The sequence below is a fragment of the Cyprinodon tularosa genome, unplaced genomic scaffold (genome assembly GCF_016077235.1).
Source record: "Cyprinodon tularosa strain WSP-4 unplaced genomic scaffold, ASM1607723v1 ctg531, whole genome shotgun sequence".
Classification (NCBI taxonomy): Eukaryota; Metazoa; Chordata; class Actinopteri; order Cyprinodontiformes; family Cyprinodontidae; genus Cyprinodon; species Cyprinodon tularosa.
In genome coordinates, this window is record NW_024039265.1 from 823830 (window position 1) to 881992 (window position 58163).

The 58163-nt window shown below is 39.3% G+C and overlaps 1 protein-coding gene across 3 annotated transcripts; it reads left to right on the plus strand.

The window, feature by feature from the left end:
• Positions 1–1858: 1858 nt before the first annotated feature.
• On the plus strand, positions 1859–56369 carry si:ch211-176g6.2 (ras-associating and dilute domain-containing protein). Of its 3 annotated transcripts, none has more exons than XM_038304322.1 (18): positions 1859–2286; positions 6947–7149; positions 10328–10502; positions 15044–15276; positions 16161–16597; positions 29345–29641; positions 29745–30164; positions 32816–32853; positions 32938–33152; positions 33277–33389; positions 37969–38197; positions 42603–42775; positions 47816–47960; positions 48049–48230; positions 50693–51005; positions 51087–51274; positions 54776–54915; positions 55013–56369. In XM_038304322.1, the coding sequence occupies exons 1-18, from the start codon at positions 2177–2179 to the stop codon at positions 55104–55106; spliced, it is 3705 nt and encodes a 1234-aa protein (XP_038160250.1). In that variant the 5' UTR covers positions 1859–2176; the 3' UTR covers positions 55107–56369. The 3 variants fall into 3 exon arrangements, with proteins under 3 accessions (XP_038160250.1, XP_038160251.1, XP_038160252.1); XM_038304323.1 differs by having other exon boundaries at positions 29748–30164; XM_038304324.1 differs by lacking the exon at positions 1859–2286 and adding an exon at positions 6753–6840.
• Positions 56370–58163: the final 1794 nt, after the last annotated feature.

Consider the following 58163-nt stretch of genomic DNA (forward strand, 5'->3'; position numbering starts at 1 on the left):
ACATGGCTGCGCAAACATGGCTACCACAATCTGTCAATTTTATATAAAGAACTCCATTTCACTCACACCTCGCCATGCTTCTGTGTTTTGGTCTGAGAGGAGGAAGAAGAATTATTGTTTGCGGATTGAGCGATCGTTACGACCCCCTAATGACGGCGAACTGAATCTCAAATATGTTTGATTTTCTCCCAACTTTACGATTCCTGATCGAGAGGTAGTTGTGAGAGGCTGATCGCTGATCGCTTACTGTACCCCCTGTACACTACAGGGAGCACGATTATGCTACGTTCGGACCGCAAGAGCAGCAAAAACGTGTGTGCTGCTTCATTTTTGATGCTTGTACAAGTTTAGTTCTGAAGCATCTTTCCTGCGCTAGCGGCACGGTGGAAAGTGGGTCTGATGCACGTTGGACAGAGCTAGCCTATCCTTTTTTCCCTGTAACAATTGCAGCTATATTTGCTGTGATCAGTCGGTAAAAAGTAGTTTTAATACGCTTTTCAGTGAGAAAACTTCATCTGTGCTGTCAGTTCATCCAGATTAGCATCCTGCCTTCAAATATTATTTCGCTGTCGGAGCTGCTCAGACCTAGCCTGACGTAGTCCGACTCAATTCTAGTCAGAATATGAGTCTGATACTGCTCCATAGAGCTGTGATTATGGGGCGTGTTTTGAACGAACCAGGAAAAAAAATGGGTCTACCCTCAATTGGATAGACCTACAACCAATAAGAGCAGCGGAGTGCGTGACGTATGTTAAGCGAGGCATAGTTGTTGTCCACAAAAATCAAAGCGTGCAGTTGCACGCCTAGAATAAGAAGATGAGACTTGATCGCGTTTCTCTGTTCCTCTTTTAAAATTAATTTGCTGTCGATATCTTCTAGAACAGACCTAATAGCAGAATATACTCACCTAAACTCTCCAGCGGCAGCCATTATTGTTGTCACCCAAGCGCGCTTTGGTCACGTGGTTGATTACGTTACTGTTGATCATCTGTCCATCATCGTATAAAGCCCGCCCTGACAATTTGATTGGATCGCCTGACAGTGGGCTTTAATACTCGCGCTACTATGGAGCAGAGCCAGACCGAACTTCCCCGACCTCAAACCTTGTGGGCGGGACTAAGTTCGGACTGGCACCCAGGCTAGCTCAGACCCCAACATACCGGCGGTGTGCCTCTGGCCCGGTCGTCTCTTCGCGGTTAGCCGCGGCGGAGGAAGGAGTTTTTCATGTATGTAATCCATACTGCAGGCACCAGGATAATGAAAGTGAACATGTTTTGCCAGCAGATTTCGGCCTTTTAAGTTAACTTTGGCGTTAATAAACAGTTTCAGAGGACTGATCATAGTGATCTGCATCATCAGCGATCTGTCTGTCTCCCTGCAGCTCCCAGATCAGCTTCTCTGATTAGTTGATGTGGCGCGTGGAAGCGCTGCTCCTGTTGCTCAAAACATGCTGCGGGATGTTTTGCTGCACCTTGATGCACGTCAACCGTTAACTTTGCATGTAAAGTAGCTGCTCTTGCTGCCTTTGCTGCTTTAGGTGTGAATGTAGCATTAGACTGGAAGTCGGCCCGATTAATAAATTCTTGCATGACTGGAGAAATGCCCTGAAAAGTTTAAAAAATCATAGATTGTATGCCTGGCTTTAGGCAGACTAGGAGAGGGGCCTTTTACCAAACGTTTGTCTGAGGCCCCAAAATCCTTGAATCCGCCCCTGAGGTACAGCTATAGAAAAAAAGTTTTTTTGGGCAGATTCTGTGAGAAAATAGCTGACAATTGAGTATTGAGTTAAACTAGAAACAAGTTGACCAATAGGATGTTTTATTTTGAAACGTGGTGTTTGTGTGGGCGGGGGAGCGTGTGCAGATGTTCAGAAACAGCTGGAAAGCCGCTGCCTCATCAGTTTGGATCTGCTGCTCCTGTTCCACCGTCAAAGAATCTGTCTGTTCGTGAAAATCGGGTTAAATCGGACCGAGCATTTCTGACAGCTGGCTGAGGTGAGGGGGAAACATCTGCAGCAGCTGGATGGCTGTGCGGCGCACGGCTGTCCTGCAGGGAATGAAGCGCTGCAGCCCGCAGAGCAACAACAGAACATGCTGAGAACATAACAGAAGGAGGAGGAAAGAACATTTATAATAATAATAATAAAATAAGAAGCTTCCAGGCGGGACTGAATGAGATGGGAAACTTTGAGGAGTTGCGCTCCCTCCCTCCACCACCGAGCTTCTCCAAAGCTTCTGCAAAGAGACGGTTTATCAGGCTGGGAAGGAAGAGCAGTGATGTTTCTCAGTGAGTATGACCCACTTGGATTCATATGCAGCTGTTACACTGCAAAAGCAATCTAGACATAAATACATATTGACTTAAATTGAGTGAATTTGTTCTAAATTTGAGTAGGTAAATAAGATAATCTGCCAATGGATTAAGATTGTTTACCCTTAAACTAAGATAATTAGATAATATGCTCTTGAAATAACACACAGCAATTATTTTTTTTACATTTTTTAGTTGTAAATTGTCTTGTTCCACTGGCAAAGTGCCTCACTTACCTCCTCAATTTAAGAAAAAATGCACTTTTTTAAAGAAAAAAATCACTTATTCAGATTTAGGTGTTTACAGTTTGCAGCTGGACAGAGTTAGGAAAGATAAAACTTATTCTCTGGTTCCTGGGCGCTTTTTTAAGAGTTGACACTTATTTTACAGCCAGTTAAATCAAATCACAGTATGGAATAAAAATGCCTCTTTCTACATTTTATCTACTTTACTCTAACAATCAATGAAGACTATAAAAACAGCTGCATATAGGCTACTAATCCCACGAAGAAACTCTTAGAAACATTTCTGAAAACATTTCTGAAAACAAAAACAGCAGTCATACAAGTCATACAAGGTAGGTATAGTGCACACATGCTTTCCTTTGTTCAAACACTTCTTAATTTAGTTTTATCTTTAAGCTTTTGATAGAAGTCTATTCCAATTTTTATCTTGATATTTTCTGTCCACTTTGCCCTCTTAAAGGCCTTCAGACCTTTCATCTTAGACTTCTGTCCGCGTCTTCGGCTTTATGCCAAACCACTGTGGGTTTCAGGGTAAAACCGCGCTGGGAACGGTTTCTAACCTCATCCTAAGCAGAAACCTCAAATCCATCTGAAAATAGTAACCCCACAGCATAATGCTGCCACCACTTCTTTACACTTTGGGCAATTAGTTTATTTCAGTGATATCTTTTGTTAGTGGAGTTTGTTTTGAGATTGAACACAAACAAATAGGAGTGTTTCCATCCATGTATGTCATAAAATAGTGTGCTGGAACATCCCCTTAGGACAAAATGTTTAGGTTTTAGGGAGGTAAGCGTCAGCAATTTAAGGGAGAGGCAGATCAAAGCTGTGCTTAGAGGCTTACCTCAAACAGCACGTGTGGCATTCAAGTAATGAAGTCCAATAAAAATATTTAGTTATTATATTTATATAAACACCCTACAACACCCTTTTGTGCTCTCTTCATCCTCTGACATCTGCCTGGCTGCGTTTCCTGTTTGGGGCCGCCTTTTACAGTTTCTTTTTGTATCTCTGCTTCTGTCTTCTTGAACCCCAGTCGGCTTCGGCAGATGGCCGCTCACACTGAGCCTGGTTCTGCTGGAGGTTTCTTCCTGTTAAAAGGGAGTTTTTCCTCTCCACTGTCGCTACAAGCATGCTTAGTGTGAGGGATTGCCTTCGAGTCAATGAGTCGATGCAATCAACTGGTTTTCCTTAGATAGAAAACTTTGAATCATTTTGACTGTATGATCTAGTGAACTGTAAAGTGCCTTGAGATGACATGTGTCGTGAATTGGCGCTATAGAAATAAAACTGAACATGAACTTGAATAAATCCAGCAGTGGCAACCAAGAAGCTCATCTTCTTAGCTTTCTGTAGCAATATTTGGCATCTCATGGTCACCAAAGTCGTAGGAAAAGTAGATACCATTATGTTGTCTGACAGTTATTGCATGCCGAAAAGCAATTTCTGTTCTAGCATCACACATATAAAAACATAAAAATCTTTTAGTTTGCTGAACTCAACTGGGGCCAGTGTTGGGAAAGTTCTCTTTCTACGTGAACTAGTTCAAAGTTCAGTTCACACATTTTAAAATGAACTAGTTCAGTTCATAGTTCATAATTCAAAACCAAAAATTAACTAGTTCATAGTTCTTTTTTTTTTTTCATGTATTGCTCAATTACACCATAGCCTACTGTAGAACCACAGACAGCAATTATTTTATCAGTTTTAACACTGAAACTGTGCGTCAGATTTCATCTTCATATCCAGTTTTGAATCCTTATCCAACCAGGGTTTACATTAGCATTGAGGGGACAGCATTTCCCCATTGTTACTTTAACGCTTTGTTGCTGTCCATTCACTTCACACTAGTAGCAGCTGCAGCTTTCACCCCTACAGTATATTCTCAAAAACATCAGGAAAAATGTGCTGCTTGAATGGTCTTTTTTATGAGGAATTATTAAAAGAAAAATAGGAAAGTAGTCTTTAAGGTGCAAATGTTTTTTTTTATTTTAATAATTTTTTCCATTTGAAATTCCATTTCAATACATACTAAAAAGGAATACTGGAATCCTGGAAAATTATACAAGGCAGGTTTAACAAACAAGTTACATGGATAGTAAAACCCTCAAGAACAGGGGTCTTCTATGTTTTCCAGACCAAGGACCCCCAAACTGATGGCGAGATGGAGCGGGGACCCCCTATTTATATATATTGTATGAAATTGTGTCCTATAGTCACTCTATTACAGATGGAGTAATGTAAAGAAATTAATTTCTCCCTGGGATTATTAAAGTTTTTCTGATTCTGATTCCTGGTTGTTGTGAATGAAACGATGCCCAGCTTGAAAGAGCTCCTGTGTGTCGCTGAATGTGAGCATTGATGACTGAAAGACATCTTCTGCCTCCATTTATCTGTTTACTACAGTGTGTTGATTTCATGTTAATGAGTATTTAAAGACATTTCAATTAGTGGGGGAAAAAATTGCAGGGGGGGAATATAAAAATATCAACTAACCATGCAGACCCTCATGCAGTACCTCCGTAGACCCCCTAGGGGTCGCGGATCCCCTGTTGAAGACCTCCGCTCAAGAAGATTTTACTAACACAAACTGAGGGACCAGGCTGAGGTAGGAATTTAAGGTTACTGAAGTGCGGATTTTTTTTACTGAAAGCCGGCGGGCAAACTTGTTGCCATCATCCTCACCGACCACCTGGTCATAAACCTGTTTTAAGTCGCCTCCACGCTGCTGTGGCTTCCACGCGGCATTTTGTTTTGATGACGCACGCGGCTGTAGGCTACGACGCTGGTAGCTGGTGTTGCCAGATTGGGTGTTTTTCCCGCTACATATTAAGGCCTGTTTACGGTTTGATTTAGGGTTTCCCCTGGAGGGCTCTATAGAAATCTGGCAACCTATTGAACGGAGCCTGAACTGAGAGAGCGTGCCGTTCACAGACACCAGAATGAAGGAGTTCACAATAACGTTCATCAGGCAGTAATGCAGTACGTACAGTTCACGTTCGCCCAAAATATGAACGAGTTCATGAACTTTCGTTCAATGAACGCGTTCAGGCACAACACTGACTGGGGCTTTTACATTAACCATGTAATTTGGTCTCTCTAGAGCGATATTATGAATTTTGGCATTTTTTAAGTAAAAGCCATAGGTTTTAAAATATTTGGGTCTACACCTGTTGCTTTAAACCAGTTGATTAAATGATGATGTCTGGTGAAATTGTGAGGAACACTGCACTACACCTTCAGCCCAGCAGGTGGCAGTAACAAGAGCACACAGCTAGTTTTACTTCTGCGCTTGTTTAAAACAGCTATTTTCAATTACCGCCTGCGTATTTAGCATAAAATAATGGATGAATAAGGGAAATTAGTTTGTTCCCTCTAAGCATCATTGTAGAGGAATGTTGATTGTCTTTTTATTTTCTTTTTTTATACACACTGCAAATCTTGTTTTAGTAGGTGGCCTCTTCTGTTACATGAAAATAGGTGAAAAGATTTTCTACAATACCCTTAACACATAGGAAAATCAACAAAGAAATGGTTTACCAGACCATGTCTGCCATGGTCATCATCACAGTCCCCTGCAGGTCTAAAATCTACAGGGTCTGTGGGCTTAGCTGAAGAGAAGAGAGAGAGGGACCAAAGAGGCAAGACACTGGATGATCTAGGCTCAATGTGCAGAGATCAGGGATTCTTTTGCAGGTTCTCCAACCTCCCAGTGGGATTATTGGATGGATAATAACAATTGTGACATGTTGTCTCTTTATAATGAATGTACCTAGGTTAAAGATTAAATTGCAAAGACATCAGAGCGAAATAATGCTCTAATGATAGCAAAGTCTATGCTGTATTGTTTTTTTTTTTCTTTACACATCTGCATTAGAGGTGCCAATAAATGTCACCCCACAGCATTTGTTTTGGGATCATTTCAGGCAGAGCGTGGTTGTTAAAATATTAAAGAAGTTTTGTTTCTGTTTATCAACTTAGATCAATAAAAAGTATAACTATCTAGCTCCTCTTCTCCTCTTAATAAAGTTTTTTAAATATTAAAGCTCTGACTCACATGCCATCACTCTTGAATGCTTCTAAGCAGAGGCTTTTACTGGCAGCACCAGTCAGAATAAGAAGCTGTGAAATCCCGGTCTGGGGACTGAGGTAGCTGCAGCGAACCTTTGAACTATAAGAAGATTAGAGTCTTGGTCAGCGTTGAACAACACTTCATTGTTTCAGTAGTGCCCAGGGGAAGCTGAGGACAGTCATGCTAAAGGAGACCAGAGTTATATAGAGAAACGTATGTAAACAAGATTTTTAGAAACTTTCCTTTAAAATCTTTAACTCATTGGCTTTGTTTTTTTGTAATTGTCTTACTTCTGCTTGCCTCCTTATTCTTCCTATAGATCAGGATTATTCTCTGGCAGTTCCTCCACCTGCAGACGGGCCGAGGGTTCGGCCATCAGGCAGTCAAGCAAGAGTCACATCCTCCGCCAAACCAGCCGCCTCTCCGGTGTCTTCCAACGCAGCCCTGTACCAAACTCTGGCTCCATGGCGCTTACCGCGGGTCTCCGGCCATCACGGCCTGTCCAGCTCAGGAAGGGAAGCAGTAGGTCACATTGATTTTATTTTCCATCTGAATGTTTTGAGATTCTGATGCCATTTTTCTCAGAAAGAAACAGTGCCTTGCAAAGGTAGCCATGCAGTTGGTTTTAGGAGTCCCAATCTCTTACTCTACAGTAGCAGCAATTCAAAATTTCCCCACTTTCCTTGATGGGCCCTTGGCTGGTCCTTAGCTGGCCCTTGGCTGGTCCTTGGCTGGCCCTTGGCTGGTCCTTGGCTGGTCCTTGGCTGGCCCTTGGCTGTTTCTTGGCTGGCCCTTGGCTGGTCCTTGGCTGGTCCTTGGCTGGCCCTTGGCTGTTTCTTGGCTGGCCCTTGGCTGGTCCTTGGCTGGTCCTTGGCTGGCCCTTGGCTGTTTCTTGGCTGGCCCTTGGCTGGTCCTTGGCTGGCCCTTGGCTGGTCCTTGGCTGGCCCTTGGCTGGTCCTTGGCTGGTCCTTGGCTGGCTCTTGGCTGGTCCTTGTTTAGTCCTTGGCTAGTCCCCTGAATTTCCTTTTGAAAGATCTAAAATGTTCTTTCTGTCATGATTTGTGGACATTAAGATCTAAAGAGAAGCCTTATTGTCTGGCCATACCCTGTAATTCAGAGATAGGATGGAGTCAGAGTAAAAAAATATGCATGCCCATGTGAAGGACATCGGCTAGAAGATTGAGGGGATTTTGCTGCCATTCGGCTGGCTTTCGACTGGGAAGGGCCATTTTGAATGGTTGCTACTGTATATAGTCTCTAAAAGGGAAAACAAAGCAACCGTGACCAAAACTGATCCAAGCAGCGATATATGCTGGTGACACCATCATGGCTTTACCTAACAGGGGGCAGTGAAGGTGGTGATAGGTAGATGGATGGAAGTACTGTAAACATAAGCCAATCATCAAAGAAAGCTTAGGGAAGGGATGGCAAAATCCAGTTCTACATAGTTTAAGTCCTGTTCCATCACAGTTGAGGTAATTGCTGAACTACCTCATTACTAGATCAGGACATTCTGAGGAGGCCACCAGATGAACCATTCTATGACTAAGGTGTGATGAAACAGGCAGACATCCAGGGTTATGTAGGACACAGCATTCATAGCATATTGGTGTGTTAGAAAACCTATGTCAATATATATGTTCAAGACATTCCTCAACCTAACTGACTAAGCTTCAGCAGCAGGCTTTTAGCTAGAAATATTTCATAGGGTGTTTACCTTGGTGTATAACTTTAGGCTTTGTGTGGCATTTTTGAAATTTAGACTCTCTGAAACTCTATGTTCTTTATTTTGAGGTGGAATGAAGCTAATGTTTTGTCTTTGTTACATCCCTACTTTTGTCCTCATTATGGAAGTATGTTTGCTTGACTAGAGGTGGAAGCTTCATAAGGAAGACGTGAGATGATTCATAGGTTAATTCAAACAATTAGAAGGTTTAACTTCAACTTACTGCTAAAGGTGAAACTTGATTGCTTCATATATAGCAAGTTGAACCACGACAAACTGTCCACAAATACAACATTTTCTGCAAACCAACAGAGGAGAAAGTTTAGCCAGGGCTGCTTTTATTTCTGTGTATCTACTCCAGGGTTGGGCATACCCAGTTCCTTAGGGCCATTATCCTGCAACTTTTAATGTACCTTTGGTTCAACACACCAGAATCAAGTAATTAGATGATTGAGAGGACTCTGGAGGAACTGACTGCATACTGAGGAGGTAACTCAGCCATTTGGTTCATGTGTGTTGGACCAAGGGTGAATCTAAAAGTTGCAGGATAGCAACCCTTGGGAACTGGAATTGCCCACCCCTGATCTATTCTGTTAAGAATACAGCTGTCACTGAAACTAATTCTGAAACCTGATTGTCACATGTATCTTCGTAATTCTTATGTATCTTAGTACATTTAGTAAATTTAAACTGATGTGTTACACAAGCAGGTGTGTTGGGCCGAAGGGCAGTTATACCAGTTGTAAATGTACAAAAGGCTAAATAAGCGCACCGTTATCCACAAACATCCATGCATCTTCTACTGCTTAGTCCTTGTCAGGGTTGCAGTGTGGCGGATGCTTATCTCCCGGCAGTCTATCGGCGAGAGGCGGGGTACATCATGGACAAGTTGCCAGTCTGTCGCAGGACAACATCTACAAACATCCATTTATCAATCTTTTAGGGAAAAAAAGAGTCCAATTTCCTCGAAGAACCATGAAAAAAACTGCAGCACCTGCACTGGAAAAACAATCTAGAAACAAGTAAAAAAAATTGTATTAAGTGTATTTACCCTTAATTTGAGTAGGTAAATGAGATAGTTTGCCAATGGAATGAGTATGTTTACTCTTAAAATAAGATAATTAGATAATATGCACTTGAAATAAGACAATGCAATTGTGTTTTCTTGTTTTAAGTGTAAAATTGTCTTGTTCCATTGACAAAAGGTCTCTTTTACCTACTCAATTCGAGAACAGATGCACTTATTTTAAGAAAAAATTACTTTTCTAGATTTTGATTTTTTCCAGTGTGTTTGACATTTGCTACGGATGTAGTACCGATCTCTCCCTCCCCAGTTGCAATTTATGTTAGCTGTTGATTTCCCCCATCACTAACGGACAGTACTGTCCCAAATAACAAAAACAATCCTGCAAAAATAATGCTATAATCAGGCATTGGGTGGGGTTTTCTTAAGCTTTACAAAGATTCAAGCTTACCTGCTGGGAGAATTAGGGCGTACCGAAGCCGTACATCCCAAAAACAGGGCGTGCAATTTCTAATATTTTTAGTAAAGGGTGTACACATATACACATTGCTAGGTAAAAGTCTGTTGATCAATAAAAGCAAAGTTTAATAGTAGAAACTGATACAAAGGGATAAAATGCAACTATTTTCTAATAAGAAACAGCCCGAGGGGTGTAAATATTTTAGGAAACCCTTAAAAAAACAACATCTCAGCTTCAGCTTTTTTCCCCTTTAAAAAAAACCATCCATTTAAACTATGTCGATATGATAGTCTACATCTGTCAGAGCACCTCTTACATCATCTGCTCTTTCAACACACTTGTTTTGTTGCATATCCAGGAACAAGCAAATGTGGCCTTAGCTCATGTAAACAGTGATCTTACATCAACCTAAACAGTCTTTCATCCATGCTTTTAACCACCTGTCAGACCCGCTGATAAATCTCCTTTCCACATGTGGTCCCCTCCACAGTGATCTGTGCAGAGGTTCTGCCAGAGGACGACCCGTCCGAGCTGTCCAATCAGATAACCGCCCCGGGAATCCTGAAGATCTTTGGAAATGAAATCTGTGAAGGGGCTCACTATAAGAGTGTGCTGGCCACCATGCACTCCAGCGCCAAGGAGCTCGTTAAGGAGGCCCTCGATCGGTGAGAACATGCGGGGTGAGCTGGGTGGGTGTGCCTGCCATGTGTGGGTGTGTGGTCTCTGCTCACGGTGGGTTAGGTTTCCTCACATGATCCTTCAGCTGAAGCACATCCACATTTAGAAAAATAAATCTGAATGAACATAAAAGCGAGAAAAACAGTACAGACAATCATGTGACCACCTCTGTTCTGTTCTCAATATGGGTAAGCATCACTTAGGGCCACTTACAGCCACTTATCTTTAGCATAGATACACTATATTGCCAAAAGTATTTGCTCACCCATCCAAATTATTGGAATCAGGTGTTCCAATCACTTCCATGGCCACAGGTGTATAAATTCAAGCACCTAGGCATGCAGACTGTTTTTACAAACATTTGTGAAAGAATGGGTCGCTCTCAGGAGCTCAGTGAATTCCAGCGTGGAACTGTGATAGGATGCCACCTGTGCAACAAATCCAGTCGTGAAATTTCCTCGCTCCTAAATATTCCACAGTCAACTGTCAGCTGTATTATAAGAAAATGGAAGTGTTTGGGAACGACAGCAACTCAGCCACGAAGTGGTAGGCCACGTAAACTGACGGAGCGGGGTCAGCGGATGCTGACGCGCATAGTGCGAAGAGGTCGCCAACTTTCTGCAGAGTCAATCACTACAGACCTCCAAACTTCATGTAGCTCAAGAACAGTGCGCAGAGAGCTTCATGGAATGGGTTTCCATGGGCGAGCAGCTGCATCCAAGCCATACATCACCAAGTGCAATGCAAAGCGTCGGATGCGGTGGTGTAAAGCACGCCGCCACTGGACTCTAGAGCAGTGGAGACGCGTTCTCTGGAGTGACGAATCGCGCTTCTCCATCTGGCAATCTGATGGACGGGTCTGGGTTTGGCGGTTGCCAGGAGAACGGTACTTGTCTGACTGCATTGTGCCAAGTGTAAAGTTTGGTGGAGGGGGGATTATGGTGTGGGGTTGTTTTTCAGGAGCTGGGCTTGGCCCCTTAGTTCCAGTGAAAGGAACTCTGAATGCTTCAGCATACCAAGACATTTTGGACAATTCCATGCTCCCAACTTTGTGGGAACAGTTTGGAGCTGGCCCCTTCCTCTTCCAACATGACTGTGCACCAGTGCACAAAGCAAGGTCCATAAAGACATGGATGACAGAGTCTGGTGTGGATGAACTTGACTGGCCTGCACAGAGTCCTGACCTCAACCCGATAGAACACCTTTGGGATGAATTAGAGCGGAGACTGAGAGCCAGGCCTTCTCGTCCAACATCAGTGTGCGACCTCACAAATGCGCTTCTGGAAGAATGGTCAAAAATTCCCATAAACACACTCCTAAACCTTGTGGACAGCCTTCCCAGAAGAGTTGAAGCTGTTCTAGCTGCAAAGGGTGGACCGACGTCATATTGAACCCTATGGATTAGGAACGGGATGTCACTTAAGCTCATATGTGAGTCAAGGCAGGTGAGCAAATACTTTTGGCAATATAGTGTATTAATTTTGATCCTTCAAACACAGTCTATTAATTCTTCTTTTATAAAAGAGAGAAGTTTATTTATACATGATTTCCTTTTTGTTTACTTTTTATCTCTCATTTAGTGATAGCGAACAAATGATCAGTTAGGTTGAGGTGTTGAGGTAACTTCAGTCTGCTATCTATTCTGAATCAAGTTTTGATGTTTCGTGGATCCTTAGTGTGGAGGAGCACTAAATAGGGTCCAAGTTTAAGCAATGTAGCTGTTCATTTAAGGGGAACTTTACCCAATTTCTGCAAAGTAGGGGTACCACTTGCAGCAAATCAGACTCTAAACATTATGCTACTACCACCATGCTTGCCAGGTTTCAATCACCTGAAACACACTGTCAGGGATAAATGAGAGGGAATGGTTTACCATGTTAGAGCTCAAGAGTTAGCAAAGCCAAAGCTGGTTATTAAGCTTAAAGTGGTAGGGAAATCATATTTAAATGCCAAATCATTCTGACTTAAAAATGTATATAAAAATAAAAAAAAATTCTATTTAAAAAAAAAAATCCTGTCTTAAAATCTGTGGGGTTTATTGTTATCTTATGCAGGCCAGTTAGTTATACGTCAGCCTGTACACCTCAATTCGGCCAATCATAAATCAAAGTTCATCTGTCAATAAAATGATTGATTCATATGTCGCAGCTAATTTATGCAACGGTTGAAATAAGAAATAAGAATCATTTACACTACCATTGAGTTCCGTCCCAGTGTTCACAGGGATGGATGTCTGTGTCTTCAGCAGGCGTAGAGCTAACAGAACTGGCAGCGTTGGGAGGCAAGGGCTCAAACATGGACGGCTGTAAGCCTTCTACACCAAACCAAGCTTCTGCCGCCCTGGCGTCCTCTTCCACAACATCTTCGTCCCCGCTTTCCTCCTCTAAATAAAAAATGTATGACGGAGGAGACTCATCCACGACCTCCAACACAAAACTCTCCTCCTCTTGCATCTTTCTGCTGTCCATAGCGTTCCTTGACAGTGTCGTTTCTAAGTCACCAATTTAGTGCTACTTGGTCCCAATGGAATTTCCCATTGGGAACCTACTAGCACTAACTTGCTTACTGGTTAGCAAGATGGGAGCCTTCCGCCACAACAATCCTGCCCTCTTGATAAACAACCAATCACATACAAACTACCTTTTAGAGTAAATCTTTTTTATAAGAGGACATAAAGATTCAAATGATTGGCCAAAATGATAGGAAGTGTGTTGAGAGGCTTTTAAACCTAAGCAAACAAATACCAACTATAAAGCATGGTGATGGCAGCTCAATCATGCTCCCTCTCTTAATTCTTTAACTTCACTTCAAACAGTTTAGAGTTCTAAATGGACACAGTTTGGAGTTCCAACAAAACAAAGATCCCAACCAAAAATCCAAACTGTTTTTTGAATGAACACATCAAGCTAAAGCTTCTGGGCAAGCTCAGAGGAAAACCATATTTATATGTATATATTGTATTAGACAATCTATCCCATTCTGCCTTATGCAGATTAGAGAAAAGTAAGAAATGATTTCAAACTTTTGCATCTAACTGTTGTTCTATTTTATATTTTAATTGAGGTCGTTCTACATGTAATTTCCTCCAATCTGGAAAAACAACATAATAAAGGCATTTTTAAAGGGCCAAAAATGAAATAACCTATTTCTGTGCAAAATGTACAAACATGACAAAATTCAAAAAGTTGTTTACATTTAAGAAAAGCAATCAAGTAAGAATGAAAAAGCAACGCATAGAACATTCCTGCATATTGTGTAGCTCTAATGTTGATGAAAAAGTCATCAGGTTCAAATATATGTAAAAAAAAAATGTCAGACCAAAGCTATTCTGCTGTTTAAAATAGTTAAAGAACAGTGTAGATACTGTGTGTGAAGTGGATTTGAGTCAGTAATTCTGTAAGGTTTACTCCAAACCACAGACTTGTGTGAAACACAGTCAGTGATGTTCCAAACTCTGAGGCAGCCTCTGTCTGTCAGTCTTAGGTTTCATTCAGAACCAGAACAGGATGATTAATGGCAGCAGGATTAAAGCTTTTAAAGGGTAATAAATGAACAATCCTTTTGCAAAGTCAAAGGTTGAAGCAGCTACATTGTTTCAAGCTGGCAAGTTAGAACATTTTCAAATGAAATAAAATGATTTACAAATTTTAGGCTCTGGCCTTTATTTTGAAAATATGCAGACAGAAAAGTGGTGAGAGGAGATACATGGAGCCAGGAGATGGGTCATGCTTTCTATCATCACAACACAGCAGCACTTCATACATTTAAAACAAGAAGAAAATTATTCAGTTTTTTTTAATGTAAATTGCATATTTGTAATAGTCTTATTTTGATAGTAAATACTCACTCTATTGGTAGGTCATCTTATTTACTTGCTCCAGTTAGGGGCAAGTTTTCAGCTATTCTTAGAACAGATTTTGCAGTGTGAGGTCTGTAAATCATTGCACAGAGAAGTAGATAGTGATGCTGCTGATGATGACACAGCTTTCTGATGTGCCATCATTATGGATTTTAACTCTCTATGCCACCCATGTAAGGTCCAGTTATTGTGTTGTACCAGTAGGAGCATGATATTCTAATTATCTATCTGTGCTTGTAAAAGGCTGTGAAACAACATTATTTTTCTTAATACATAAAATGTTTAGAAACTGCCTTTTTTTATTTATTAGAGGGTTCTCCCAGGTCTGACCATAGAAATTGGTTTTATGATCTAAAACGGAGGTCTTCAAAAAGTGGTCCGCAGCCCCTAGGGGTCCACGGAGGTCCTGCATGGGGGTCGCAAAAGTCTTGGTTGATTAGACTTTATTTTTATATTTCCCCCTGCAGTTTTTTCCACTAATTAAAGTGTCTTTAAATACAAATTAACATGAATTCAACTCACTGTAGTAAACAGATAAGCAGAAACATGAAGCAGAAACAGCTCAAAATTGCTTTTGCATGTGTTTTTGTTATTTCTTATTACCTCTTCTATCTCCAAGCTCTTTGGGGAATGTGATGTTTTACAAACTTTTGTACTTCTTTAACCCAGGTATGGTCTGAAGAAAGAGGAGTCTGAGTCCTTTGTGCTCTGTGACACCATCGGCTCCATTGACAACCATCAGTGGAGGACAGAAGGGTTCAGAGTGGTGGGCGACCACGAGAAACCTCTTCTCCTACAGTCACTATGGAAACCCAGAGAGGGTTTGGCGCGACGTTTCGAAATTCAGAGGAAGAGCTCGATAGAAAAGAAGACGTCCCAAGAGAAGGACACCATCACTGCTGGTAATTTTTGCTTTAAGGGTTATTACTTCATTATTTCACTGCATCTTAATTCAGTGTTTCTACCAGTCAAGTTGGCTCTGAATACACGTTTTTATAAATAAAGCTAAAGTCAGTTCTCACAGTAAAATATGTGGCTTCTCCTGAGAATATCAGCCAAACCTCAGACTATTTTTCTTTCTTTTCAATTTCTGTGACATGACAGGATTTTATTCTTTCTGGCAGTAAATCTTTAAATGTTACAGCCTAATGCATTTTCCAGACAGACAGCTTTTTAACTGCCCCTTTTTCGGTGACACACCCTCTCTATAATTCTTTATTGTTAGTGTAAAACACTAATAAAACCTTTATGTTGCAAAACACTGAATCCACAGATAAGCATGAAGCATGATGAGAACCTTCCACAGATGGCACCATAAAGGTGCTGGGTGGGTTCTTTTTTATTTTTTGGTAATATTTAACTAAGATCTTTACTAATGCAGCTGTGGTTTACACAGCCGTGGTCACGTTAAAGTGTGCGTCCTGTTATGTGTTTTGCTTTTATGAATGGCGTAGCATTTGATAACGTTCCATCAGTGTCAGCCTGTGGCTCCCTGCCGCAGAGTTGAGTGTTTTTTGTCTGTTTTTTTTTTTTTTTTCCATTAGCGCTGTCTCTGTTTCCACTGAGGTCTGCTTCCTGAGTGGGGCTTCTTCTTGTTGACTCTGGCAGGAAAAGCCCTCGTGTGGCACGCTCACACGCCGCACCTTGCTTCAGGAAAACACAGGCGTTGCTCTGTCATCACATTCTTTCACCTCTTTGCCTGATGGGCTTTTAATGCAACTCATTTTGCTCATTGTTTTAACACTTTTGCCGGCAGTCTAATTTGTCCACTTATGCCCCCGTATAGGTATCAATGCCCAGGCCCGAAAGCTGCAGAAGAGCAGATCCAGAGTGACCTCCACCCTTTTAAAGAGGACTATGGGTCAGAGTCAGAAGCTCTGGAGGAGCAAAAGTGAGATGGATCTGCTGGATGGTGAGGCTGAAGGTGATGCACGTAGCAAGGAACTTTGCGAGAGTTACTCTTCAGCTCAAAGCCACGAGTCTCTCAAAACAAGCCCCCAACAGATCAGCATTCACAGTGTGGCGGCTCCCTCCGAGGGGGGCGGTGGGTCGGGGTCCAACACAGAGACCCTCTGTCTGTCCAGGCCAAGGGGCGAGCGGGAAGGAGAAGAGTCGGAGAGGGAGGAGACGGAGAGCAGCGACGATAACACCACACAGTACTCCATTCACCCTCCTCATGACTGCCCATACCTGCTGCTGCTGCGGGGCTGCAGCCTCACACAGGTACGAGTCCAATCCCAGCTCAGCAATGAAGGAAGGGAAAGGTTAGCCTGACTGGTACTAATCAGTCCAGCAGCGGGTGGTTTGTCTGGTAAGAAGCGAGTGAATAAAAACACCAGAAATTAAAAGTAAATTCGAGAGCATGTTAAAAAATAGCAAAAGAAAAAAAAAGGCCAAGCAGGTCGTTCTATGCCTAAGGTTAATGGTAAAATCAGATGGACTGACACTCACTCTGGTTCAGTCTGTATTGGTTGGTACCCAGATCACTGAAAGGGTAAACATCATGCCAAATGGCGGCATTGCTGCACCAGTTTGTTGTTTTCTAGAATATTCTCCTTTTGAAGCCATTTCCTGATCTGCCCTCTCTTCCTCATTGCCTAACTCGATGTACGTCTACATTTGGAACAGTGGTCAGTTCACCCAACTATTCACATTTAGATTTGGTTTCAGAAAATGTCACCTAGTTTGGTTCAATAGGGTTTTTTTTTTTTTCTTCAAAAACATTTTTTTTCACCCTCATCCACCTGGTATTTGCTCAAAGCCAGCTAAGTAAATCAGTTTTCCCCAGATAAAGAAGACTGCTGCACGAATGGTGGATAAAACATATGAACCTCAACTCCAGTTTTATTCTTACCTTTAGCTGCTGTAATTCAGTGCAATTCCACATCTGTAAAGGAGCCAGGAGCATGGGTGGTTCTAGACAGGGGCCAACAGGGGCCTGTGCCCCTGTAGAAATGGCCCTGATCCCTATTTGTTTTATTCTTCTGTATAGTGCCCTCATGAATCTACTCTTAAGACAATTTCAGTTTCAAAAACCTTGTCCACCATCACTTTGTTTGTAAGCCTTATCATTTAAACAGGAAATGCGGATGGGAGATGATGCCATACCAGGGATCTTCCTGTGTGATATCAATACAACATAACATAAAATAGTTATTTTCCAAAGTACTTAGTAATTAAATATAACTTCCACTTTAATGTCTTTTATATTTTTGTTTCATAAATTATTCTACATAAATGTCAAGTAGTTACTCGGACTGAAAACCCTTTAGATGTTTGGTTTTAGGCAAATTTCCAGCAGGAAGAGCCCTACTGGTGTAACTCCTCCAGATTTTATTTTTCGGATATAACTTTCTGTGCAAAGATGGGTTTGGTTTAAAGTTAATAAGCTGCATTAACCATTGATCACATTTCCTTTTAAGAATGGATCGGTTATAAGGGCTGCTCAGTGGAGCAGTGGGTAGCACTGCTACCTTGCAGCAAGAAGGTTCCAGGTTCCCAGCCTGGGGTCTTTCCGCATGGAGTTCGCATGTTCTCCCTGAGCATGCTTGGGTTCTCTCTGGGTACTCTGGCTTCCTCTCCAAAAACATAACTGTTAGGTTAATAGGCTTCTCTAAAATTGTCCTTAGGTATGGTCCCTTTCAGACTGGCTGCAGTCTTTAGTGTTCAGGACCAACATGTCCAGATTTCTATGAGATGGAGACACCATAGCAGATATTATTAGGGTCATAACACTTTAATAGAAACTAACTTTGTTTCATGTAAGCTTTGTTAAGTTGTAGAGAGAGGAAGAACCAATGTTTAGAAACTCAGTATTGCAAAATAATAAAGCCACTGGCAGTGGACTGAGGGGGGCACAGGGGGCCATTAGCCCCCTACTTTACGGCCGTGTCCAGGCCAACAATAAGTCTCACCAAACATTCAGTTGGGACCCCCCTCCCTTCCTTTCTCTCCTGTAAGACCAGAAGCAAAGATTAATTTCACACCCCCTGCCAATTGACGTTTCCCTAATTTTCTACATTTATCTCAAGGTCAAAGCTGGGAGAAGAGGAGGCGAATATGTTTCTCTGATATGTGCTGTGAGAACCACTAAGGCAGCAAAGGTGTTTGATTAATACGTTTTTTCTCCTTGATTTGTGATAGGGATGGATGTAGTGGAAAAAATGCATTAATACTAGGGATGGGAATCGAAAACCGGTTCCTGTTAAGAACCGGTTCCGTATTTTCCGATTCCATGGCATGGTTTGGCAGCTCGCTGAATGATTCTTTTTTCGATTCCCGCAGCACCAGAGCCTAGAGCGCCGGCTCTGGGGAGCACGACTTACGTCACGTTTTTTACGTAAGTTACGCAACCTACGCAAGTTACGCAAGTTGGAAGAACTATTCGAGGAGGAAGACAACGAGCTGCGGTCACTTTGTGAATCAAAGCCCCGTCTTTCCTTAGCCCAGAGGGTAGATCAGGAAATCCAGCTCTATAAAAGCTTGCCCTCCATCCCCTGCAGGGATAGCGCCACACTGTGGTGGTGGAACAAGCAAGATACGCTGCCCTTGCTATCTGGACTGGCTGAAAACCATAGATATCCATAATAAAGGCTAGATGTCTCGTCCGCACTGCTGGCCAATGGGGGTCGACGTCCGCACGTGGCGGCCATCTTACCACAGGCAGCTCGCTCATTCGTAGCATTGTGTTTCAATGGCGCATGTACTGAAATAACCATAACTTCCTCAATTGTCTAACTATTCTCAAACTGTTTGGTTTGTTAAACAAAAGTCAGACATGTAGTTGTGATACTGCGGACTTAGGAATAATTATAACCATGGAATTTCATATGAAAAGAACACTGAATAGAACATACAGGTGCAATAAATATACACATGCACAAGGTATTTATGTTAAATCAATATATGCTATTAAAACTCAGTGTACAGAATGGCAACCATATATATATGGTCCCAGAAATATATATTTATATATATATTGTATATATAATGTATATATACAATATATATATAATATATATATATATATATTGTATATATAATATATATATACATATATATATATAGATATATATATATATATATTGTATATATATAATATATATATACAATATATACACTATATTGCCAAAAGTATTTGCTCACCTGCCTTGACTCACATATGAGCTTAAGTGACATCCCGTTCCTAATCCATAGGGTTCAATATGACGTCGGTCCACCCTTTGCAGCTAGAACAGCTTCAACTCTTCTGGGAAGGCTGTCCACAAGGTTTAGGAGTGTGTTTATGGGAATTTTTGACCATTCTTCCAGAAGCGCATTTGTGAGGTTGCACACTGATGTTGGACGAGAAGGCCTGGCTCTCAGTCTCCGCTCTAATTCATCCCAAAGGTGTTCTATCGGGTTGAGGTCAGGACTCTGTGCAGGCCAGTCAAGTTCATCCACACCAGACTCTGTCATCCATGTCTTTATGGACCTTGCTTTGTGCACTGGTGCACAGTCATGTTGGAAGAGGAAGGGGCCAGCTCCAAACTGTTCCCACAAAGTTGGGAGCATGGAATTGTCCAAAATGTCTTGGTATGCTGAAGCATTCAGAGTTTGTTTCACTGGAACTAAGGGGCCAAGCCCAGCTCCTGAAAAACAACCCCACACCATAATCCCCCCTCCACCAAACTTTACACTTGGCACAATGCAGTCAGACAAGTACCGTTCTCCTGGCAACCGCCAAACCCAGACCCGTCCATCAGATTGCCAGATGGAGAAGCGCGATTCGTCACTCCAGAGAACGCGTCTCCACTGCTCTAGAGTCCAGTGGCGGCGTGCTTTACACCACCGCATCCGACGCTTTGCATTGCACTTGGTGATGTATGGCTTGGATGCAGCTGCTCGACCATGGAAACCCATTCCATGAAGCTCTCTGCGCACTGTTCTTGAGCTAATCTGAAGGCCACATGAAGTTTGGAGGTCTGTAGTGATTGACTCTGCAGAAAGTTGGCGACCTCTTCGCACTATGCGCGTCAGCATCCGCTGACCCCGCTCCGTCAGTTTACGTGGCCTACCACTTCGTGGCTGAGTTGCTGTCGTTCCCAAACACTTCCATTTTCTTATAATACAGCTGACAGTTGACTGTGGAATATTTAGGAGCGAGGAAATTTCACGACTGGATTTGTTGCAGAGGTGGCATCCTATCACAGTTCCACGCTGGAATTCACTGAGCTCCTGAGAGCGACCCATTCTTTCACAAATGTTTGTAAAAACAGTCTGCATGCCTAGGTGCTTGAATTTATACACCTGTGGCCATGGAAGTGATTGGAACACCTGATTCCAATAATTTGGATGGGTGAGCAAATACTTTTGGCAATATAGTGTATATATATATATATATATATATATATATATATATATATATATATATATATATATATATATATATATAATATATATATATATATTGTGTATATATATATATATATATAATATATATATATATATATATATATATATACAATATATATATATATAATATAAATAATATATATATATATTGTATATAAAATATATATATATATATATTATAATACATATATATATATATAAACACTTTTATTTGAGTGTGATTAATTATTTCACAGTCCTAATTTATTTATATTTACATAAATACTTTTATAATATAAATATTACTGTTATAATAAATTTGAAATACTGACAAAAAAGGCTTATTGTGTGGCAACCTCTTGGTGTAGAAGCATAATCCAGGTTTCAAATTAAAGGTTGCACTGTGAAGTTTCATGTAGACTATTCGGATTATATATCAGTAATTACACAAAAGTTCCTATTTTTAAACCATTATAAAAGTGAAATTTATTTGCTATTAAAATTGGTACAATAGTCCCCTTCACAAGTATATATAGATGTAGCATGTTGAAATCCCCACCTACACTACTGTGATGGTATACACATGGAAGACAGAGATGAAAAAATTACCCAAAAAACATAGCTTGGTTAATGCCCTTTGAAAAGGACAGTTTTATTGTGTTTCTGTCGCATGTTGTTGCTCTGTAAGCCAAGGTTGGTTATTTTGGCAATGTGGTGCAGCCTTAACTTAAAAAACAAGGACACAACCAATGTTAACAGCGTATGGTGGTGGCTGTCTATGCCATACTGCGTTTCTCCGATGTGCTCTCCAAGCACAAACACATCCTCTGACCCTATCCTCTTCCGTACAATGTACACGACCTCTAGCAGTTTGATGGGCTGTGATCGTCTGGTACATGAGGTCTGACGAAGAACCCACTCTGCTGCCCTGACTACCATCACTGTGCCTTCTGATGGAATCACCAGACCTCCATTGTTTTTTAACTTCAGCAGGTGGTAGTTCTGGTCCTTGATGGCAGATGCAGCATCTGTTACCAAGCTGGCACGGCAGACATCACAGGACAGCTTTTTCAGAGCCCGTCGCACAACAAATCCTGAAATAAGAGTTGTATTATTAAAATAATTTATAATAACCATGGGGAAATTAAGGGAACATTTATCTTTTTGGGCCATTGGGATATTGATTTCCCTCAGGTTTTGACTATTGGCAATCTTGTAATACTATTAAGTCATACCCCGCTGTTCCTGTATACCAGAGCCTGTATTGTACATACATCCACTAATTAACTAACGATTATCCCAAAAACCAATCATAATTTCATATCTTACATGTGAAAGGTGATCCCACTGGCACTCGTTTTGACACTACGGCGATTGGAGCATCCGTAGGCTGCACAAAAGTCTGGCATCTTCCTATTAATAGACCCAGCAAATTCCTGTAACATAATGTAAGATGTTTTGACAAACCAAATCGATTGGAAATCATGCATTAATCATGTATAAATTCTGCCTCTTCCACTGATGCAAAGTTGCTGGTTAACGTTAGCAGCTAGCTAACCTGTAACGTTAGCTGCTAACTTACTAACTTTAGGTCTCACTTCGCAGCTTCTTGTTATTAGCCAGCTAACGTTAGGCTAATAATGAAAATACAACAACACTCAGATTATTGTTATTAGCCAACTAATAGCTACAACCACATCCACAAAGATTGTAATTTACACTAAAGATTAATTGTCATACAATCGTTATTGATAACTTGCGCAAGTAACCGTGATGCACAACTATGCTGCACGATCAAGTCATTTTTCGACAAGAAAATCTGCAATTTCGACATGTTCAAGCATCAAGAATTATAGCCACGTTCATAACGTTTGTAAGAAACCAAACTGTTTGTAAATCCGTCAAGAATTCAATGAGATAAGAGTATTTGTGTCCGTGCTGATCACTCACCTTACATTAAGTACCACAGAGCACAACAGAAAGCCTGCCTGTGGTAAGATGGCCGCCCGGTGATGACGTTTGAGACTCCGCCGTAAGACATCTAGCCTTTATTATGGATATCTATGCTGAAAACTACCTCTGTGTGCAGGCTTCCTCCACCCCATCTGAGAGGGTGTTCTCCACGGCTGGAGACACCATAAGCCCTGAAAGATCCCGTATCCTTCCAGAAAAAGCAGATATGCTCATCTTTCTGCAAAGAACTGTTAATTTTCCCTACTACTGTTTTATAATTAGTATTTTTTGTTATTTAAAATAGGTTATTATCCCATCATTTGTTATTAGACATTGTTGGTTATTAAGTTTGTTCTTGTATTCATTTTTCATTTAAACACAGATGTTACTCCAGTTTCACATTTCCTGTGGACATCTTGATCTTGTTGAGTTTGTAAGATTGTGCAATAGTTAAGTAAACAAAGTTGACTCTGATAATCAAACTGTTTGTTCTCCTTTTCCCCCCAAATTGGAATCGAAAAAATAATCGATAAAGAATCGAATCGTTTCATAGAATCGAAAAGGGAATCGGAATCGTGAAAATCTTTTCAATTCCCAACCCTAATTAATACAGACACTGACAGGCACTTTCCATGAAGGAACAAGAGAAAGAAGGTTTCTAGGCCAAACCTCTAAAAGTGCTCCTTTTTCTGATTAAAAGTGCGCACCTACTTTACTGTGTGACTAAATTTAGTATTTGCAAAGGCCTGCCAATTATTAAATGGCAAGGGACATAAGAGCTTTTTCAGCTGTGTGTTTCATTTTTCACTCACTTTCAGTGTTGTTCTACATCGCGCTCCCCTTATATATTGAAAAGAATCTTTGGCAAATTCACAAAAAAGTCTTTGTCCCCTTTTTCTGCCTTACAGAGCTATAAAATGCTCTGCCACCTTTGGTGTGCCTGTATCTTCTTTTCTGTACCACAGTTTCAACCACCTGTTCTGCTTTCTTTTCATTCAGGAAAAAGCGCCTGTTCATTTGACTTTAACTCCAGTTTTAATTTACAAATCCGGACATCTGGTCACACTAGGTGACGTCACAAAGGTAGTGGAGGATATTACAACTTTGTTAATTAATTAAACCATATCACTGAAAGATTAACATTTGTGGCAAGAAGACATGGAAAATTTGTTTACCATATACCCTCATGCAAGTTGAGTTTAATATTTCTCAGTATTTCATAGCAGAAATGCATTTAATATGATTTCAACTGTATTTTTTCTCCAGTATAAAAGATTTTGGGGACTGTTAATTTGCTCTCAAGTCATTTAACACAATTTGACATCTGGATATTAGACTGAGGCTGCAACTTAAACTCACAATTATGAGCCAATAGACCACAGTCCAGTCCCCAGCTTACAGGGCAAATAATCCCTTTTCATCAGAATAATTTGTTCTCAAAATGATCAGAACTGAGGGCAAGTCGGGTTTTCACTTCTGGTAACATGATAGAGATTAAATATTAGGCTCGTCTCAGATATCGGGTCCAAGTCAAAATCTTTAGCCTCTGTTTGTGTCGCTTCACTTGGAGCCTGGGAAATAGCAACTTAAAACAATTAGTGACATTATGGTAAGATTGTACTTGATAACATTTAAATAGCTTGTCTTAACTCTGTAGATTATATTATTGATGCTATGGAACAAAAACAGTCTTATTGGAATCTGCCTTATTTGTACACTTTATTTTAAACGCTGTATCTTTTTAGTACCGAATTTTAAACACCTAATTTTCTTAAACATTGAATTCTTTACAAATAATTACTATCTGGTGAAGATTTCCCTGCAAAAAATTATACTGCAAATGTGTTGACCTTCTGGTGAACTCAAGCCTAAGCAATCCATACTCATAGCCAATGAAATTAGCTCATTTCATCACATGACACAGCAGTTGGGCTGAATGAGGAGTTTTTCTTGTTAAAAAGATATGATTACAAAACGTCAGGTAGCTACTAATAACTGGGTGAAATAACTGAGCCGATCACAGCTAGTGCGGCACCCCTATTTGCCAAGGCTCTTGGTTTAATCCGGAAGAAGCAGCAGGCGTCAAACTATATTTTTCTGACCAAATGAGTTAATTTCATTGGCCAGAAGCTGCTTGACTTTATCTAATGTAGATTGCTTTGGCTTCAGTTCACCAAAAGGTCAACACATTTGCTGTCCAATTTGTTACAGTCCAATTTTTTTGCAGGGGAATTTTCACCAGATCAAAATTCAGGGTTTAAAATTTTGTCCTAAAAAAGTCTGTGTTTAAAATTCGGTGAACAAAACAAGGCAGATTCCAATGTTTTTCTTCCATATTGATACTGCCACTGCGGAAAAAATGACTCACAAACAGAACAGTTAAAGTTTTTTTAGAATAACCCATTTATCAAAGTCATTTGAAAACAGAAATCAAGACAAGACAACTTGTTGGCAGCAGCAAAGTCATTTTAATCTGATCTATTATACAAATGTTGATTACAGAAAAAACAGCTGTTTAGCTCCATTAACTGTAGCGGTTTCTGATGATTTTTTTACCAAATATACGGTTAATGGCATACTGTTGATGTGGCAGCATAGTGGTTAGGGCATTGCACACTCCTATAGACTTCCACCCTGGGTCCCTGAGCAAAAACCCTTAGCCCCACACTGCTGCGCACAATGGCAGCCCACTGCTCACCAAAAAGATGGGTGGAATGCAGAGATTTAATTTCATTGCTCTGAAAAAAGGTTAAAGTTAAGCAAATGACATAAGACTTTTTCATGGTTTTATGTAGTTGTCGGACCCACATTCAGAACGATCTCAGGAAGCAGAGTAATTTTAAGAGATTTAATTACAAATAAGAATGAAGTGACAGTTGTCAGGAAACAGGAGCGGCAGAAACACTGGAAAGATAATATGGTGGAGACAGGATCAGGTTCATACAGAGATGCCAGTGAAGGAGTCATCAGCAGCCAGCCAGTTAAATCACCATATTTAGGCCAAGCATTGGTAGATTGTTGCAGTTGGAGGGAGGCCTGTTCTGGAGTGGGAGAAATAACCAAAAAAAAAAACCTAAAAGGAACAAGGGGAGAAAATGAATAAAGAATAGGATCTCTGGAAACACAGATGCAAGCAAGGAGTCTGGTGGGCTTGATGTCACCATTTGGGTTAACACTGCAGAGTCAAAATAAGCAGAGGCTTAATGAAGAACAGGTGTATGTAATCAACAGGCGACCCCTGCAGGATGGTACTTAGAACTATAAAATACAAAGGAAAGTTTCCCAGTATTGACTCCAACATTATTATCCTCTTGTCTCTTCTCGTATTGTGGTCTGTCAGCGTTTTTTGCAGAATTTTTTTGTTAGATTACAAAGCTGACCGAGCAAACTGGAGGTCTCACTCAGGCAATCCTTGTCAGTCCTTTCAATTTGAATCTGCCACAACAACAGAATATTATCGGAGTAAGATTTACATCCATTTATAACTCAAAAAACACAAAAAACGGATCCTTGTTGAGAAAAATGGGGAAGAGTTCAGCTAAAGTCAGCAAAAAAATGAGTCTCAACATAAATCAGGAAACAGAAAGAGACATTTTGACACTGCTTCCTACCATGTTAGACAAAGTACTTCACAATCCAAAAAGAGTGTTTTTTTTTTCTAACAGTAATATTGACATTTCAACCTTACAATATTAACACTAATATTGTTATTAACAGTATTTATAAAGTTTTGTGGCCAGATGCAAACGTCTTCATATCTGCAAGCAGATCTTAAGAGAAGGTGCAAACTGATTTGTGTTTGCACTTCAGCAGGCAGCATGTGAAAAACCTTTTTTATTCCACATGCCTTTATGAAGATGCAGATCATTTTCTAATGAACAAACTTTACTTCTTATTAAATAAAGGGTATGCAAATGAAAACATTTACATTGTGCAAAGCGATTTTCCATATCATTAACTCAACTGCAGCCACACTTTTAAAATCTTTTCCAGTACTTCCTTATTACAGATTTAAAAAAATCTTTTCAAATCTAAAACATTATCAATGGGGCGACATTGGCGAGGCATACTGCTTATTGATGGTCAGAGGGCCCGGTGGCGCCAGTGTATAGCAGCCTGGCTTCTGTCAATGAGCCCCAGGGCAGCTGTAGCTACGATATAGCTTTTCATCATCTGTGTGTGTTTGTGAATGGGTGAACAACTGAATTTAGTACAAAGAGCTTTGGTCAAGTCCCTTAACAAAAAAAAAAGCGCTATATAAGTACAGGCCATTTACTATTTTTATTGGTATGTATATATGTGCCCGGATGGGCCCACCAGTTAAACTAGTTGCAGTTGCCATTTGTATCTCTGCTTCTGTCTCCTCGGCCTCGGCAGATGGCTGCTCAAACTGAGCCTGGTGATGCCGGAGGTGTCTTCCTGTTAAAAGGGAGTTTTCCTCTCCACTGTTGATGCATGCATGCTCAGTGTGAGGGATTGCTTAAGAGCAATTAAAAATCAGCGCCTCTAGTTCATCCAGGAGGGGCATTTCTTGCAAGTCATTGACTGGATGCAATCAACTGGTTTTCCTAATTAATCTGAGTGTCTTGTCTCTGCGAAGTGCGTAGAGATGACATGTGTTGTGAATTGGTGCTACATATGTATGTATCTATGTATGTATTTATTTAAATTGGACTTTAGTAGTGAATCTACATTATGTATTGCTTGTGTCAACAGTAATGTAGTAGTTTTCTTAAGTTGAAATTACAAATGTTGAGGATGTTTTATGAATAATTACAGCGTTAAACACACTGAGAAAAATCCCCATTCCAATACAATCCCTTAATTTAAAGCATGCACATGTCTAAATGGCCAACCACGCTGTGGCCATTTATGTTCCAGTGTTAATAGAGAGTTATAACTTTAGGCACAAAAACAAGGAAATTTTAAAACTTTAAGCCAAGCTGTGGCAGCCTGACATTTAACACGAATGTTCCACTTTCTAAAGAAGAAACTGGAACATTTTCATGTTTTGATAGCAGAAATTAAAATTAATTGCAGACACGTTTTATGGTAAAGGGGTATTTGTCGAGTTAAAAACCAATTGCAGGACAGCACTGAACTTCTTACTTATTCCCATTCCCAAAACCTTTAGTATCAAACAACACAAGGGAAACGAAAGGAGTTTTAAAATAATGATTTCATTCTGGTGCTGCTCAGCACTGCTGCCTTGCAGCAAGAAGGTTCTGGGTTCGATTCCTGGCCGGGGGTCGTTCTGCATGGAGTTTGCGTGTTCTCCCTGAGCATGCAAGGGTTCTCTCCAGGTACTCCACAGTCCAAACACATTACTTTTAGGTTAATTGGCTTCTCTAAATTCTCTTAGGGGTGAGTGTGTGCATGAATGGTTGTTTGTCCTGTTTGTCTCTGTTTTGCCCTGCGATGGACTGGCAAACTGTCCAGGGTGTACCCTGCCTCTCGCCTGTAGACAGTTGGAGATAGGAACCAGCACCCCTCGCAACCCAATTTGGAATAAGCATGACTGAAAATGGAGTGATGGATTTCATTCTGTATATTGGGGAAACACAGCTATTCAGGTCTCTGTGAAGATTCTCAGTCATCCAGGTCATGGTCAAGCCTGGAAAGTTCAGTTTAGACAAACTTAGACAAACTTCACGTCCAGTTGCCTAAAATGAATTTTCAAGCTTAGCTATGCAGATCAATCTGTCCCACTGTAAAAAAAAAAAAAAAAAAAAAATCATAATAAAAAAGAAAAAAAAAAGTGCTTGTGATTACGAAAAAGGTTTTGATAAATGGCATAGAGTCTTTTCCATTTCTGATTTTTAAAAAAATGTGGCTCCTCTTTTTGGCAGAATTGTTTTAGTTTGTTTGCATCAAAGATTTTAAGCTTTGATTAGGTTACCTTTAAAAAACTACTTTTGGGAGATTTATGAAATAACTTCTTATAGGTGTGCTTTGGACCATTGTCAGCTACATAATCAAATCAAAGTCACAAATGATGGAATTTCATCATTAATACAAGCCTTGAAACAGTGAAGCAGCCCAAGACAATAGCATATAGTTCATTGCTGAGATGAGGCCTGCAGAGTTTAAGTTATTCATGGTTTTTCTGAGACCTCCTGATTGAGTCGGTGATGTGCTTTTGGAGTAAACTTTGTAGGCCTTTCACTCCACTTAATAGGATAATGTCTCGCTGCAGTTCACTGGAACTGCAGAGAGACATTATCTCTGCACCAGAGAAGGGCTGTTTTAAATTGTTCTAAAATGATAGACGTTATTGACTTGATTTATTTTCTAATTTGGGATAGATGATAGGAAAATGTTTAACATTTCTCAAAAGGGCTTTTCTTTTTACCTACAGACAAATATTCTTTTAATACTCTCACAAACAAAACATGCATCAATTACATATGTTCTGGAATTTTATTCCGTTCAGTTGACACAAACCTGCTTTTAGTTTGTTTTATTGTCCCCAGCTGGCCAAATATGTCTGGTTTAAGTCCAAGTGGTTACCAGTGTATGATTCACTTATCAAGAAAAACAAGAACACCACATACAAAAGTTGTTCTTGATGTTATGTGAAAATATTCAGACTCCAGGTGTAGTTTTTTTGTTGTTTGGTTACTAAAAAATACTCTCTCCCTTTAGGACTTTGTCGTCTACCTCCTAGCGACCCCACACATTGTTATTGGCCAGCAGAGGGATTGTGAAGCTAACTCAGATGTTGACATCCTCCTCTTTGCTGATGACATTCTTCCAAACCACTGCCTCCTCCACCGCCACAGCATTGGCAGCCCCATCACACTCTCCGCTTGCAGAGACGCTGTTGTCACGAGGAACGGCGAAGCTGTGGATGATAAAGTGCAGCTGAGCAACGGTGATGTTATTGGGCTGGGAAAGCATTATCTTTTCCTCTTCAGGGATCCCGTAGCTTTAATGCACAAGGTAAGACGATCTTTGATAATGCATACAGGCAGTGTTCTGAATTTTACTGCAGAAGTAAAATTGACACAAGTTATCTCATATGATGTTTGTTTTTTGGTCCCAGCAGGAAGGAAGCAGTAATTCTCCTGAACCCACCTTCTCTCCCTCCCCATTGATACTCTGTCTCAGTCCTCCTACATCATTGTCCAACCACAGCGCAGCAACAACCCATTGCATCAACTGCACCCCAAACTTTATGGACGTCCATGGCTGGTCCTGCAAGCCGCCTCCAAGGAAAGGCCCTCCATTTCTAACATCCCCCAGAGGCCACATCCTGACTTTGAGCTATAAGGTTGAGGATGAGGATCACATTGTCAGGCAGATCTTTGCTATGGAAGTCAGCGGCAATGACACTGAAGGACCCCCTCTAACTGTCTCCTTTCTGCTGAGCCTGTGTCTTCAATATGCATCAGCATATCTTCACACTTCAGATCTCCGCAGGCTGCTGCTGCTCAGCGCGAGTGAAGTCCAGAGTGCCATGTGGGTGAGTTGGGGTAAAAAATGCTAAACCAGTTCAAGCTCTAACCTTTAGAAAACAGCGATTGTAGCTTGTTCTTCAGTCTTATCCTGTCACAGTAAAATCTTTGGCTGACTCGGGAGTCCCTATGTGCAGGGAATTTTATACATTGTTGATATGAGGCATCTCAAGGTGAACCTCCTGAAGCAGTCACTACTGATTTATAGCATTAAGATGAGTAAATGTTACCCTGATCCTGGTTCTACAGTCATTTTATCAAAGTTTCCAGTTAGGGGTGCAAGTCATAAAATAATGAATTTATTTAAAGTTGATTGATTTTATCGATTGTCTGGAGATTAGAAAAAAAACGTGTTTTTCTCTTGTATCGAGGATCTTTAAGTAACATGAGAGGCAACATATTTTTTTGACAGTATGCTAAATTTCAACAAAATTAATAAATCATTATATTATAACAATTTATAGTGCAAAACGGACATCTAGGTTACTGAATAAAAAAAAAGATGAATCGAATATGTTAAACAATCTTGATTTCCAATTTTCCGAGATTAAAACTATCATTAAAGGACAGGATATGTCGCTCCGATATGCTGCCAGACTATATACCAGTCTTTTTTCAATAAAGTGGAGGTGTCATGAAACAGGACAGATGGACTCAGTATTCAAGGTGAGACAGTTAATAAAAATATTCAAAACATTTATTAAAATAAACATGAACAGTAGTGCGGAGCTGTTGATCTGCAGACCATAGTGACTGCAGGAGGGGCGGTGAAACACAGGCTGGAGGGAGAAACACAGGTAAACTGATCACGATCATCTAACGGGAGATGATTATCCACCAGTCCCTTACCTGGATTAACTGTTATTCCATCCTCTCTGAGGAAGGCAGGATCTAGCCGATGGACTGCCCAACAATCTGCGGCGCAAAGCCGCCCATCTGTGCCCCGGCGCAGCAACCCTAGTGAGCAGGCATGCTAGTGAGCACACAGATCCAGGGTTCCAGGAATCCACATGAAGGCAGGTTCAGAATTCCATGTGTCTAAGCGCTCAGACAGAAATGCACAGATGCAGACTGACAGAATCCAGCAGGAGCCCAAAGACAAACCGATCAGACGGGAACAGACAGGCCCAGTGGTAGAGAGGGAACTCACAAAATCAGAATCACTAGGAACTGAAATACTCTCACCACTGGCTGAAGGCACTGGCTTGTGAATAATCTCTTCGCTGGAACAGGGAAATGAACCTTTAACTAAACTGAACAAATAGGAAACAAACATGAAACAAAACAATGATCTGGCCCAGATAGCTGGGCTGAGCCGAATATATAGCAGATGGTTGAGTTGGATAAGATCAATGATAATTAGAGAGTGAAGCGGGATCGGCAGGTGAATGAAGTGAGTAATCATGATATAACTCTTTTTAGCGTAATCCAGCATTGAGTGTTGGAGGAGACTTTGCTAGCAGTGCCTTTGAACAGGTTGTTACCATGGCTCTATTTAGGTGATAACTCAAAAAGTTGATCAATTGTTTATATTTACAAACAGAACCACATAAAGTGAATGTTGTATCCTTGATACCATTAAAGAATGTAAATAATCCCAGACTGGATTAATTATCCTTTCTGCTTTGCAAAAAAAAAATCAGCTGCAAAAAATTTGTCTGCGAAGAATTAAACTGCAAATGTGTTGACCTGATTGCATCGACTCATTGACATGAAGGCAATCCATCACACTAAGCATGCTTGTAGCGACAGTGGAGAGGAAAATTCCCTTTTAACCCCTTGAAGAGTGAAGTGATATACATGTACATAAAAAAGACATTTTGTGCATGTTTTTCCCCTTCAATGAGATGCCAAAGTAAATGGTTAATGTTACTAAATAAATACAAATGAAGGTAAAGTATATTTTGTAGCAGTAGTTATAACTACATAATAACATACATTGTGACTAGCACTGGGGGAATGTAAAAACGCTATGGTGGCTGTTTGCCTACACTGCAAAAATGTTCAGAAAATGAGTACAAATGTCTTAAAATAAGTGAATTTACCCTTAATATGACTTGGAAAATAAGATGATATGCCAATGGAATGAGCATTTATGCCCTTAAAATAAGATAATTAGATATTTTGCACTTGAAATAAGAGACTGCAGTTGTTGTTTTTCTTATTGTAAATGTACATTGTCCTGTTCTAATTGCAAAGTGTCTCACTTACCTCCTCAATTCAAGAAAAAATTATCTTATTTTAAGAAGAATTGACATATTTAGATATACATTTTTTGCAGTGTAATACAAGAGGTTTGTTGCTTATTAGTAACAACAGGTGTCAAAGTAACCCTTTGACACCTGTTGTTACAGGAAGAAACCTCCAGCAGAACCAGGCTCAGTGTGAGCGGCCATCTGCTGAGGCCGACTGGGGTTCAAGGAGACAGAAGCAGAGAGGTGATGCAGGGATGAATACCATAGGTTTCTCCTACCTGAGTTGTAAATCTCTGCAGCTCCTCTCATTAATTCAGCCTCTCAGTTTATGAGACAGATGTGACAGAGTTTTCCATTTTGAGACCCAATAACTTTGGAAAACACTGTTTTCATATTAGTTTTATGAAAAAAATCGGTGTTCAAACCTGCCATGATTTCAAAAACACTTTCTTCCTTTTCTGCAGGAGTGCACAACAAAGCTAGCTGCTGTTTATCCTGAAGTGTAAGTTTCATTTTTCACCTTCAGTACCTCTTTTTTTTTATTATTTAAAAATCGGACTTGAGTTGTTTTTTTTCTCTCTAACAGTAAAGATTCAAGTCCCAAAGATGAAGAATGCAGCCCCCATGAGGTTATTTCAGGGTTACGCCCCCTTGTTGTGTGGATGGCCAACAGTCTTGAGCTGCTGCAGTTTATTCAGCATGAACTGCCTCTTATTCTGGAGTGGAGGATGCGTAAAGAGAAGACACAAAAGGTTGAAGATGGCTGTGAAGATGCTGAAACCAAGGAAGCTGAGAACTTATGTTGGTTTTGCTGAAAATTCAGTGATAATGGAACGACCATTTTGAAATTTACCTATGTGTTAATTTGTTGAACACATAGGTAAACCATGAATACATAGGTAAAACTTTGCTTTTGCTCTTACAGCCATGCTGGAGCTTCGCCTGTCCTGCGTTCATTCAGCCAGCGAGGAGACGACGGCTGTCCTGGAGGAAGTCATCCTGCTGGCCTTCCAGCAGTGCGTCTACTACATCACTAAGGCAAGAGCTGGTAGCACAATCCTTTGTTAAGACAACAAGCCTGTAAAATTTGCTTTTTGTATCGAAGAGTGAGGCATATTTTGGGGAATTTTATTGTCAAAGAAGTAGACTCTGAAAGCTCCATTCTGACTTATCACTCATAATCAAAATGTGTCTCAAGACATTAGTTTCATCAGACATGGGTAGAGAATAAAGTGCTTGATTTGTCCCTTTTACAACTTTATTGCAGACTGAGTGACTACACTGGGAGCATTGTGAAGTATTAGAGGGAAAGAGTACCAAAGGGCTTTGTCACTGTTTGTGCTGGTTTATAAAGTGCTGGATGAGAATTTATGCCATTCATACTGTAGGCATGCTCTATAACAGAAATCTTCCTCAGTACTGATGGAAATGTTTCTGGGGTTATTGTACAGGGAAAACATGAAAACTCAAATTGATTGATACCCAGTAGGAGAACTTTGAGTTTGAAATGATGATGTAACAACCACACTGTATTACAGGATTCTCAGACATGTAGAAACAATTTTTTTTTAAATTGACACTTTGGAACAGGGTCTTAATAACTTTGGCTGAAAATTATAAGGAAACCATTAGTTGTTGTTGTTTTATATATATATATATATATATACATACATATACATATTATTGAATCTTGACTTTTAAATTGTACAATGCCATAACCATAATAATACCAGTAATGTTTCTTTTTTATCAGTTTTTCTTTTCTGTTAACAGCCTGCACATTTTTAACAAACATTAACGTCCCAAAAAAGAAAATGATTCCATCTTTGTTTTTTTCTTTATTTTGGCAATAAAAGTTTTTTCTTTATCTAAGAAAATAGAATGTGGTGTGTTAAAAATGAAAACACATTTTCTTTTTTTTTCTTTCTTTCTTTTATAGTGTCCTGTCTGGCAATAAGAATAATTGTCTTGATGTCAAAAAGAGCCCAACTGATTTTACTTTCACAAGTGGAGCAGTACAGCTATCGCCATAGTGTGTTGCTTGATTTATGCATATGAATAGCTTTATTATAATTACGCAGGGAGTATTACAGATTATATGGACACTGCAATGTAAGAAGAACAGGAAAGGAAAAACGGGAAAAAGGAGAAAAAATTTAAGAAAGAGGAGATAAAAGGGAGATAACAATAAAAAAGCTTAAATTTGCTTCAATACCTGCAAAGAGATGTAAAAAGAACAGCAAAACTAACGGACATGGTACAAGACATACAATAAAGTAACACCTAGATACTATCGCTGAAGTATAAGTAGTTATATTTTCTGAAGTAGGTATTTATAAAATTTTTTGTCTCCTTTCTCTAAAAACCTATAACACTTGCAGCTCTATATATGTTTTCTTAAGTCGGACTGAGGGCAAGAATGTTTCTTTGGATCCTAAACGTTTCAGACTATTTGTCGCACTTGTTTCATTAGAGAGTCCTTTGCATGACATCCAAATAAGAAACGTTAACAAACGCTGCTGCCCCCCCAGCAAGACAAAGACCCTCGCCATATGGTCAGAGCTTCAGTGATGATTCATTAGAGTGGTCCATTCAAAGTTCAGACATAAATCCAATAAAGAATCTGCACAGAGACTGAATAGTTTGAACGAAGATAACCTGCATGCAGTAAAACTGAGCCTCAGCTGATTCATTAAGCAGGCGAAAATCTTGGTGTCTTGCAACTAAAGCTGACTTCATAAATAAACTAAATAGCCTTGGTATTTAATGAAGAAAATGAGGTATAATTTTCTAAACAAATGGCTCTGGAGTTGGGAAGTAACTAGTTTTTTGGATATTGTGAACTAAATTTGCAAGAGTCGGCACACTTTTTTCTCTCAGAGGTCCTATCGCCAAAAATATTTTCACCATACTGAGACAAGTCGGATAAGTTACCCGTCTGCGAAAAAAAAAGTAGGCTTTTCAAGCTGAGCTCTACTGCGTGGGCTGGCTTTTGTGGTTCTGTTGAAAAGGATAAATTTGCCCAGTAAATCAAAGATTGTGGTCAACCCCAACCTACAGGAGAAAATAGAGCTATTGAAAGTAGGAAATACTTCTTCTGGTTTATCAAAGGTCAGCCAGGTCAGGTTTACTACTCGATGTGCTAAACTTAGTGAAATATATGCACTCATGGAGGGATATCTGTTTTAAGTAACTCTATCTGATCATGAATATTCATATCTCCCTAAATACCCAAACTAAAGTCAATCGTCCGTTTTTGCTCTCCACTGTCATCCAGTAATGATTTTTCTGGTGCTTTAATCTCAGTGTTTTCTAAAAAAGAGAAAAGGCTGTTCAAAGGCTCCAGTATTCAGTTGTGCGCCTTTGCTCTGAGGCAGCACCACACCCATGGAAGCGTACCCAGGAAAGTCTCCGACTTGTTTCCAGTGAAGCTGCGTAGGCGTGGGTCAAAAAGCCGGCCAAAAAATACTGTTGAGGAGATCGGCCAATTGAAGTTCCCGGAATGACATCTAAAAGGCTCCCTTAATGTTCCACCACCACAAATCAGAGGCTGATCAATTGGGACCAATGGTGAATTAGTCGTCTTCTGACGTCCGGGTGGCTCCAGAATCAGCACTTGTAGAACGGTGGGTGATGACATGCTGAGGGTGAAGTCAAATCAAAGACAGCATTAGTGGTCTGCCATGATGTTAGCAGCAGCCAAACCAAGGTCTCACATGTTGTGCCAGCTGGAGCACAAACCTGTCCTGATGCATCAGGTTACAACCTCCTATATAATGTTGGTTTCCCAGGCAGGAAGACGATAACAATGCTGAGTCTTTGGAGAGGAAACTATAGGAATTCTTTAATAAATGCCATCCTGTAAGTTTAACTCAGCACATATTTGCTGAGCGCAGTGGTTGTGGTTATCTAACTACCTGCTCTTGTACACATACACGCTACTTTTTTCTCTCAGGAAGGCTGCCTGATGAACCGAATGGTTTCCAGATGTGAATTTGTCAGGGAAACCATCAATAATCTAAAAATGTAAGGGTAGTAAAAATGCATGTATAAAAAAATCCAGTCGGAACATTACAGTACTTTGGAAAAGCATTAACTTTCATTAAACCTTGGGTTTTAATAACACTAAATCCCCCAAAACAGGACATATCTCTAAGATTGTATAAAATAGAACTAAGAAAATAACGATATGTTGTTTTCAACATTGTCTACCAATACCTGTAGTAAATACTTGTCCAGCCATCGCACTCTTTAGGGTCTCCAACTTTCCAAGTATCAATCAGATTGGCTGGAGACCATCTATAAGCAGTCCTAATCACTCTTAGATGAAAGCTTTTTATTTTAATTAAAGCTTTTGATTTGTATTTTGATCTAGACTTTGACTGGGCCTTTTTAAAATATTTATTCTCTTGTGTTTTGCAGCCTCTGTCCAGTTTTTGTTTTATTTGTCGTCCCTTCCGGCTCTGAGCGCTAAAAGATTACCAACTGCTCATCTTGCCTTTCATCACTTTTTCAGATTTCTGTGATGATAAAGGGATTTTTCATACCTCTGAAAATATTTTGACTTAGTTAGAAATAGGACAGGACAGAACTGAATGCTTGGTTTTTCTTGTATTTCTTGATATAAATGTTAACATTTCTCAGCATCTGTTCTTTTTAAATGTCACTTTTTCTTATTTTCTCCATCTGAGGGGAAATTATATTCCATTGAAACACAAAAGGCGCCACTGGCAGGCAAATATTGTACCAAACCAGACGATTTAATGAATAAAAACACACTTTAAGCAGACTTGTGGGCAAACTGAGTTTATTTGTCTGTCAAAGTGAATGCACATAGAAGCAGACAATGATCTGTGTTTTTTATTTGCCTTCAGTCTAATGCATGCCTGGCGTGCATGTGGTAATCTTTAAAACCAGTGCCGCTGAGAACATAAATCTTCTCTGGCTTGTCTGCACTGAGCGACATTTTCCAAACACTAAGTCTTTCCAAGTCCAGTGAAATTCTCTTCTGTTTCCTTTGTCTTTTGTAGCCAGTCTATTATGGTATCCCGTTAATCATAGGAACCTTGTAGGAACTGTAAATAGAGCTGCTCACACTGGATTCCTTCATAGCTCTTCACTCAGCAGCCCTCTATGTAGCACAATGCTGGAAAGCCTTCATTCAAATCAAAGTTCAGCTGTTTAGGAATGTGGATCTATGGCTGGCACTGACCTCAGATACTTTGTGGGCAAAGGAGTGAGATCTTAGAGGAAAGGGGATGTCTGTGCACAATTAGTCGGAACAAAGCTGTGGTTGTTCGGCCTTACTCAGAAAAAAAATAAAAGACCTTTGAACAGATAAGGATTTTAGAAACTTTCATTGTACAGTATGTGTGGAACTGCTGCTTTTGCAAAATTAAACCTGTATCTGTAACGTTTTTATGTCAGTTTCAGAAATTAAGAAATTATATATGGGTGGTCTAAAATATGACCTTGTGGTTACATGTTTTCCCCCAGCACTTGAATCCTGTGCCACACAATGTAAACCTTTCCAACATCTATATGACCCACAGGAATTGTTAACAGTTCCCAGATCTCGGTGGATAAGTCACTTCAAGTTTCTTTTCTGTTCAACCAGCTCCTGTACCCAGTCCTGCCAAGCATTCTGGACTGCAATCCTTTCAGGGAGAGTCCTGGTGACGGCGGGATACACATCCCTGTGGAGATCAGGCAGGTGGTGGAGGTTCTGAACGACAGCTGGAGGCTGCTTCTAGACTGTCAGGTCCATCCAGAGGTTTCCTCTCAGCTCGTTGGCTACCTCTTCTACTTCATAAATGCTTCACTCTTCAACTCACTCATGGAGAGAGGTAGTAATATTATACACTTAAAACACCAGCAAAAACACATATCAGACACCAGCATTCACACTAATGGACCACCAGCATCAACATCTATGATAAACCATCAACAACACATCTGAAACATCGCTAAAAAAAACACCAGCATCGATAAAGTGTGTATGAAGATATATAAAATGCTCTCATCATCTACATTTAAAAAAATAATGGCATTAAGAAAACAATGTCATCAACCAATAAAAAACACCTGAATTTACAGATATAAAACATTGACATTCACACAATAAAACACTCATCAACACATGTAGAACATTGTCATGGAAACACGTAAAACACTTGCATCACCACGTAGGTAGGCTAGCAAAAACTAGCATCGACAAAACTGTTGACCAAATTACATCAGGGCGACCGTAGCGTCAGATGAAGGAGTTTGCCCTGCAACCGGAAGGTTTTCGGTTCAAAACCACAATGCCGTTGTGTCCTTGTGCAAAACACTTCACCTGCATTGTCTACTCAGAGGGACCGGTGGCGGCAGCGTACTTAAGCCTCGCTTCGGTCAGTGAGCCTCAGGGCAGCTTTGGCTACAATGTTTTTTGCCACAATCAGTGTGTAAAGGGATGCCTACATTTACACTAGTGCTTCACCAATTCACTCACACACTTGGTCAAGTAAGTCCTATCCTACTTGAAAAAGCGCTATATAAGTACAGGCCATTTACTAATAACATGTACAAAACGCTACGTCAACACATAAAACACTGGCATCCACAAAACACTGTAATCAACAGTCACATAACACTGGCATGAACACATATATACCACTGGAATCAGCAGAACACTGTTATAGACACATTAAAACACTTTATTCCTGCTCCCCGCCCAGGAGAATGTTTGCTCATTCGCTCCGCCTCTCAAAGTTGCGCCAGGAATCTTCGCTCAAAATCCGCTCCGCATTCACCTTAATATTCGTGCTGCTCCGGCGAAATCGTGATCTGGCAAAAACAGAGAAGGCATTTTCTGATATTTTATACTTCATGTAAATGTAGTGTTTGATTTAGTGATATGACCAACAGATGTGTATTGTCTTATTTAACTGGCTATTAAATTATTGCACTGTTTCCCAGCTGTGGACGTAACACCTCGCTCCATTCATGTTGACCCACGTTTCCTATTTAATTATCAATTTCTTTTACTAGACTACATTAAAAAAGGTCACATCCCATTGCAAATGAGATAATCGCGTATAATGCCTGTATGTGATCCATTTTCATAAACAGGCTCTTACCACAATGATCACTTTATGTAAACCCACTCTGTATTTTTAAGTATAGTTAGTGTATGTTTTTATTATATTTTATTCCACAATATGCAAACCTCGTAACGGTGATTCCATGGTAAAGTTGAAACATAGACTATAACAGTTTATAGGCACAGACTACAGCATAGGCATTGGCGTTAACTGGAGCTGATTGAAATCCTCGCTCCTGCCTTTGAAACGAAAACCGCTCTGCGCTCCACCATATTTCTTCCACTCCATTTTCATGCTCTGGAATTCACAAAACACTGTAAATAACATGTATAACACACTTTCATCAACACATATACAACACTGGCATTAACAACACACTGTTATCAACAGACGTATGCATCAATGAATATGTATCGCTGGAATCTCCCATTGACACATAAAACACAGGCATTAACATGGAAAGAGACCTGGCATTGACAAAACACTGTCAATAACATGTATAAAACGCTTTCATCAACACATAAAACTATGACAACAATGTCATTGCCTTACACATGGATCAACATATATACCACTGGAATCTGCAAAACACTGTCAGTGACACATATATAAAACACTAGCATTAACACGGAAACCAACAAAAATCTATCAATAACATGTATAAAACATTAGCATTAACATATTCTGATCAAACACTCATAAAATAGTGGCATTAAAACATATTAAATGCTGCCATCAGAAAGCACTGTTAACACATATAAAACACTGTCATGAACACGTACAAAACGCTGTCATCAACACATAAAAAACACGTTCACCTATAAAACAATTTTATTATCATAAAACACTGACATTTTTAAGCATAAAACACTGTGATTAACATATATGAAATAATGGCCTAAACAGCTATAAATGCTGTCATTATCGCACATTAAATACCGTCATCAACTCATAAAAAATGCTGTCATCAACATACGAAACAATGGCGTCATCACCTATAAAACAATACGGTTACTCCTCTCAAGTTAATTAAGGCTCAATGTTGTTTTGGTTTTAACAGACATTTATTGCTGAAGTCTTTACATGTCTTAGAAACAGCCCTCATAAAACCGTCAGAACTAAGAAGGGAAACAGAAACCCAAATTAGCTCAAAGCACATATAAATGTTTACAGAAATAAAGACAAGTAACAATGAAGTTGTACCTCATTTCCCGCATAAACGCAAGAGGAATAAAGATTATTTATACAGCTTTTCACAAACAAAAATAATCTTAATGTATTCTGGAGAAACCACTTGGAAAACAATCCCAGTAATGCTTATAATTGTGTCAATCAATCTTTCCATTGGGCAAAAACATGACATGCAGAACATAACATAGGTTCTTCCTTACATTTTAATTAGCTTTTTAACCAAACTACATGAACATGAACAGCATGAATTTACTGAAAGTTATTTATTGATTTATAACTGAATGTTTTATTTTAATACTAGTATGTATGAAGTCTCGTTTTTAAGTAAATATTAAAATAATTAAATGAGTTGGCCCAGATGGCAGCTACTATTATAAACGTATAAAACACCATAATCTAGAAAATAAACGTAAACCTATTAAAATCACTGGCATTAACATGTTATGAACGCAGATAAAAAAACAGTCATCAGCATGAATAAAACTGTTACCAATATGTGTAAAGCATTTACATTAACATGTATAAAACAATTCAATTGAGTTTATTTATACAGCACCAATTCACAACACATGTCATCTCAAGGCACTTCACAGAAACAATTCAACCAGATCATCCAGTCAAATTCATCCGAAGCTCCCCATCCAAGGAAAACCAGTTGATTGCATCGACTCATTGACTCAGAGGCAATCCCTACCACCAAACATGCCTACGGCGACAGTTGAGAGGAAAAACTCCCTTCCAACAGGAAGAAACATCCAGCAAAACCAGGCTCAGTAGGAACCGCCATCCTCCGAGGCTGACTTGGGTTCAAGGAGACAGAAGCAGACACACAGAAAGAGGCAGAGACACAAAGGAACTTGTCAACCAGCTCCACTGGCGGCCCCCGTCCAGGAAACAGACAGCCAGGCAAACGAGCTCAGAGCCAGCTCCCATGCCAGAGGACAAAGAGAACACATCCAGCCAGTCACAGGGAAACAGGACTACACTGAAAAACAGGCCAAGTTCAGACATCTACAAACAAAGGTGTTGATGGCAGCAGCACAGCAGATACCCCTCTCCAGGACCTACAGCCAAACAGGAACAGGCCAGATGAAACCACCATTAGAAAAAGCAGAGAAACCAAAAAGCCAGAGACAGAATCAACAAATACCGCAGAGTGGGAGAACAGGGATAGAATGAAGCAGAATAATGAAAAAGGGGTCCCCATGTCCTCCAGCAGTCCAAGCCCACAGCAGCACAACCATAGTAGCAACACTGGACAACCTGAGCCACTCTAACCATAAGCTTTATCAAAAAGGAAAACACTATCAACAAAACACATAAAACACTTGCAGCTCCTGTACCCAGGATGTGTAAAATATATTATCATCAGCATGATAAAAAAAAAAAGCATCAATACACACAAAAAACACTGTCATCAATTCTTTATCCATACTGTATGATATAATACACTAAACATACCTTGCCAAATTGATAATTACAAAAAACAGCAAATAGAAAACATCAAGGACTATCTGAGCTTTAGTCTTCAGAGAAACTAGTTTGTTTATCTACATAAAAAAATGATCAGACAAATATTTACGTTGGTGAAAATCCTAAGTAGTAATAACCTCTGTGTATATTGCACTGGAAATAAACTTTTAGACTTAATCAACTAAATGAAAGCTTATACGTTAAAAAGACATATTCAAACCCATTGTCTGGTTGAACTTGATTCTTTTGATATTGAATTCATGTCTACAAAACCTCCAAACTTTTGTACAACTTTCAGAGCTACAGTGTTTACCATTGCCATGCTCCCTATGAGCATGCAAGAACAATACAATTTTTTTGACTTCACAAGTACTACAAGAAATCTAACTTTCAACAAAACACATTTTTACATCATTATTCTAATTGCTGGCCTGTATAATGACCCTAATAGATTAAAAATACAGTGCCTCTAACCTGCTTTCTCTATATGTCTTCTTCCCAGGCTCAGAACCAGGTTTTTACCAGTGGTCTAGAGGCGTGCGAATGCGGGCCAATCTTGACCTGGTTCTGGACTGGGCCCACACAGCTGGACTGGGAGAACTGGCCTTGGAGCAAACACACACTCTCTCATCAGCTGTCAACCTGCTGGCTACACCAAGAAAGAATTTACTGCAGGTGAAGTCAAATCGCACACATCTCATATCCTTTGGAGTTATGGTTGCTTCCTTTTGTGTGAGAAATATGGAAAAATGGAACATTAATCTAGTCTTAAGGAGGGATAACGATACTGACATCTGCCCCGATCTTCTCCTTCCAAGCGGTGCCAGTGATCAAGAAGATAATGTCATGTGTGGCGTGTTAAAAACTGATCAGGTCTGCTAGAAAAAATGTTGGTACCCCTTCCATTACTAGTTTTGGGAAACCCAACATCTTTGATGGTGTCAAATAGAGTGTATTATATTTAAATTCTGCTTTGTTATCCAGAGGAGATCAACTGAAGCTTTGCACACATGTGACTCATTTTCAAAGGGGAAACAGAGGGAGGTAACTTTTCTGGTTATATAGCTGCAGGCAGGGCTTACTGCTGAGCCGGTGTAGGTACCAGATTGACTCGGGCTGCCAGATTGACTCGGGGGCCTGCGCCTTTTGAGATGCGTCAGAGGGTCCGCCATCTTAAATGTGGCAAATCTGCAGTTTCTCAGTCACTTAAACAGTATCAGAGGGACTTTAATCTCTGAATATACTTTGTATTCATAGTATTTTTGGTTTTGTAATATTACAAGTTTATTTTTTGTATCCCTTTAGCTTCATTCTCCTGAATTTATTCTCGTTACAAATGCAGACCGCGGGCTCAATGTAGTTTGTTTGAGTGGCGTTGCCATAATGTCACGTCATCGGGAGGCGCAAGGCCCATGGCTAATTCGGTGACGTCATCGGAAGGCGCAGGGACCATGGAGAATTTCTTCGTAAAATTGTCCGTTTACAAACCGCAATCCCACTTTCGAATAAAACCTACACCCCGCTATAATGACTTTAGTAAGCTGTCCAGACCAATCAAAATGTTTTGCGCAATTGTGCAAACGTTAAAACAATTATGTATTGTGACGTCATCAAAAGGCGCAGGCCCCCGAGTCAATCTGGCAGCCCGAGTCAATCTGGTACCTACACCGGTCTGTCAGTGCTTTGAAGGAGGGAGCGGCTCACAGCAGCAGCAGCTGACTCAGAGCAACCAGCGTCTTCACTAATTTAGTGATTTTGTTTCTAAAGTTGCTTTTCATAAACCTTCAGCAACTTACTTTTTTCAAAAAAGAAACTTGCTTGTTTTGTTGAAGACTTCAGTGTAAAGGACCGAAATCTTTTCTGAGCTGTTTGCTTTTGGTGTGCTTTAACCACTGACCAGAGGTGCCAAGTAAAAAAGTACAAATACTTTGTTACTTTACTCAACTAGAAATGTTGCCCATGTACTTTCCTGTATTAATAATAGTAATAGTAGTACTTGATTTATTTTTTGCAATTATCTCTACCTTCTACTCCTTACATTTTAAAAATAGACTAGTTAGTTTTGTTTCATTTAAGCTCATTTTCATTATGGCCTGCTGGTATGTAAAAAAAATAAAAACAATAAAAATCTTTTGTTAAATCCAGACAATTCCTTTCTTTTTTGGTTGGACTTGGTGCTGCACCACCTTGTTGTTTTCACTTTTGCTGTAGTAAAAAGTTGATACTCTTAACTTACTCTTGTATTTCTGTTTTTGAGCATAGTTTGGCTCTATCTTATTTAGTTTCGATACATTGTTTAGGTGGCGGTATTTGGTTTGCATGTACAGGTGCTGGTCATAAAATTAGAATATCATGAAAAAGTAGATGGATTTCAGTAATTCCATTTAAAAAGTGAAACTTGTATATTATATTCATACATTACATACAAACTCATATATTTCAGATGTTTATTTTGTTTAATTTTGATGATTAAAAATGACAACAAATGAAAATCTCAAATTCATCATATCAGAAAATTAGAATATTACTGAAGACCAATAAAAACAAAGGATTTATAGAAATGTTGGCCAACTGAAAAGTATGAACATGAAAAGTATGAGCATGTACAGCACTCAGTATTTAGTTGGGCCTCCTTTGGCCTGTATTACTGCAGCAATGCGGCGTGGCATGGAGTCGATCAGTCTGTGGCACTGCTCAGGTGTTATGATAGCCCAGGTTGCTCTAATAGTGGCTTTTAGCTCTTCTGAATTGTTGGGTCTGGTGTATTGCATCTTCTTCTTCACAATACCCCATAGATTTTCTATGGGGTTAAGGTCAGGAGAGTTTGCTGGCCAATTAAGAACAGGGATACCATGGTCCTTCAACCAGGTACTGGTAGCTTTGGCACTGTGTGCAGGTGCCAAGTCCTGTTGGAAAATGAAATCTGCATCTCCAAAAAGTTGGTCAGCTGCAGGAAGCATGAAGTGCTCTAAAACTTCCTGGTATGTGGCTGCGTTGACCCTGGACCTCAGAAAACACAATGGACCAACACCAGCAGATGACATGGCACCCCAAACCATCACTGACTGTGGAAACTTTACACTGGACTTCAAGCAACGTGGATGAAGTGCCTCTCTTCTTTTCCTCCAGACTCTGGGACCTTGATTTCCAAAGGAAATGCAAAATTTACTTTCATCAGAGAACATGACTTTGGACCACTCACCAGCAGTCCAGTCCTGTTTCTCTTTAGCCCAGGCAAGACGCTTCTGACGCTGTCTGTGGTTCAAGAGTGGCTTGACACAAGGAATGCGACAGCAGAAACCCATGTCTTTCATACGTCTGTGTGTGGTGGTTCTTGAAGCACTCACTCCAGCTGCAGTCCACTCTTTGTGAATCTCCCCCACATTTTTGAATGGGTTTTGTTTCACAATCCTCTCCAGGGTGCGGTTATCTCTCTTGCTTGTACACTTTTTTCGACCACATCTTTTCCTTCCCTTCGCCTCTCTATTAATGTGCTTGGACACTGAGCTCTGTGAACAGCCAGCCTCTTTAGCGATGACCTTTTGTGTCTTGCCCTCCTTGTGCAAGGTGTCGATGGTCGTCTTTTGGACAACTGTCAAGTCAGCAGTCTTCCCCATGATTGTGTAGCCTATAGAACTAGACTGAAAGACCATTTAAAGGCTTTTGCAGGTGGTTTGAGTTAATTAGCTGATTAGAGTGTGGCACCAGGGGCCATCAATTTTGAACCTTTTCACAATATTCTAATTTTCTGATATGATGAATTTGAGATTTTCATTTGTTGTCATTTGTAATCATCAAAATTAAACAAAATAAACATCTGAAATATATGAGTTTGTATGTAATGTATGAATATAATATACAAGTTTCACTTTTTAAATGGAATTACTGAAATCAATCTACTTTTTCATGATATTCTAATTTTATGACCAGCACCTGTAAATTGTCCTCAAATCTCTGTTTATTCTGTTTTATTCTGATTGCCTGTTGGTAATACAGGGTTGAAGTGAAGCAGCAGGCCGCCATATTGGTACTCCCTTATTAGACTGGTTGCAATGTAAACAAAATGTGCGCTACAGCATCAATCAAAGATGATGTTCTCTTTTTAAAATAAAGATAAATTCATCGTTTTGACACACACTTGCTTTTTCACAGCATCAGTAGATTACTGTAACTTATAATAAAAACTAGGCAGTATGTCAGTCAGTATGACGTTAATGAAGTCTCTAAATCATGTTATATAACATATAAAAATCTATCACAATAAACATAATGTTTTTATGGAGCATAATAATACAGATGTGCCAAATGTGCTAAATTGAAGATGTACATGTAATATTCATGTATTAATTAGATTGTTATGGTAATTACATCTTAAATATAATTTTAAGATTTTACATAAAGAATGTATTATAAGTACATGTCTGTTAATGCTATAGTATTTCTCCATTTGCAAATTTTACATGCATGATGCCATTTACTTTTATACCGTGTCTGTCCATTAGCCTTTAAATCTGACAGATTTATAATTGAGTTCAATTAATGAACCAGTTTAACAACTCCACAGAGCTTCAGATTCTACACTGGAAAAATCACATAAATTGGTAAATTAACTGGCAACATCAAGTTTATATTTTGTGTTTTGCTCTTAGTTTCAACAAGAATCTGATCATTTGAAAAAAAAAAAAATAAATAAATAAAAAAAAAAAATATATATATATATATACACAAGTATATGCACACACTGAAATTACCTGTGAAACGTCTTCCCACAGCCGGAAACTGCTTGTTTTTGCAGCCAAATGCTACACATGCAGGCATTTTTACAGCGCGTCTCTGTGGGAGTGGGGAGTACCAACATGGCGGATGGTGGCTTCACTTTTTTTGGGCAATCAGCAATCCAGTGAATAAATAGAGATCAGTAGAATTGTCTTTCTGCCCTATATTCTTTCTCTAACAATGGTGGCGCTTTGGGTGAGATCTTTATAAGTGTCAAGGTAAGGGCAGTGTGGGGAGGTCACACGTTTTTTTACTTTGTGTACGACCATCAAATTGCCTCTAATTCTCTTGGCTACTGGATGCAGGAAATTAGCGAAATTAACTAAAGTGCTCAAAAGGCAATGTCCAGAGTAGGAGATAAGATTTAGACAGCTCTTTGTGTATATAATGATTTGCTTCATTATATCCACATATTTATCAATATTACCATTTCCTTTGCAGGCTGCCATAGACTGCCTCCCATCATTTGATGGTTGCTACAAGTAGGATATGCACTTCTACTTGAGTAATAAACATTTTTTTTGTAATTCAAGTTTTTTATTTAAACAATAAAAAAAAATTGGTACAAAGGTTACATGGTCAGACAATTAAGGTAAAAATAAAAGGTGCTCCTGGATGATGAGGGGAAAAAAAATGTAACAGCATATTTTAACATACAAATATCATAATAGCAAGTTGGAAACTGTAATGCTCACTTTCCTGCCAGTCTTATTAGAGTAATAAACATTAATACTTTTAACACCTCTGCCAATGACCGAAAGCAAAACACAAATATATTTCAGTCAAGTGATATTTAATGATACCTTTTAAATCTGTAAAACAATCCCAGGCCTTTAAAACCCAAGATTTTCAGTGGAAAAGGTTGCATTTGCATTGTCAGGACAAAGATGTAGAAAAATGTAGAAAAACTGTTCTTCTTTGTTCTGTCTGGATGAATAGATGACATGGGCCTCTTTGCGCTCTGACTACCCGGCCCTGACTCCAGCCCAGCTGAACCACCTGCTGAGTTTGTACAGCCCGGCCTCTCCCTGCACACAAACATGGGCTCCAATGGCACAGGATCGAGCAGCAGCATGCACAACAGGTGAGAGGTCTTCCTCCCATGAAAGATTAAAATCTGGGTCATTATTTAAAGTAATGTTTAACAGTAATCAATTTTCTCTTCCCCTTAGCTGGTATCCTGGAGAGTTTTGATACCCACCATCCCTTGGAGCTTCCTGACGAAGGCTACCAGCTTCAGCTCAGACGGCCTGTGACAGACCCAGCTCTGAGGGAACAACTTCACAAGTTCAAAGGGTTTATTACAATGCTGTCTGACTCCCACAGAAATGCATCAGATGCTAGAAACAACCAGGTTATGAAATATTTATTTGCTCCTTTTTATTTGTGTCTGCCTTGTGGTGTGAGCAAATCCAGGCATGAATGTCTGCTCTGTTTGTCTTTTCTGAGGTCTCTGATAAACTGCCAATTAGTTCCAAGAGTGTCACTAGTTTTGGCCACTTTGCTGAATTAGTCTTAACCCCTTAAAGTGATTTTCCTGCTTTGCAAATGGAGTCTAATACATGTAAATCATTTTTCAGCTCTTAAAGCAACAGCGGAACATCTCTTAGTTTGTCGTCACAGGTCGTTATGTTGCCAGGAATGTTGGCGTACTGAAAAAGACTGTGTTAAATGGGTGGAAATATAAATAAACCGAGCAAATTCTGTGTAAAATAAAATCCTGTCATTTCTTTAAAAAGTTTATTTAGCTTTTCTTGTAGTCGCTTTATATTTTGTACAAAACATGTAGTTGGATGAAAGACGAAGAAGTTAGTAGCTGCGCTTCCGTTACAAATGTATACAAAACTATGTTGATATTCTGCTAATTTTTGCGATTGGGGTATTTCCAATAAATAAGAAATACAATAAAAAAATTGCTTGCAAATATGTTTGATCATGCGATAACTCTTGAAAACAACATGTCAGCGGCAAATTTAAACACGATATATCCATATTTCAAGCACGGATCTAGAGCTCATCGAACTCGTCGTGGTTAGGGCATTGTGCTTTGAATCCAGAGGTTCTGAGTTCAAGTCCCACTCCCACAGATTGCAACCGTGGGTCCCTGAGCAAAGAGCCTTAACCCCACAGTGCTCCTGGGTGCCACAAAATGGCAGCTCACTGCTCCCAAAGGGAGTGGGTTAAATGCAAAGAGTTCATTTCGCTGCTGCTTCCTTGTGACAATGTAATGACCATGAAAGCTAAAAAAAAAGAAAAGATTTGTAGGAATTAAAAAAATTATATATATATATATATATATATATATATATATATATATATATATATATATATATATATATATATATATATATATATATGCAGCGCCATCACCCTCCAACTATCCCCAGACTTCATCAGTAAGGTCCAGTTGCAGATCATGTAACTTGTGTTTCCACTGCATTTTGGCAGAATATAATAAAATTGGGTGTGACTCCAAAAACCCACCCCATTTAACCATTTAAACATAAAAAAAATTTATGATCAGACACGACTTTTGGCAGTGTTTACATTTGGCCAATTTTTTTTCTCTGAATTGTTATTTGAGCAATTTGATGGTTAATGGAAACACAGGTAAGGTTCTACGCAACAGCATCAGGACAGGTTTTAAAGTTTTGAGTTGATTCTAAGGTGTTATAAACCACCTTAGAATCAACAATTATAACTTGATGAGGTCCAATAAGCTGAATTGTTGTGAATTAGCTGAATTAATCAGAAAACGGGTCAGGTTGCTGTCAGTTGGAGCAGCTTAAAGGTATAGTGGAGGATGTTCTTTTTCCGGAGGGATCATCAAAATAAGTGGTCCTCCTATTTGTCAATCATTCTGGTGATATGTTGACTTAAGGCCGTCCTATGTGCTCGTCACCATTTTTACGTGCCAGTTGTTCAGCTGGAGGTTTCCTCCTGTTAAGAGGGACTTCTCTTTTCCATTGTCACTACAAGAACGCTTAGTGTGAGGGATGCAATTACCTCGTTTTCCCTAGATAGAATAGATTGAATCAATTTCACTGTATCATCTGGTGAGCTGTAAAGTGCCTTGAGATGACGTGTTGTGAATTGGCGCTATATAAATAAACTGAATTGAATTGAGTCTGACATTGTGGAGAAATTGCAAATCTTCTTTTGGAAAGTAAGCTTGTATGATGGATGCAAACAGCAACTTTTAAAACGAGCATGCACGAAGAGAAATGGGTTTGTGCATCCTCTCGCACGCGTTGTGCATGTGCCTTTTTTTTTTATTAGAGATGGTGGGTCTTTTCAGAATTTGAAATAATCCTCCTTTATACCTTTAAGTAATTCAACAGGTTTGGGTCTATCTCAGTGAATCTTCATCTGTACAGTTGGATTGTCTGTTTATTGTAGAATTATTTCAATTACTGCAATTATTGTCCTTGTTGCATAATTTGCAGTGTATTTAGTTAAATCTTTTAACAACAGTTGATATGCATAAAAAAATTATGCTATTGCTTTTTCAGACAAAGAGGAAAACTAATAATAGAAAAGTTTCTTAGTCTGCTCTGCTTGCATGGCATTATGTTTTTAGCCTGTAGGGCAAAAGTGCAAATGGCGGGCATCTGATAGACTTAATGTGTATTGTTGTTCTTCCATGTATTCAGTACAATCTGCTACCTGAATTGAAGGGAAAAATAAAGCAAGTCCAAAAGGGATGTTTTATGAGTTAAAAAGTTGAAGGAAGTTAAGTTATGCAGAGCGAAAACTTTGCTTTGCTAAGTAGCTGTCACACTAAAGCAAGCTGTTCTGTTGGTTGTTGCCATACAGATGAAAGAAGCTCAGGATGGCAGCGACAAAAGGGCCAATGACGAAGCCTTAAATTCAGCGGGGGATGATGAGATTCTGTCTCAGGTGTTACCTTCATCCCCCTCCTTTCTTTACCAAGATGAACTAAACACTGGCGGGGAAACTTTGGCAGCTCAAGAGCGAACAAATCCAAAGCTGATAGAGACCAGCGAGTCAAAGAGGTCATCTCTGGAACATCCTTCTCTGGTCACCCCACCCCAAACACCACACACAGCAGAGATGATTAAAGCCCACAGTGAAACATTCCCCCCATCCTCCCACTCGGACCGTGAAGGTGAAGTAACTCCTCTTCGAATATGTGCTTATCTGCTGACCTTGTGTTGATAAATGTATGTTTTGTTGACCTTTTCCTTAGGTGGCTTGGTCTCTGAATGTCTGGCTGCACTGAATACAGACCATTTAAAACCAGACTGCAGACTTGTGGGGCTTAAAGAAGAGGAAGAGGAGAATGAAGAAGAGGAAACAGATAATGATGATGAGGTTTTCAGTTTGGAGCTGGAGAAAGGGGAGAGGGGACTCGGCCTTGCTTTGGTTGATACAACGGTCAGTAAAGTTAATGAATTTTAATGCACTTTAAATAGCATAAACCTCCAAAAATAACGTTGTTATTTAAATCTAAAACACAAATTATGTTCACAAAAAGGAAAATATTTAAAATCATTAAATCTGTCTCTATCATTCTACAACATTTTCAGTCATTTTTAAAACGAAGGCCACTAGTGCAAAGAAACAAAGCACTTAAAAACCAGTAAAATGTTTACAGTATAGCCACATGTAGCTAATGGTTCACATGACTTTTGCTTTTCCACATCATGACATTAATATGCAGTTAAATTAAAACCACAGAATATTTGCCACATAATGTTATAGAATAAGCATCAACTTTATTGGCCACGTTTGTGTCAACTTGCAAGAAATTTGACTGTTTTTTTCATCACTTGCTTTATAATCAACACATCAAAATAATAAGTAAGCTATTTAAAAAGGACAGAATAAAAAACGAATAATATAACGTTACATAAACTTTGAAAGTAACACTTATCACATGAAACTCTGGTTAGTTTCGGGCACTCTATCTTTTTCTCCCATTTATTAAATATGACCCCTTTTTCAGAAACATAGACAGGTATTGGGTATTGCAGGCTAACAAAGAACCAAAACAACTGCCCATTCCTAAGGGCCGGACCCATTCCTCAGGTTCAATTTGCATGTTTTCTAAGTAAAAACAAGGCTTTCTTTTGGTCCACTCTATAAAGCCTCGAACTCAGCGCTATTTCTAACATTTTGAATAATAAGAAAAAAAAAAGCTTCCTGGATGGGAAGCGAAACGTCTTCAAACTTGGAAACAAAGTCCAGTGGATTGTTTTTTTAAATACAGGCAGTGTTTGGTGGAGACACCTAGTTTTTCAAATGAGAATTGCAGTGATTTGTGTGCATCTCAAGTGAAGCCAAAAAAACTCAAGTATCACTTTGTTTGCATCATGACCAGAGAAGAATTGTTGCCTCACTTTATCCTATTGTTACTTAATAAAAGTAAAAAAGAAGCCTTCCAATAAATGGTTCAGGTAAGAATAAAGAAAAGTGTTACTTAAGTACTGAGTGGCTGATCTGCACTGTTTTAAAAAGGATCTAAGCTTAACCAACAAACAAAGTGATATGTAAATGGTGGCGTTTCAAAGAATGAATATAAAATAACTGGAAAAGCACTCAGAGCACAGACCTAAAACTCGTTAAAAGTCGAACATGACCTGGATCATTACTAAATAAAAATAAGCAAGGCTAGGAGTTAATGGCCGTTTCTCAATTCACAAGAACGCAAGTACTTGTGAACTCGTGTCCTCGCCAAAGTATGTTCTTGACAAGAACACAGGAAAGTATGGACTTGGGGAGAACAGGAGAACGCAGCATAAACATGGGTCAGTTGAAACAGAAGCGTACTGATGACATCACCACACAATCGGCTGGTCTGGAGCTGCATTTCTCCCCCTGTTATTAATAGTCTCTAGATAATAATAAATTCTTATTTTTTTCATTTAGTGGGGGAATAATAATTAGGACAGTCAGATAAACACAAATCAAATGAAAATTTTGCCAAATAAAACAAAAAAATCACCATCGGAGCCAGAGGTCCTTCACACATGGCTATGCAGAGAGAGGGCTGCTGCAGACGGGCTAACGTTTTTAATTACACATTAAATCGGTAAATGGGCCATATAGTGACACTTTAAAGTATAACATTCTCGTCTCAAAAGATCTTAAAACATACTTTTATTGAACCGCGACAACAGAAAAGTGAACTTTTAACTTAATACTCTGAGCTCTGTAAGCGCTCCCCTGGAAGCTGCTGCTGCCGCAGTGCATGCTGGGACAGCTGTCAATCTCAAGAACGGACAAGTCTGCTCTGATGCATGTTGGGTAAATAGAGAGGGGCTAGAACAACATCCGGGGACTTTGTCCGTTCTCGGTCTGTTGTTCTTGTAAATTGGAACAGTGCTAGGGCTAAGGCTGATGACGTTTCACGAGTACGTGAGAACACACAAGTACACATATTGAGAAATGACAATTGTTACTGTAGGTATAGGTTAGAATAGCCCAAGCTACTTCCTGTAACGTGATACATTTTATTTAAAACAAGCTTGTTCTTCATTGAGTGACATTACTCGTGATTTATAGATTAGCCAGACATTTCAGTCAAGTGAGAGAAGTGATACTTCATCATGATTTTCATCAAGGAAAACCATGACAACCTCATTAGAAATCCTGCAGTAGGTTGTATGTATATGACAGACATGTTAAGTAAAGGTAAAGGTTTTCTCTGTAAATAGGGTTGCCAACCGTCCCTTGAAAAACGGAATTGTTCCGTATTTAGAAATAGAAGCACCTGTCCCTAATTTAGTGGAAAGGAACGCACTTTGTCTCATATTACTGTGAGAGTAAAAAAATAGTAAAAAAGCTCATGGAAAATGAAGCACAGGGGCACGTTAAATACAAAACTTACCGTAAACTTGTTCCCGGGCCCTGTCTTGCATTGTGACTAATGAGCTGAAGATATATATGTAACGATCCAGAATCCCCTCATCCCATTGATCCAGCCAAGTGTTGCTCACGGAGAAGATAGCGGGAGACAACAGAGCAGTATGCGGGACGAATGGAGTAATTTAAATGCTGACGCTGCTTTGGGGGTGGCGCACCTTCGACAAATATGTTCACAAGTTTGCTGTTGCACCAAAAAGGTGCAATATTTATGTATTGTTTTATATTAATTTTTACAGTTTGAAGTTAAGCAGGACAGGCTTATGTTTAAGATAATTATTTTATTCAGCAAAGTTTGTTATTTTGTATTAAAGTAAATTGCTGGATACTAATTTGTTTTCCATGTGTTCACGTCACTCACAAATATGCATCTATAGTTTTAATAGTTAAAAAAAAATATTTCACACACAAATGGAGGCTAAAAAAATCACCACACCAGGAGGGGTATATGGAGGTGTCCCTTTTTTTCAGGGACTTGGCAACCCTATCTGTAGAAGAAAGCAAACATTTAAATGTTCTTCAATTCTGGCAAAAGCCCCATCTAGTGTTCTTATACATAAAGTTAACTAAAGTAAACTTTTTAACCTTATTACTGCTTTAAAATTACATCTTAAGAAATAGTTCATATTATTGCTAAGGTTAGCTGCTAGCATTCAAACAATATTCAGACAGGAGCTAGATTAATTCTTTAGGTTAAAAGCTTCATACTGGCTTTAAAGTTCTACTTAAAATCACGTTTTAAATATAAAATTAATGAATTGAATAGTGGTGATATAAAACCACAGAATGTGGTACACTTTCATGGCAATTAGAAGTCAAATCAAACTCAGTATTTTATAAATCACTTGTAAATGATTAACATAGTTACTATATCTACTGCAGTTAGGATACTGACTGCTTATAAATTGTCCGTAGAGTACAATGTGAACTGTTATAGTTGCTACAGAATGACATTTGGGAATCTTGGGGTTCTTGGGGAAAGTTTGACTCGGTTTTTCTGTTCCCATCCAGAACTCATGCACAAAGGTGAGGGGCATCTTTATCCGTGCAGTGGTGCCAGACTCTCCAGCAGCCAAGTGTAAGAAGCTGGAGCCTGGAGACCGGATCCTGGCTGTCAATGGAGTCAGTCTGCTTGGCCTGGATTACGACAGGTTGGAACATTATCAAACTTAGCAGAACACTTTATATATCAAAAAGAAATCAGAACGAAGGGCTTTATTTACAGTACATTTCCTTTGCCTCTGTTAGTGGAAAGGAGCTGATCCAGTCATCAGGCGCCAGACTGAGGTTACTGGTGGCCAGATCCCACCTCATGGCTGCAGCCTCGCAGACTGAATGCTGACTCTACACTTTCTAAGGGACCACTGGACCACCATTAGCTCTACACAGGAGCACTGAGAGCTTGTAGAACATTTAAGAAACGGACAGAAATGTGCTATGAAAAGAGATTTTGTTTTAAATGGTGAATGTAAATAAGCAGTATTTGTGATAGTAGCGATTGCCCAATATTGTTGTCTTTACATGACACCCAATAATATGGTCTGTTTGAGAATTTGCCTTCAAAAGCTTTAGTTCAGAACACAAAATGTAGTTATAAAAAAAGCCTTAAAATATATTTATCTCTTACAATATAAAAGTACAGTAAACATTTCAAAAAAAGAAGATAAATCCAACCTTTAAAGTAATTTTTCCACATGAAGACAAAAAGAAATTCTGCAATAACAAATACGTATTAAAGAAAACCTTGCCATGTATGTAAATGCTACCCTTGAGTTAATAATTTGTACAACCTATTTTTTCCATTAAGACAAAAAGGAGGTATTTATTTATAAAATTGCAAAGGGTTTGAGCCCAGGAGAGAAGGATCAGTTAGAATTTACTCTTGTTGATCGATAGAAGAATTTCCCTGAAGTTCTTGTGAAGGAAACTGCTAACTTGATGGTTGACACTTCCTCCCTCTCAAGAATCTAAGGCAAGATTTTTTTCAGGTTCATTGAACTACATACACAGTGTTGGTTAAAATCATTTCGATGTTACCAAACACCAATCATTTACATCTGATATGTGGAGATAGAGCATGTCATTTCACTATTATGTGGTTGTTATGGTGACTTGATGACTCCAAGGTGCCAATTTACGCCCAAGTTCCCCAAAAAGTGAGCAACAGGGATCTTTTATCTCCCTTACTGCCATCTTCACTGTGATATTTATCATCATCCAGCTTTCATTTTCCCAGTTGCAGCTTTATAATTACTGCTCTGATTAAAAATTCTTGTATCACTAAATTTCTTAAGACCAACATGTATCTTCTTCTCCTACATATCATGTTTTCATTTTATAAATTTTTTGGTTAATTCAAGAAAAACGGCATCTGTGACACAAACCTGAGCTGTGGATTACCAACCAAGGGTTTCTAGGAAATCTAATGTCCATTTTTGTACTTACTAGGGCTGAAATAATAATCATAAAAATCATGCATAATTGATTATTTTAAACAATTGTCAACTAATTTGGTTATCGAATAATGACCCAATTAGGCAGTAATTCTATAAAAACTGTTAAAAAAAATACATCAACATTTTGTGTTTAAGATAAAAAAAAAAAAAGAAATTCTCCGTCTATATGCTGTGTCCAGAAGTAAAAAGGAAAAGTTTTAGTTTCACAGAGTTTAATTTAATAAAAAATCTTCTTTAAAGAACCTTTGGCTATTCGATTACTAATAATCAACAATTAACAGATCCCATTTCTTTGGCCCCGATACCAATTCCCGATACCTGGCTGTTCAGTATTGGCTGATACCGATATCATACAGATACCATCTGTTTGAAATTGATGTGTGTGTATATATAAAGAACTGCATACTACTTGGATGTAAAATAATTGCCGTCATGGCTTTATCAAGCTGCTGCCTACCTTTGTAAAGCAGGAAAAAGACTAATACAAAGTGAATCCAGTAGAACTTTTTATTGCCTACTTGGAATGGGTGACAATAGTTTAATAAACTTTTGACTCTCAAAATGGTATCAGTGCCCTATTTGTTGGTATTCGTCAACACCAATACCAGCATTTTAGTGCTGGATCAGGGCCCCGCCCGATACTGGTTATCGGTATCGGTGCAACACTATTTAACAGTTAGCACACAGTTTTAGTTAATATGTGAAAATCACCAATCAGGCTCTAACTGCAGTGTGTAGTGATGGACTCAGACCTGAATATTCAGAGGTACATAAAGACAGCAACAATCACATGGAGAACATCTCTGGGTTGAAATGACTAATTACTGTGAAGGATCTCGATGATGTGTTTTTCTTGAGTCAAATCACCTAAAAAGTTGATCATAAAGCTGCAGTTGATCCAGAACGCCGCTGCCTGCGTCCTCAGGAAAACTAAAGAGGTGGAGCACATCATTCCACTTCTAAAGTTTTTACCCTGGCGTCCCATATCTCAGAGAACTGGACTTAAAATACTTCTGTTGGTCTAGAGGTAGTAAACCTTTTCTTGCTGAGCCCACCACCTTCATTCCCAAAAAAATTCAGCCACAAGAGAATGCGTATTTTCATAAAATAAGCAACTAAAATTTCCTTCAATCATAAAATTAATGCTTTATAAGGTGTTATTATTTTGCAATTTGACAGAATTTTACACTGCTATATATATATATATATAGTTTGCCTTAATCCAATCTCTAAAAGGGGGATTTATTCATTTAATTTCTAACATGCAACCCTTGCTATTAAATTATTTAAATGGAATAAAAAAAATAATAAATCAGCAGTAGAAGTTTGTAGTCCCACTTTTTGTACCTGCCAAATTTGGGTTCTGCAATTTCAGTATCTTAAAAGATTTTAAGATACTGACAAACAGAATAAAGGTTTGAAAAATAAAAACAATGTGTTTTCATGTGTGATTTAGATGAATTATATGGTTAAAGAGGCAAGTTACCCAGAAATGTAAACAAAACAAAAAAGATAACAGGAAAAACGTTTTATTAAAAACAAATGGATCGTTCTTTAGAAGATACCAACTTCATTTTCTCATTTTATCCATTTTTGGGGGAATCCAAGAAAAATGGCATTTGTGACACAAACTTCAGAGTCATAGAGCTGTGGATTACCAACCAAGGCTTTTTACGGGCTCTGATAATCTCTGTTTTTGTATTTACGTTGATTAGATATCCAATAGAGAAATAGTTGTGAGAGATTCTTCATATTTTTCTTGCCTGGGATTTATTTTCCATGTGGAAATTATGCAGATTGTTAAAAATGTGATCAGGTTTCCACGTTTTGCATAATTCTTCTGGACTTCCTTACCTGCAGGAGATCCCCCTGATGCCAAGGAAAACAAGAGGACAAATTTTTGCACAGTGACCGACAAATTGTTGATTGAATGCTGGAAGTTC

Bases quoted from the DNA above. Each gene is read 5' to 3' on its own strand.
- si:ch211-176g6.2 (XM_038304322.1), top strand. From the start codon at position 2,177: ATGGGAAACTTTGAGGAGTTGCGCTCCCTCCCTCCACCACCGAGCTTC. The intron at 33,390-37,968 runs GCAAGAGCTGGT...CTGTTCAACCAG, and splicing joins GCGTCTACTACATCACTAAG to CTCCTGTACCCAGTCCTGCC. The intron at 51,006-51,086 runs GTGAAGTAACTC...CCTTTTCCTTAG, and splicing joins CTCCCACTCGGACCGTGAAG to GTGGCTTGGTCTCTGAATGT.